This window comes from Enhydra lutris, unplaced genomic scaffold (assembly GCF_002288905.1).
Source record: "Enhydra lutris kenyoni isolate GAN:26980312 unplaced genomic scaffold, ASM228890v2 scaffoldscaffold28, whole genome shotgun sequence".
Taxonomy (NCBI): Eukaryota; Metazoa; Chordata; class Mammalia; order Carnivora; family Mustelidae; genus Enhydra; species Enhydra lutris.
Window position 1 is genome coordinate 23,469,316 of NW_019154112.1, and position 72,089 is coordinate 23,541,404.

Sequence of the window (72,089 nt, forward strand, 5' to 3'; positions counted from 1 at the left end):
GACCTGACCCAAAGGCAGATGCTTAACTGACTGAGCCATCCAGGTGCCCCTGTAATTTTCTTCTGCTGACAGAATGACTCGTTTGTGTGGCAACACAAAGGTAGGAGGAAAAAAATCTAATCTAGGCATATTTTAACCATGAATCCAAAGTGGCCAGAAAAATAATCCAAGGAAGGAAAGCATGTCTATATGCTTTTTAAGATTTGTACAGACTTGGGATGCCTGGATGGCTCAGTTGGTTGAGCGGCTGCCTTTGGCTCGGGTCATGATCCCAGCGTCCTGGGATCGAGTCCCACATCGGGCACCTTGCTCATCGGGGAGCCTGCTTCTCCCTCTGCCTCTGCCTGCCATTCTGTCTGCCTGTGCTTGCTCTCTCTCCCTCTCTCTCTCTGACAAATAAATAAATAAAATCTTTAAAAAAAAAAAAAAGATTTGTACAGACTTTTACAAATCAACAACAACAAAAACCACAAGAGCTCGCAAAGAGTGTGACTTGACTTTTCACCTTTAAGGAGCCTGCGCAGATGGAAGTCTGGTTGCGCAATGCCTCCTCCTCCAGGCTCAGCAGAAAAAGTAACCCTAGCTGATCTGAGATCAACAGCGACTACCACAGCATTTCTTTCTTCCTTCCTGGTTATACAGTTCATCACAGCTAGTGAATAGTCCTGGAGATGTCCCCGCAGCAAAGAAGAGAGATGATGTTTTAGGCTTAATATAATGATAAATAAGAAGCAGGACTGGCAGTGTCATAGAAATGATCTACCAAGCACCTACTCGATGCCATGTAACCTCAGAGAACCCTTCAGGATAGATTGTCCTCATTTTGTCTTCAAAAACAGGAAGGCTCAGGATGCCTGGTGGCTCAGTCAGTTAAGCGTCTGCCCTCAGCTCATGGGACCAGGTACCAGGTTGGGTTCCTTTCTCAGCAGGAATCTGCTTTTCCCTCTGCCTGCTGCTTCCCTTGCTTGTGCTCTCTTTGACAAATAGATAAATAAAATCTTTTTAAAAAATGAAAAATATATCAACATGGATGGGACTGGAGGAGATTCTGTTGAGTGAAATAAGTCAAGCAGAGAGACTCAATTATCATATGGTTTCACTTACTTGTAGAGCATAAGGAATAACACAGAGGACATTGGGAGATGGAGAGGAGAAGTGAGTTGGGGGAAATCGGAAGGGGAGACAATCCATGAGAGACTGTGGACTCTGAGAAACAAACTGAGGGTTTTGGAGAGGAGCGGGAGGGGAGGTTGGGTGAGCCCAGTCGTGGGTATTAAGGAGCACACATATTGCATGGAGCACTGGGTGTGGTGCATAAACAATGAATTATGGATCACTGAAAAAAATTAAATTTAAAAAATTTAAAAATACAAAATCTCAGAGAGTTTATATTCTTCTGCCTAAATTCACCTAAATGGTGGGTATCAAGGGAGACTTAAAATCCTCAAATTCTCAGCTATAAATGATCATTCTGCTTGTACAACAATAAAGATGCCCCTTTCAAAGACAAGGAATAGCATACTACCTTGGGAAATCCTACCCTCCCGTTACTTCGTTTTCTAATTAGAACTAATTTTACTTGATCATCAGCCTTCAAAAAACAATGTCTTTAATTCAATTGTGCCTAATAAATTATGTTTAAATAACTTTCAGCTACATTGTGGGTCATACAGGCTTTCCTGACCTAGTCTGAAAATCTATCCACCCTGTAAATTTATTTTCCCTATGATAAGTCCACCAAATTGCTGAGAAAACTCACTTATTAATACTCACTTAGAGTAATGTTCAGTTACATCTTATGGATTTCCAATGTCAATGAGCAAAATATTGCCAGAGTGTTACAGAAAGTATTAAAATTTCTGCATTACATTTACATCAGTTCATTTTTATTAGACTTTTATTAGTTCCAAATGGCTGTGACTTATGAGTAGGAAAGATGGGAGAGAAAGTTAAGATCAATGTAAACCTCAGCTTTGGGAATACCAAGAAATCACCCAGGGAGCTTTTTATTTATTTATTTATTTGTTTGTTTTTAGACTTATGTATTTATTTTAGAGAGAGGGAGGAAGGGGAAGGAGGAGAGGAGGGAGAGGGAGAAACTCTCAAGCCGACTCCACATTGAACGAAGAGCTGGTTGCAGGGCTTGGTCTTATGACCTGGAGGTCATAATCTGAGCTGAAATCAAGAGTCAGACACTTAACCAACTGAGCCACCCAGGCACCTCAACTCCTGGGGAGTTTTAAAATGTACAATGTCTGGGTCCAATGCTTAGAGATTCTGATAAAATTTGGGTTGAAGCCTTAGTATCAGGTTTCCAGCTTCCTGGGTAATTCTAAAAAGCAGCCAAGATGAAGAAGGAATAAAAAAGAAACAACAATAAAAAATGCTCTGTAGAAAAACGATATCCCATAGAAAATACAACACTAGGAGTGGACCCCAATGTAAACTGTGGACTTTGGGTGCTTACCATGTGTCAGTGTAGCTCTATTAGTTGTAGCAAATGCACAACTCTGCTGGGGGCTGGTGATAAAAAGACGTAGGCATATGGGGGGAGTAATAAGGAAAATCTCTGTACCTTCCACTCAGTATTGTTGTGAACCTAACTAAAACTGCTCTAAAAGAAAAAAAGGGTTTAATTTTAATAAGCATACAAAATAAATATTTCCAAAAGAATTTCTTTTTTGATTTGGTTACAGGAAATGTCAATATATGGAAATATGTCTAGGAAAATATTTAATCAAGATCATAATGTAAGCAGTTCTTTTAATTTTAAAGACTTTTTATTTGATACACAAAAGCACGCTTTTAAAAAGTCATGCCTACATGTGCCAGAACTTTCTAAGTGTCTTACATCTGCTATTTCATGTAACCAAAATCATACTTTAAGGAAAATGTATGGCTTGTAAGTGTATATATTGGAAAATAAGGAAAACAAAATAAATGATTCTAGCACAAAACTCAAGAAACCAAAAAATAACAAAGAAAATGAAAGAAAAAAGATAATGAAGGGAGGAAACAATGAAGATAAAGGCAGAAATCAATCAAATAGAAAATCTGAAGAAAAAATGAATAGCAATTAAAAATGAAAATTTGAGAATTTGACTGGTTGGCTCAGTCAGTAGAATATGCAACTCTTGATCTCAGGGTCATGAGTTCAAGCCCCATGTTGGGCATAGAGCCTACTTAAAATAAATAAATAAATGTCTTTAAAAAAAAAAAAGTTGAAAAGAGAAGTAAAATTACTAAATCTAATCTGGCAAGCAATCACACCAAAAAGAGATCATGTATAAGCAACATTAGGGATAAATGTGGGAGGCCACAGTAAGGCTTAAGAAAAGGACCAAACCAGGCCCTGACTTGTGCCTCCTTTAAAGGTTGAATGGCCGAACAAAAGGCTTAGGTCGATAAAGTCGAGTAGCACTGAGAAAGGGTCTGTGCTATGTGTTGTGCGCTCACCTACGTGACTTCCCACACGATTGCTAGTCAGATAGAAATGATTTGGTCGGGGTCATAAATTCTTGGCTGGTCCTTGCTGTACTTGCACGGGCTATAGACAATACCATTGTAAGATTGTGCTGTGCTTACATAAACTATGTCTTGAGTGGCCTTAAAGTCAGTACATCTGGCACTAGAGGGTCTGCTATTGGTGCTTGGGAAATAGATAACGGGAAAGCTTGAAGGATTTTCTGTGCATGTTGCAAGCTCTTTAGTAATCAGCTAAAAATAGATACTTTCTTATGATTGTTTCTGTTAGCTATATAATGCCTCACAGCCTTGAATAAAATTGGCACTATTGGACATCCTCCTTGGTGCTCCTCCTGCCCCCATCTCTTTGTCTCTTAATTTCTTTTCACCATCCTCTTACCCTCACATTCCTGATCGATTTGTCGCACCATCCACGACAGATAAAATAGAGTCTATAGTTATAAATAAAGTAGGGAATAAAACAACTTGAAGATGATACTATAGTCAATAAACTTAAAAGTCTATATAATTTTCCAGAGAGTTTTCTAGAGATACACAAATTAAGATTAGTTGAAAAAGGCTTAGGATACCTGACTAGAATAATAACCATAGGAGAAGACAAAGAAGAAGATAATTGTGTTCTTTCCCTCTTTCCTTCCTAGGAAGGAGAGTTCTTTTGTGTTGTTGTTGTTTTAAGATTTCATTTGTTTATTTTAGAAAGAGAGAGAGAGATGGTACAAGCAGGGGAAAGGGAGAGAGAATCCCCAAGGAGACTTCGTGCTGAGTGCAGAGCCCAAAGCAGGGCTCAAGCTCATGACTCTGAGATCATGACTGAGATCTGAGATCAGGAGCCACAACCAAGATCAGCTCCTTAACCAACTGAGACACCCAGGTGTCCCTAGGAATGAGACTTCTTAGAACTCCTACATCCAACGTCTGCTGCCACCTCATTAGCCAGAACTTACTCACATGGCCACGAGAATTTGAAAAAGGTAATCTTTACCGGGAAAAGGAAAAAGAAAGGTGGAACAAAAGGACAAGGAGATATTGGGAGGTGGCTAGAAAGATCTACGGCAAGCAACAACAATCAACTAGATAAAATAATGGGAAAAAGATATAGTTAGGCTCTTTTTTTTTTTTAAGCCACAAAAGTAACACATCCAAGAAATACATTAATCATTATATAAGAAGAAAAAATCAAGTGTTTGCACCTGCAGGCCCAAGGTGATGTCAAAGGTGGCTTTTGGGGAAGGAGCATGGGGAGAGCTAGGACAGGTCACATGTGTGTACATGAAGCCCTGCTGGGCCTTTAAACTACTTTGACCTATGATGTGTGGGCCTCCCTTCATGCTCGTGCTCCAGCCCTGTATATGTTAAGGACAAATCTGGCCGGTGGATAAGTGTGGGGATTCCTACTTTATATAATTCACCCTCCCTGTTATGGTGAGTGAGCAGAGAGCTGAGGGAAGAAAGAGCAATCCATATGGGTCACAAAACAAGCAAGTGAGGAAATCACATTTAAAGGAATACAGACGAAGCAGCAAATCAGCCCATCCATACCCAAACCCCATACACGTTCATGTCAATGGAAGCCATGGGAGAAATGGTTTTTGAACAAATTCTTGGGAAATCTTGATTATGTCATGACCTAGTCAGCTTTTCGAATGGAATTATAAACCCCCCTAGCAGGAGTGCAGAGGCCTGAAATGGAGCGGCTGAGTGCATGGTGAGGTCAGCATCTATGTGTGGTGCGACGGCCAGAGGGCTCCATGACACTGGACTATAACTGGCCGGTAGAAATGCCAACAGGCCGGGCTGGCAGCCAATGAAGAGCCTGAACTCAGTAATCGCAGGAGCAGAAGTGACATTCGCATTCCTGCCCATTAGTGAGAAGCACGTGGCTCTTTACAGAACAAACTTCCAGCAAAACGGTCTTGGCAGGTTGAACACACTTATTCTTTTAAGAAGTACGTCAGCTAATTAAATTGTGGGATTAAAATTATGTGACAGAAGCTCTGCAAATATTAAAAGAATGAAAACTGATCCAAGTAAAATGGTAATAGTTTTCCTTGGTTATTGGGGTAATTTTTTCTACATTTCTAATTTTCTCTCTCACGTACTCAGTAAGTTAATACTTGAAAAAATAAACTAACAAATGAATTTGGTAAAAATCAAAGCTAGCTCTAAAAACAACTGATTAAATTTTTAGGCCTTATGAACCTGGTAAGATTGATAATTAGGACATAAATATTTATTTTTTTAATTTGTTTTTAGGAGATGAATATATTTAAATCAGCAGTTGTCCCATATTTTCATAATTAATTACAATGATGATTTGGAAAGAGATGTCACTGTATATATAGTTCGCCCAGGAATAAACTTAACAAGAAATGTGCAAGATCTGTGCTTGTGAAGAAATATTAAAAGATACACACACACACAAACACATAGAGAGAGACATATTTTGTTTCTGCATGGAACAGTAAATACTATAAAAATACTATAAAAATCCACATTAGTGTATTAAAATGCAATTTCAGTAAAAAAAATTCCAATTAAGTCTAATGAATATATTAAAAGACATTCATCTTCATGCATTTATCATGACATGTAGACTAAAGCATTAGTAGGAGCCATTTTTCATACATTAGATAGGTTAATATTGAAAAGAATGATCATACCCAGTAGTTGCAAGGTGGTGGGGAAAAGGCATTTCTAGATGTGATGTTGGGAACGTAATTTGGTGAACCTTTTAGGGGTTAATTTGAGAATAAATATTTAAATAACCCAGCAATTCCACGCCTGGAAGTCCATTCCACAAAACAATCTGTACACATAACCCTGGATATGTGCCCAAAGTGTTATCTATAAAACTGAAAAATTAGGGGCGCCTGGGTGGCTCAGTGAGTTAAGCCTCTGCCTTGGGCTCAGGTCATGATCTAAGTGTCCTGGGATGGAGCCCCGCATTGGGCTCCCTGCTCAGAGGGGAGTCTGCTTCTCCCTCTCCCTCTCCAGTTCCTCCCAGCTCATGCACTCTCTCTCTCAAATAAATAAATAAAATCACTTTTAAAAAACTGAAAAGCAAGAATCGACTGAACGCTTGAGAGAGATTAGTGAGGTGAATTCTGGTTTAACTGTGCTAGAGGATGTAATGCAGAGTCAATAAGTGCGAAATAGGTCTGCACGTAGGAACGATGAAAGAAGCTCATGACATAGCACTCAGTTAAAAAACTGTTGCATGAATGTGTGCAGGGATAGCTTAATTCAATTTTTTTTAAAAGCTTTTCTTTATTTGTCAGAGAGCAAGAGAGAGAGCACAAGCAGGGGGAGCGGCAGAGGGAGAAGCAGGCTCCCCGTGGAGCAAGGAGCCAGATGCGGACTCCATCTCATGACCTGAGCCAAAGGCAGACTTTTAACCAAATGAGCCCCCCAGACGTCCTTTAATTCGTTTTTTTAAATTATTTATATTATGTGGAGAACGGAGGATTTTTCATTTTCATTTATAAACTCTTATATTGTTTCAAATTTTATTACTCTTTTCTTTAAAACACTCAATTTAGCTGAATTATATAAAATTAAGTATCTCTCTGTCAGTCCAAGAGTCCAACTTTCCTGCCCTCACTGGGGTCCAAGCTACTCATCACCTCTACTCTGTATAAAAGTTCCCCGGAAAGCTTTTAGAAAATAGTGATTATCTCAGGACAAGTAAGTCAGAATCTCACCCAAAGCATGGTCTGAGAGCTTGTTAGAAATGCAGACTCTCAGGCCCTACCCCAGACATACTCCATCAAAACATGCCTCTTAAATCACATCCCCCAGGCGATTCATTTGCACATAGATTGAGAAATGCTATTTCATTTACTGACTCAGAGTCCATTACTTAATGTCTGTAAACTCTACTTTCCTCGATTGTAACATAGGAGGAAATAATACCTGTGGGAGCTAGGTGAGCTCGTGTGTATAAAGGGTCCTGTGTCCCACCAGGCACGTAGTAGGGACTCAGTTAATGGTAACTCTTTTTTTGCTGATCACTTCCAACTTTGCACCTCCAAAGTAGATGGCTCACCCAACTGACCTCCCCTTACCGATTCATCAGAAAATCCTGTGCTCTCCGTTCTGCCTCTGAGACATACAGACCAATGTTGAGGATACACGAGCTGGTGGGTACTCTCCAGAGCACCAAAGTGCTTCTGCTCCCACAAGGTCAACTCTATGTTTATCTAGAGGCGGCTGGGTGTGTTCCCAACCCTGTTTATGCCAGTAGTACTTGTTATGGAATCACATACTTTAATTAAATACTATATAACTGCAATCCCATTTACAATTGCTCCCAAAAGCATAGGATATATAGGAATAAACTTAACCAAGGAGGCAAAGAATCTGTACTCAGAAAACTATAAAGTGCTCATGAAAGAAATTGAGGAAGACACAAAGAAATGGAAAAATGTTCCATGCTCCTGGATTGGAAGAACAAATATTGTGAAAATGTCTATGCTACCTAAAGCAATCTACACATTTAATGCAATCCCTATCAAAATACCAACAATTTTTTCAAGGAAATGGAACAAATAATCCTAAAATTTGTACAGAACCAGAAAAGACCTCAAATAGCCAGAGGAATATTGAAAAAGGAAGCCAAAGTTGGTGGCATCACAATTCCAGACTTCAAGCTCTATTACAAAGCTGTCATCATCGAGATAGTATGGTACTGACACAAAAACAGACACATAGATCAATGGAACAGATTAGAGAGCCCAGAAATAGACCCTCAACTCTATGGTCAACTAATCTTCAATGAAGCAGGAAAGAATGTCCAATGGACTAAAGACAGTCTCTTCAACACATGGTGTTGGGAAAATTGGACAGCCACATACAGAAAAATGAAACTGGACCATTTCCTCATACCACACATGAAAATAGACTCAAAATGGATTAAGGACCTCAATATGAGAAAGGAATCCATCAAAATCCTTGAGGAGAACACAGGCAGCAACCTCTTTGACCTCAGCCACAGCAACTTCTTCCTAGTAACATCACCAAAGGCAAGGGAAGCAAGGGCAAAAGTGAACTATCGGGATTTCATCAAGATCAAAAGCTTTTGCACAGCAAAGGAAACAGTTAATAAAATCAAAAGACAACTGACAGAATGGGAGAAGATATGCAAACGACATATCAGATAAAGGGCTAGTATCCAAAATCTATAAAGAACTGATCAAACTCAACACCCAAAGAACAAATAATCCAATCAAGAAATGGGCAGAGGACATGAACAGACATTTCTGCAAAGAAGACATCCAGATGGCCAACAGACACATGAAAAAGTGCTCCACATCACTCGACATCAGGCAAATACAAATCAAAACCACAATGAGATACCACCTCACACCAGTCAGAATGGCTAAAATTAACAAGTCAGGAAATGACAGATGCTGGCGAGGATTCAGAGAAAGGGGAACCCTCCTACACTGTTGTTGGGAATGCAAGCTGGTGCAACCACTCTGGAAAACAGCATGGAGATTCCTCAAAAAGTTGAAAACAGAGCTACCCTATGACCCAGCAATTGCACTACTGGGTATTTACCCTAAGGATACAAATGTAGTGATCCAAAGGGGCACGTGCACCTGAATGTTTATAGCAGCAATGTCCACAAGAGCCAAACTATGGAAAGAACCTAGGTGTCCATCAACAGATGAATGGATAAAGAAGTGGTATATATATATACAATGGAATACTATGCAGCCATCAAAAGAAATGAAATCTAGCCATTTGCAACTACATGGGTGGAACTAGAGGGTATTATGCTTAGCGAAATAAGTCAATCAGAGAAAGACAGCTATCATATGATCACCCTGATATGAGGAAGTCAAGAAGCAACATGGGGGGTTTGTGGGGTAGGAAAAGAATAAATGAAACAAGATGGGATCAGGAGGGAGACAAACCATAAGAGACTCTTACTCTCACAAAACAAACTGAGGGTTGCCAGGGGGAAGAGGGAGGGAGATGGTGGTTGGGTTATGGACATTTGGGAGGGTATGTGCTATGGTGAGTGCTGGGAAGTGTGTAAACCTGGCGATTCACAGACCTGTACCCCTGGGGCTAATAATACATTATATGTTAATAAAAAACATAAAATAAATACTATGTAAACAGATGAAATAGGAGTCCAAAAAAGAAAATTGTTTCTATGAAACACTAAATTGAAGGCTTTTAGAAGATGCAATAAATGCACATTTCTAAAAATGGGTATGGGTAAGATGACTATAGAAGACAAAAGAAATGAAATCCTATACATGTATGTAGCTATATTCAAGTTGCTTGGCAAGGTTTGTAGAATTTTCCGTCCAATATAAGGAGGCAAAAATCAACTTCACAGTTGATGTTTTGTGGGTGAGTTTAAGAAAGATCCATTCACCTGTGCTCACACAGAAGCGTTGCTCTAAGTAGAAAGATTGGGAATGAGTATTTATTTATATGTTTCAAGTTAAAATAAAGTGTTTTCAGTATGGATGGGCATCTCACTGAAAGATTTCCCAGGGGGGTCTGGTCACAGAAGGCTTGGCACTCAGCAGGGCCCAAAGAGAAATTGTCTCTGTGGCCGCCTCTCCTTTGTACCCACTGAGGGTCCTGATTGTACCCACTGTCCCCTGTCCTTATCCAAAGTCCTCAAGCAGCTTTCCCAGTCACTCTGGGTGTGAATTGTCCTGAGGTCACCTTTGGTCTTATGGAAAGCCTTATTTTAGTAATTAAAATAACATATTTTTTCTCTTCCCCTCTCTAAGGCTCTATTAAGGCCAAGAAACCTGGGGTCTCGGGAATCAGGGGCACAGGGGCCATTAGGGTTGGTGGCTACCTCTTTCAATGCTTCCCCTTACTAGCTGCCCTTCCAGCCCCTCCAGGGTTGGGCCCAGGGCACACAGGGTTAGACAAAGCACACAATCTTCCATGGATGGTGCCTCTGTGACCCGGCATTGCTGCTCGTTGGTCTTGGGTGTGCAGGCCCGACTCGCTCATGAGGTACTTTCCCCATTGAGAATCCTCACTGAAAACTGCATGGTGAAAGCCCTAAGTCCTCCTCCTTCCTGCTCTCATTGCTAACACTCAACCTCAGGCTGCTAGTTTGAGGAAATCTCCAGAAGGCTTTTTTTGGGTGGTCCTTGAGAAGACTCCAAGCCAGCTCCCTCATGTGAACCCACACACAATGAGAAAATCTCTCACCTCCTTGTCTCAATGTTGGTAAAAGTAAAACTTGCTTCCTGTGTTACCACTACATAGCTGCTGTTCCAGCCACAAGAGCTTGCCTCCTCCCAGTGTCTCCAAGTACCGTCATACAGGTTATAAACATTGTCATTTGAGTGGTTGGCACCCCCTGCAGTTGTGCAGTGTGCAACCTGAACAATCATCCTCAGAGTTCAGACACTCAGTCCACTGAACTCCAGAGAACACACATCAAGCTCCTCAAGTGACTCCCTCAAAGCCTTTCTCACTTGGATGGCAAAATGAGGAAGCACATGTCTCCCAGCCCCCACCTCCGACTAAGAAAAGGGGGAAATTCCTGGCTCTCCAAGAACTTTCTCCATAAGAATTTGCAAGAAGCAAATTTCCTTGAAGACCTTCCAACTGCGGTGAAACTACAGGGCCATTAGTTGGATAGCGATATCCTGTTAATGACCCTGATGCCCAAAGACATTGCCGGGTGGGAGTCGTTTTTGTTTTGTTACTATGGGTAATGTTGAAAAAAATTCATTTCCAACCTTTAGATATTAGGATATCTCATGTGAAGTGGTGATTTTTTTTTTCTTACCTTAAAATTTGAATCTCTCTCGACGTACCGGGCCTGAATTCCTGCATGGCAATGGATAACTCAAACACTTTTCTTGATACCCTGTGATAACAAACACATTTGAAAATGTAGGCCCTGAAATTGTACAGTGGTGTCCAATGGTAAGATGGGTCACACAGATAATGCAGGTTTGCTTAACTAACTTCAAAAAGATTCTCCTAAAAGTAAAAGCTAAACTTGAAGTTCTCTTTAAGGAATTTCATGGACTGCATGGCAATCTCTTCTGCCCATTGGAGAAACACACTCTAATGGAGTCCTTACCTGATTCACCTGGAAGACACTGCCAAATCCTTCAGGACCAGATTTTATCTCCTGTGCTGAAGCATCACTAGCTTCCTTGGGTTGATTCCCTGGGTTTCCATTATACCTAATTCTAGTTAGCCTGTTACTGATTACATAATCATCATGTGTGTCCACAATTGGACTGTGAGCAATTTGAGAAAAAAAAAAGTAATTTACAGGGTATTCTGAGCATCTAAGCTGTAATAGCCGATTAATGCTTATTTAATAGCACCTATCATCTTTCAGGTCTCTGATTAAATATCATTTCTGTGAAGAAGGTATTCAATCTTTCCTGACTCAATTGACTTTACCAGGACCCCTGTTATGCCTCTTGAAATCTGGTGAACTTCTCTCATTCACAGTAGCTGTTACAATGGTAGTTCATTGTGTGGTGGGAATTATTATTTTTTTGAAGATTTTATTTATGTATTTATTTATGTACTTGTTTGTTTGCTTATTTATTTAATTGATAGAAGAAGAGGGAGCACAAGCAGGTGGAGGGACAGGCAGAGGGAGAAGCAGGGAGCTTCTCCTTTGAGCAGGGAGCCTGACTAGGGGCTCTATCCCAGAACCCTGGGATCATGACCTGAGACACTTACCCGACTGAGCCACCCAGGTGCCCCTGGGAGGAATTATTTGTTTGTGGTGGCCTTCCTCCACCATATTCATGAGGTGGGACCTATATCCTCTTGCTTCTCACTGTATTCACCCATCTGCCTTGTCCAGTGTCCAGCCCCATTCTCAAGTGGTTGGATGGCTGGTTCGTAATCATCCCGAGTCATGCGTACCCAGCGTTCTTCAGCTGCCCCAGTGCCCCTGTTTGCTAGCGTCCATCCACGTCTGTATGTTCCAGGAGCAAGGGCCTATGCCTTCTTTTGCTTACTGTTGTGGTTCCAGTCCAATGCCTAGTTCAGTGCCTGTGTGTATGGAGTACCACCCATACTCACCTCCTGTTCCAGCCACTGCCCCAGCCCCCAGTTCTTTGCAAGCATTCCCCTCCATGGCACAGGTATAATTGGTCCGCACCTCAATGGGCCCACTCCACATAGCTCTCTCTTCCTGCACCGGTGCTTCTCTGGCCTGTGGTGTGGAATCCCAGGAAAACCCACTTGACTCACAAGAATACACAAGCCAGAGGCCAGAGTGTTAATGCCTGTGGGGCAACTTTTGTTCCGTGTGGACAGTTCTGAGATCCACTTCAGAAAGTTTCTCAAGAGGTCCAGGGGGCTGGGCCACAGCAGCCCACAGTGCTAGCCAACTTTTTAATGCATCCTTGTGCTACTGTCTTCCCCTCTGTCCTTTTTCAGTCTCCTGGCCTCTCACTCCTCCCTGGGATCACTTCCCAAATACACCTCTTGTCTCAGGCTCTGCTTTCAGGGAGATCCAGGCTAAGACATGATGCAACAATTCGTTGTTGGAAGAATGAATGAACAACCCAGTGAATGAATAAAGCCTTAATAACTCTTGGAAGCAAGAGAGTAACTGGTTCACCAAAAATATCATAAATGAATATTTACCTTCATTATAACTCCTAAGAACAGAATTACCTCTGATAGGTAAAAAGATGTTATCCCAAAGAATATCTTTAAAAGAACACATTCATTAAAAAGCAGGAAGAGAATGGTGGGTGTTTGCTAGGGATTGGAGGGAGAGGGGTGGGGAGTTATTTTCAACAGGTACAGGATTCCAGTTTATGAAGATAAAAATTTCTGGAGATGGCAGGTGGTGATGTTTGGACAACAAGCTGAGGATTCTTAGAACCACTGAAATGTACACCTAAAGATGGTTAGAATGATAAATTTTGTTAAGTATATTTTACTATAATAAAGAATTATAGCAAAACTATACATATATGGTTATAATGATAAAAAATACAAAGAACATAAATATTAGTAAGAAATAAATACAAATGTTGATAGATATAAGAGTGGGATTTTGGAATATGTTATTTTTAGCTCCCAATTTTCTCTACCATTCTTCTATTGCACTCTTGACCTAATAGTGCGATGATAAAGCTCTATTATTCCTTTGAGATGGCACCAAAACATAAATCTCTATATTTTAGCTAACATTAAATCCCAAGTACAAAAAGAGACTTACTAATGAGACTGCCTGTCTTTAACAATGATAATTTAATGATGATAGTGGGAAATTTTGTTTTGTTCTCTTCAATTTTTCCTTCATGAGGACTTAATTTTGACAGGAGGTACAAATGAGACCGTAATCATTGTATGACTTGCTTTTGTAATGGATATGCTTATAACCTATATTACATATATTAAAGTCTTATGTAAAATATGAACATCAAAGGAAAGAGTCCTTTAACTTTTTATAAAAATAAAGCTAAGCCCCCATTAATTACCTTCTTAACCTCCTTACCACCTCCCATTCTTATTGTTATTATGTATTTTGCTATCACTGATTCTACATTAACATCGGTGTTTATCAAGATGGTCACTTTCCTCTCCCATTATTATGGATTTAACTAAGCCAATTTATCCCCAGACTTAGTGATCAGTGTACACACTCCATATGCATCCTGCTACTACTACTGATGTCAGGATTCTGGGATTCCGACTCGGTTTCATCACAGCCACAGTTTCTGTGTTCTGGAGCAAGTTGCTGTATCTTGTTTCCAGCTGACTTTTCAGAAACAGTAGAGACAACATAATAAAATTTAGAAATCCTTAAGAATCCCTATTTGAATTATCCAAGGGTAGTCCCATGAAAACAGGTTTTATGGTCAAATATATATGAAGAAAGGCTACATGTTTATCCTCCTATTAGAGACCAACAATGAGCAATAATATTTTAAAGGCTCTAAAAAGTCCTTCAGTAAAACAAAAACAAAAACAAAAACAAAAAACAAAAAAAAGAAAGAAAAGAAAAAAGTAGTAATTTATATTTGCTGATAAATGAATAAATACCTGACTATTGAAATTTTTCTTTTATGTAACACCAATTTTAAAAGATCTTATTTATTCTTTTTTTTAAGATTTTTATTTGTTTCTTTATTTGACACAGAGAGAGAGAGATAGTGAGAGAAAAAGAGCATAAGCAAGGGAAGCGGCAAGCAGGCAGAGGGAGAGGGAGAAGCAGGCTCCCCAACAAGCAAGGAGCCTGATACGGGGCTCCATCCCAGGACCCTGGGATCATGACCTGAGCCAAAGGCAGAGGCTTAACCGACTGAGCCACCCCGGAGCCCCAGATTTTATTTTTTCTTTGGGAGAGAGAGAGCACATATGAGAGTGCGAGTGGGATGAGGAGCAGAGGGAGAGGGAGAAGCAGACTCCCCATTGAATATGGAGACCTTGAGGCCAGGATCAACCCCAGAACCCTGAGATCATGACCTGAGCTGAACAGCAGACACTTAACCAACTGAACACCTAGGCGCCCTGTAACACCAATTTTAACATCCCTTGGAATAAAGGTTCTATAGAACATACTTGGGGTTTTACACAAATAAAAGTAACCAATTCTAGGCGAGCGGGAGGCAAGAACATCTTGCTGCAGTGGAGAATTCCCTGTCACCGTAAAAACGTCAATGGTATGACAATTAGAAAATGGACCATGATGTGAAGCTCTTTGTGGCAAACTGAATTGCCTCCAGTGGCAAACAGTTGGGATGGGGGCTGGGCAACCCACATGTCAGCAGTGGAACTGACCCACAGGGGTTATGTGCCTCTCTCTCAGGTGCAGTCACCACTGAGTGTCAACTACTCTTCACATGTACCTGCCCAGGCCCGGTACTGCCAGTTGGTATGATTGCTCATGAAACCGCCTTTTCTATGGACGTTGTTCTATGGAACAATATACTGTTCTGTGCGGAGCGCCTGGGTGGCTCAGTTGGTTAAGTGGCTGCCTTTGGCTCAGGTCATGATCTCGGGGTCCTGGGATTGAGCCCCGCATCAGGCTCCCTGCTCCGCAGGGAGTCTGCTTCTCCCTCTTCCGCTCCCTCTGCTTATGTGCTCACTCTCTCTCCCTCTCTCTTTCTCTCTGACAAATAAAATCTTTAAAAATAAACAAGTCTAAAAAGTGCCTTTAAAAATATATATTGTTCTGTGGACACCCCTTTATTCAAAAATATTAGCTCAATAAAACAAAAAAGGGAAAAACACTGTAAAGTTTAAACAAAACACTTGGGCAACCCAAATTTGGTCCATAGGACAACTGTCTTAAGTCCTCACAATGATGCTCAGAAAGAGTACCCCTACCCTCAAAGATCTAAAACTGAGGGTTTGGAAATTCCTGTGCCATGTTTTCAACAGTTGGCCTCCATCCCAATCCACTGGCCACCTCTTGCCATGCATGCCTTCTTGATTGCCTGGGAACCAACCTGATTGAAATATGTGACAAAAGAATGAAAATGCATTGAGTGAGGATGTGAAGGGACCTCCTATGGGGAAAGAATAAGGGACCTATAATATCTGGGTTTTGATCATTTATTCTTTCCAGCTGTTTTCCACTAGCATGGAGTCACTTTGTGATTTGAAAGGACTCAGGGACAGCCATCCAGCTTTCAGAAGATAATTTTAATAAATTCTTCTGTTCAGAAATAGATTTTACAATTTAAATCTGTTTTAAGACAACCTAGAATTGATTCCAGCTTGCACAAACACAAGCTACTAGGGTTTCAAGATTTTATGATTGCTGTTCTTTTTTAAAAGAGGGGTGGAGGCCGGAATGAAATTGATTGATGAAACTTTACCAAAAAGACACCACATCTCTTCTTTCAATTCTTTAAATCGTGCATAATGATAGAGCTTTTGATCATGGTGAGGCAGAGGAGAAGGATTTTAATGAAAGAGCTGGATGGGTGAAAAAGGAGAGCCAGGTAGGAAGGAGAGAGTGGGGCCATCACTTATCTAGGGCATTGAGTAAAAGGCACTTTCAGTCTTTTAATTACCTTTTGAAGGTAATTTGATAATGCAATTAATGAGAAATCAATCTTCAGCATCTTGTCTAATCTTGTTTAATTCCAGAGTTAGTGGGTCATTAATGTAAGCAAATGGGTCATTTCTAGAGTGAGAGACTTTCTTGAGTGCTGACCAGGTACCAGACATCATACTGGGTATAGAGATTTAAAAAAAAAAAAAAGACACTACAAGGACCTTGTCCTCCAAGATGTCCCAGGTCAGGGAGGAGAAAACCACATTATTATAATGTGGTAAGTGCCACAAGAGACAGCTATACCCATGGCATCACGGGGACATGGAAGGAGTCACCTAACACGGCCTGGAAGTGGGTAGGAGAAGGGGAGGTGGACAGGTCAGGGAAGGAGTGTGCAAGAAGAATGTAATTGATGGAGAGACACCATTCACCCTTTGCTAATAGAGTAGGTTACCTCATTTTAACTCAATATGGCCACAGGAAGACTGTGGCCATTAAAGCAAGTTCCTGAATAAGAGGTTTCTACGTTTTAGATGGGTTGACTCTGCAGTAGTGCCATAGCAAATGAGTGTCAGTCTTCAGCTTTCATATATAGATCATTTTTATTATTTGGTATCAAAAAGCAACCCTCAGTGAATGTGCGCTTACAATCATCGGAGAAGCGTGCTCTGTGTTTTGAAAACGGTCAGACTCTTAACAGGGCTTGCAATGAATACATTTTCTCCTTTACAAGTGTGTCTTTGTACCAAACAGCACTGCTGCCCTTAAAATGTCATAACAGAGCATGTGGCTTGTGCGTGTCCTCCTACGTCAAGAACCTCTTAACTAAAACAAGTACAGTCCATGCACAATTGGCATCCGTGGACACTATTGGATTAAGGCTGTATAAACTCACGCATTAGGTGCAGTTTCCATGTAAGTTTTTATGTCATTGACTGCTCTCATGTTTATTTTCCAAAAGTAAGAACTTAATGGGACCTATGAACACCTCTGTGTTGGATGTTGCTAGTCAATGTTGTCTGCTTAACACCTATGTGTTTAAAATAATGAACTAGAACCCTTTGTGTCACCTCGAAAAGACAATGCTTCACGTCTGCTATCTGAAAATTCTTGGCATATGGACTCTCCTAGCTTGCCTCTTCCTTTTGTCTTAGAGATTCACTAACAGCTCCTCTTTCAAAGATTACTAATCCCATGATAAAGATGAGAAACTCTTGGTTGTCCCCTGTGACCCATCCCTGAGCTAGTCCTTTCTAGTACAGACAAATAGATTAATATGGGTGTTACCCTGATGTCAGCTGACTTCTCCAAGCCTTTCCAATATTTAAATAAAATTGCCTTAACATTTCTAAGTCACAGCCATTCCATGCCCTCACCAGGATTTGGGGGAATGAGCCAGGGCCCTAGGCTCACATGCTGTCACCTCTGAATCCAAGTTACTGCTCTGTTGAGCTGTCCCTCACAGCCCATCTCCGGGGCCATTTTTTGTTCTGTGCCAACCTGGGTGACTTCTCACTGATTTCCACTGAAAACACCCACCCGGAATATCTATGTAGAGACGTAGAACAGTCTTTCCTGAAACTTTTGTGCCATGGAGATCATTTACAGGGCAGAAATGCAAACTGAATGCTCAACATGGATAATTAGGCACCTTTGTTGGCACAGGTCCCTCAGCCACCCAGCCATCAGAAATGACTCCATCCTCCCTAGCTTCCCCACCCTCCCCTCCACCAGCAGACCACAGCTCCCGTCTTATAACTCCACCCGCCTCCCTCAAGACTCCCACCATCTCTGGGCTTCCCTGTTTTCCAGGCTGCCTTCTCCCCGTTTCTGTCCCTTGGGTCCCCTCATTTCATTACACAGAGGAGTTGAGCTCCTGAGCCCGCCAGCACAGTAACCGAGGAAGGAAATCTACTGAAAGGATACCATGCAGCTCCCGCACTGACTCCTGGACCGCCAAAGAGGCCAGGAAAAGGACAGGAACAAGTAAAGACTCCACAGCCATAGAGAAGAGCCCCAGGCACTACGGCTACCCCTACGGAACAGTAGAAGCCACTGCTGGAAGTCCCTTCACTTCCGGCCAGACGCGGAGGCTGCCACCGGCCCTGCCACCTGCGCGCGGTCCTGCAAACCGATTGGTTTGCTGGTGCTGGTGCTGCTCACCAGGGCCTGCCAACCCCAGAACAGCTTCCTCTCTGACCTGCTTCTCTGCATCACTGGCTCCCAGTTTCTAATGCAGGGTACAGGCAGCCGATCAGTCAAACCCATGACCCATCCCTGCCATAGCAGACAAGAAGCCAGACAAAAGCATCTGACTTTTTTGGCTTGTATGGTGGAGACAGACTCTGCTTCCCACCCAGCTTCATACAGTGGGAAAGTAAATACACAACCATCGGAAAGGGGTTCAGAGGTCCAGAGTTTACTTCAGAGCCTTAAGTAAAAATATCCTCATCACTTTCCATTGCCTATTTGTCTCCTGGCCTTTTGGCCCCAACCAGCCAAAGACTTACAATAACCTTTGCAAAACAAAGGGAAACGTTCTTCACCCCTGCCTTCAAGGAACGCAGACACTGTCAGTTTGGTTCTCTCAGACTTTCCTGTCTTCTGCCTGAAATGAAACTGCATATTTCAGGCAACCTAAATTTTAGAAGCATCAAGGCAGGTGCTCAAACCCTACTGTTTGAGATGACACATCATGATTTTTTTTCCAGTTTCCATTTAAAGAAAAACTTTAAGACAACTTCTGTCCCTGAAGTTCAGTTCTTATTTTGAACTGTTTCTAGTACATCCTGGTATTCTAACAGAAGGACTAACTATAAGGACAAAAGATAACTGTTGACTTCCAGACTCTTTGTCTTCCTTCCAAGTTTTCTTTACACCTGCACTGACCATGCACCTACATTGTCCTTATCCTCAGTGTCTAATACTAACTACTAGACCCTTGAAATAGGGCGCATCCAGATTTCAGCACTTGAAATGTCTCAAAAGGATAAAAGACAGACCAGATTTTAAAGATTTAGTACTTACTTAGCATACAAAATACCTCATAATTTTATATTGATTGTCTGTTAAAACAATATTATAGATAAACTGAGTTCAGTAAAATGTTACTAAAATTCATTTCACCTGTTCCCTTTTTCCATTTTCTGATGCAACTCCTAGAAAATTTGAAGTTACATATGTGGCTTACATAATGCTTATATTACACTGCTTTGCACTCTGAAATACACCTATATATTTTTTTATTTTATTTTAATTCTGGTATGGTTAACATACAGTGTATTAGTTTCAGGTTACAGTATAGTGACCCAGCAATTCCATATATTACTTAGTCTCATCATGGTAAGTGTACTTACTCCCCTTCATATTTTTCACCCATTCTCCCACCCAACTGGTAACCATCTGTTTGTTCTCTAAACTGTTAGCCCAGTTAAGAGATTGGGTTTTTGTTTTTATGTTGGGTTTTGGTTTTGTGAGGGTATTTTTTGGTTTGTCCCTTTTTTTTCTCCCTTTTTTTCATTTTTTAATTTCTTAAATTCCACAAGTGAATGAAATGATTTGGTATTTTGTCTTTCTCTTGACTTATTTCATTCTATTCCTACATACCACAAAATGGAAAAAGCCTTTGAGACCAAAAAGGAACAATTATACTGAAAATACTCTTATAAAATTCCTTTGCATGAACAAAAACAAAATTTATTCATCACTCATTTAGCAATTTTCTAAATTAAGTAATGAATTAACCAATTATTGATCACTAGTACACATCAAATCTTGCGTTGTAGATTGGGACTACAGTTGTAAACAAATCAGTTACAGTCACTGCTTCATGCAGAATGAAGTGGTTAAAAGCACAGACTATGGAGCCTGACAATGTGGGTCCAAATTTTGGCTCCATCCCTTACCAGCATGTGCTCTGGGATAAGTTAAAAGTTCTTCAGTTTTCTTATCTACAAAACATGGATCCTGTCTGATAAAAATATTATGAGGGCTATGTTAGTTTATAAGGAAAAGCTCATAGAAGGGTACTGTTATCAGTTACCTATTGCTGCATAAGTAGCAGCTTAAAACAATATACATTTATTATCTAACAGTTTCAGTAGGTTAGGGATCCAAGCAGAGCTTAACTAGAGTCTTTCTTTCATGAAATCAAAGTACTACACAAAGCACTGTGCAGTTTGATTACTAAGTCATTAGTTGAGAAGCAAACCTCAGAGAACAGCTTCATGTCGGCCAAGGCCACAAATACCATGTATGACAATTTAACTGACAGATTTTTACATGTTCAAAATACAACATTAGTGCACATTGGGGATCACTGGTGCTGGAAACAAGGGCGACAGGGGGGCAAAGCTAGTCCTTAGTAGTTTCACCCTCCTTGATTTTAACTGAAGCACTCTCTTCAGCTTTGGCCAACATAGAGCAAATGATCTCCAAGCCAATGGCTTTGATCAGGGATGGCAGCACTGTGTTACCCACCTGCCTGTGCTTATCCAGGATGTTCACAAGAGTTGAAGTCTCATCTGAAGGCTCAACTGAGGATTGCAAGTTCATGCAGGGGTGGTTGGTGGGATCCCACATCTTTGGGGGATGTTGGACTGAGGGCTTCATTCCTAGATGGCTGTTCCTTGCCTGGGTATTTCAGGTGTGACACTGAGCTTCATTAAAGCCAGCAAGGAAAAAAGTCTGCTCTCGAGATGGAAGTTGGAATCTTTTATAATCTACTCATAGAAATCATATCCCTTCAACATTAAGGTATTCTATTATTTAGAAGTAAGTTGCTAAAAGTTAAGACATTATCTAATGCTCTGAATCATAGGAAACAGAGATCATTTAGGGATCATCCTAGAAGCTACCTACCACAGGTACCTGGTAAAGAATAAGTACGTGCTGGCTTTTGTTGTTTATGGCCTTTGTAGTCCAATGAGGGATTGTTGAACTGTGAAGTGGAAGGGGAAATAGCATCTTGGGAGCAAGTATGATGACCTTAAGGCAGGAGAGAGATATGGTATATTTGAGACACTTGGAAAGGATGGGTTTTGCTGGTGCATGAAGATATCATAAAGAAAATCAGGGATCAGGTGCTGAAAGGCACTATAAACCAGAGAAGGATTTGGGCCTCTATCCTGAGGAAACAGAAAGCTATTGAATTTTCTGCAAGGAAGTTACATGATGAAATTTGAGAATATCACTTTGGCTACATTGTGGGAAGGATGGATTGGAGAGAAGCAAGAGTGAACACTGGAAGGCCATTTTGAGGGATTTCACAATGGTCTAGGTGAGAAGTAATAATAGCTGGGACCAGAATGGTAGCAGTGGGAAAGATACTACAGATATATAATAGCAGGACATGGTGAATAATGAGATGAGGAGACAGAGGTGCAGGGTGGAGAAGATGAGGCAAATGATGATGCCAAGTCCACCCTTTAAGGAACTAGATGAGTAATGGGAATACTGTAGAAAGAGCATATTTTAAAGGAAAAGATGACTTGAGTCTCGGAAATAATGATTTTTAAGGACCCTATGAGATATCTAAGGATGTGTGAGCTCATCTGCCAAATACAGCTTTGAGAAGTGAAGAGAGTCTAAGATGGCTCTGAAGTCCTTTAACCTGCAAGAGTTGCATCAAAGATCTTCTAGAAAGAGAGAATGAGAAGAAATGACCAGAGCAACTGGAAAAAAAAAAAAAAAAAAAAAACACGAAAAGAGAATTTTTAGTCAAAGTGATTGGTCAACTGTGTGAAGTAATTCCGAAAGGTCAAGCACTGGCAAATGTCCAAAAAAATGAGGCGACCCAGGGTTATTTATGACTTTTGCACGAAGCCCTTCAGTAAAAGGGCAAACAGGGAAGCTTAGTTGGACTGATTTGAGGAGAAAATGGGAAGCAACACAATAGAGGCTACAGATACAAATACATACAATACATCTGAGAAGTTTGCCTTTGAAGAAGTGGAGAGAAATATGGCCTCATCTAGACGGGGAAATGGACTAAATTGAAAGCTTTCTTTTGTTGCACTGGTTTTAAATAGAAGAGTTTGTGTACCATTAAACAAAGGTAGAAATTGGCTAGCAGAGACGGGGCAGGGGGTTGCTGGGTAAGAGTAGGATGAACTGATACAGCAAAGTTCCTGAACAGGTGGTTCTATCTGTAACCCAAAGTACCAGTGTGGGGGCTGGTTTTCGAAAGAGGGCTCCTCCGTTGTAACAAGGCAGAGGAAGAGCTTGTAGACTTCTTCCTGGTGGATTTGTAGATTGGTATTAGAACATTGAATGTGTTCTGATAGAATGGCTTTTACTGCCTTTTCAACAAACCCTCTTCCTTCAGGTGTTAGGGAGCCAAAGCACTCTAAATTCTTGCTTCTCCAATTGTGGTCTTTAGATCAGCAATATCAGCATCACCTGTGAGCTTATTAGAAAAACAGAATCTCGGGCTCCAGCCCAGACCTACGTTATCAAAACTGGTTTTTTTTTAAGATTTTATTTATGTATTTGACAGACAGAGATCACAAGTAGGCAGAGAGGCAGGCAGTGAGAGAGAGGAGGAAGCAGGCTCCCCGATGAGCAGAGAGACCGATGCGGGGCTCGATCCCAGGACCCTGGGATCATGACCTGGGCCAAAGGCAGAGGCTTTAACCCACTGAGCCACCCAGGCGCCCCTCAAAACTGATTTTTAACAAAGTTCCCAAGTAATTTTCTGCTTACTTCTTGAAGGACCTTTCCATAATCATGTAATCATTATCATAAATACTGATCTAAAGCTCATTTTTATCATACTACTAAGAAGAGAGTTGAATGCCTTGGCCCTTGACTGGAATCAAGGAGGGGGAAACATGAAGAATCACCTGGGAATGATCCTCTGTTAGTTTTGTGTAAACTGTACAATAAAGTTCTCTGATTTACTTCTGACACATTTGAAGCTGGATAGCTATGTGTGAAAACAAAGAATTTTTTTTTTTAAATCAAAATAGTTTTCCCGGCTAAAAAGCTGAATGGAATTTAAGTCTAAGTGGTAACTAAGATGCCAACCAGTGAGCTGAGAGGTGTGGGAAGTCTGGAAGCCAATACATATGGCATCATAGAGTCTTAGAGTTGGAATTATATCAAGGATGAGCTAATCCAAGTGCCCAGCTGGAGTGAGAGTCCCTACATCACCTTTTACCTACCCACTTCCACTCATAAGGAACTGGCTCCTTTTCATCATTAGGACCCATTTTAATCATTAGAAGCCAGTTGCTACCAGAGTTTTCTTTCCTTACTTTTAATATTTCCCTGGAATATCCACCCGTTGGGCCCAATTTGGGCCACAATAGAGTATAAGAATGTTCGCTAAATCCACTTGTTGCCCAACAACCCCCAATACACTTGCCACAGGTGTTTCATCCATCCTAAGTCCTCTCTCGGTATTTTCTTCAGATTGTCCCAATAGTCACAGCTTCTGAAGTTCTCTTCATTCCCGCCACCTCCTTCAGGGTGCAGAATAATTTCCTAGTGTGCCAACAGGCAAAGCGATGCCTAACACATCATCCAACAAATGAAAAATAATTACAACATGAATTTTCCAGGACCTATTTTTCCATTATTGCAGTCTAATATCACATTAACTCTTACTAGCCATTTCACACCCTTGGCGTCTACTAAAAACACCCTGGTCAGTTGTAATCCTCTGATTTTGTTTGTTTGTTTTCATATGGAGTGTTGCTGAAGTGGGTATTTCTACACCTGCCCGTGTGCTAGAGTGTGTGTTAGTCTCAGACATCCCTGGGGATCACTGGAAAGTCAAGCACTGGTCCCAGACCTCACTCTGTGCAACTATACCATGACCCTAATCATGTTGATGCCATATCTGAGGTACCAAAGAAAGCACTTTGTCCTCCTGAACATGCGCTCCACTTCTGAAGAACAGCCTATTTATAAACTCGATCTTTTCAGAGGACCTGAGGTGACCAGGGGATTGACGTTTCTAGAAGCTAATTTTTTCTTCACCAACTTCCCTTCTTCTTACCAAGTATGTACCCTGAAATCCCTGCTTCCAACCATTCAATTCCCACCTAATTAATCTTCTTTCCTCGCACCCAGGGTGACAGACTCTTGACTTACTTATTTTTTTGTTTAAGCAGCTGAGCAGGCCAAGAAACCCAACCCCTCTCCACCAACCAGAGCCCCGCCTCTGCCCCAGGAGGCCTGGAGTTGAAGGCCAGAGAGGGAGAGGGGACTGTACTCTGGGTGGGGGAGCGTGGGCTCTGCTGCCTCATCCAGTAGGACCGCAAGGGTCACTCTAAAAATTGCTGCTGCTGGGACTCATCCGGTGGCTGCTGGGGGCTCCCCACTGCATTTTCCTTCTCCCTCCCTCCCTCTCTCTCCCCACAGATTGCTTCCCAAGAGGAGCCTCCTGCTGAAAACTCATCATTACACATCCAGACACCACACAGGAGGGTAAGGAGCTGGGACTACGATCTCCAATTCCTGACTTCTAGATTCTAGGGTGCGTATGGGTGGGTGGGTGGGAGAGGGTGGAGGTATCTGTGTGCTCGTGGCGGTGTGGCTGTGCCACTGACAGGCAGTCTATAGCCGGACCACAGGGCTCATGTTCTGGATCTGAAATCGGGAGCCAGAACACATTCTCTCCCAGTGTAAGGAATGCCAGAGATCGGGAGAATGTCATAGTAACAGAAATGCGTGAGAGGACTGCTTTTAAAAAAGTAAAATGACTCGTCATTTCCATTAATAATTTTCAGTCTCTGAAGCCTAAAACATGTTCATCTTCCTCCGTTTTCTAGAGAAAGGAGGGACAAAGTAACATTTGTAGGTTTTGTTCACAAAGTTTTGAATTCCGTCTTCATTTTTATCAGGAACCATGTAAACATTCAGTACCTGATAGCTTTAGATGAAATACAATCAGTTTAATTCAATCGGTAACACAAAAGTCAGAGAACTCCTTGAATTCCCAGAAATATCCATATTGGCAACATAGAAACTCCCTCTATAAAAAGAACACAGGTTTTACTTAACCATAAAATGAGTTTTTGTTCTTAATGTGCACCTTTGGCTATCGTGACCTCAGTTTTACGTTAGAAGTGAAACGGTGAAATGGAAAACCCCCCCTTAAGTCAGACTTCACTTAAAATGGCAAGCAGCAGAAGCTGGAATGTTTCTATTCCGGGAGTCCGTGCTGATGAGCTGGGACAGATGCAGCGACCGGAATGTGACAGGACAGGGCAAAGGCGCAGCTGATTCGCCCCTTTGGCAAAGACACATTCTGGGATCCCAGTTCATTCTGGCACGAGAGTGACAGTGACACTTTTACACACATGGCTTTGCAGCTCGCCCTGTGTAGAGTCTCTCCCAGGAGGCAAGGAGAGAAGGCGACAGAAAAGAGAATGTTCTTAAATATAAAGTGGCAATTCTTTTCTATAATCAGTAGAGATTTGCATCTGAGGGCTGTGTCAGGCCAGGAGGAGCTTCTCTCTAGGGTAATTCCTCCACTGGGACTTGCCGGCTCCTCCAAGAGGGTAGAATTACATTACCATTTCTTGTCTTCACTGTCCTCAGCCCAAAGGTTCTAGGTCTATTTTGGGTCATGGGTCTTTTTCAGAACCTCATGGAAGCTCTAGGCCTACTCCTCAGAAAAAGACACATAAACACACATGCATCACATGTTTCTTAATATTCTAGAAATTTTCATGGAATTCATGGACTCACTTGAAATGCAAACCAGAGCAGGGTTGCTAGATAAAATACAGAACACCCAGACTCCATTTGAATTTCAGATAAACCACAAACCACTTTTTTGTATAAGCGTGTCCCAAAATAGCACGGGAGATATACTTATTCTAAAATACGATTCATGGTTGATATGAAATTCAAATTTAACTGGACATCATGTATTTTTATTGGCTAAATCTGGCAACCTAGACCCCACTGCGTGCCTCCTAGGTGAAGAATCCCCTGTCCCAGTTGGTGTGTCTCTATCTGATAGAGTTGATCGTAGGATTCTGAAAAACCATATTGAGGGGAGAAGAGATACCAGACCAGACTTTGACAGCTCTGGCAGCAAAAGCCAGCTGCTTATTCTTAACTCTGTGTAAAGTTTTAGAAGAGAAAGTAACACATATCCCCATCTAATAGATGTTTAAACTGAATCCCTAGTTCACTAATGTTTTGCTATAGGTCTGTTAGATGGTTAGAGCAAAAAGAACACTAAAACTCAATTTCCAGTTCTGTGACAACCAGAGAGACATGAATCTGAAAAATTATATTTCCAACCACCCCTTCCCACACATAAACACACAAAAGACTAAAAAGAGAAAGAGCTGTTTTCCTGAAATTCCAATAAAACCCAAACCAAAAGTTTTAGCACTGGATCTTTGTGTCCTGTATGCAGCCTTGGTGAATGGAATTATAGTTAACTTTGTGCATAGTTTCTATATACTGATCAGAGCAACCAATTCATGCAGAATCTCCTTGAACCTCTTTTGTTTTTGGCTTACCCAACCTGTGGGAGTTTTCTGTCTTTACTACCTGTAACAGAATTAAGAAATCCACAGGTTTACTTCATCCTCCGATTTATTTTAAACTCAAAAAAGCAATCCTTTTATTTCAGTGTTTGGAGTTACAAAGAACCATTTCATGTTCTCTATATCCAAATTTTATTTGACAACCTCAGGTCTGCGTCAGTCTCTCTCTTCTCATGCTGGAAAGAGCTAAATTTAACCTGCTACAGCTTTTAACCTACCCTGCCTTTGAGGGAAGTGATTACGGTGGTCAGGACTCACTCTGGGTTTGAGTCTTTTCTCCACTATGGGTTGCATGCTCGTGTGGCCTTGGATATGTTTTCAAAGTCTCTCTGACTCTTAATCTCTTCATTTGTAAATGAACATAATATAACCATCTTTTCGGATTTCAGTGGTGCTTAAATCTAAAAAAATAATAATAATAAAGTCATGTAAAGTATTAAACCCAGGGCTCCGCACATAGTTCTCAATTAATAAATTAATATAATTATTATTTCAATTAGAAGTGGAGGTAATAGTTTACAATTAATACATAATATAGATTCATGCTCGGTGACTTATATTTAGGAATAATTATTAATGTACTTAAATTTGGCAAATACAAAAGATGATGAAAAATACAATAGCTCACATCACTGCCCAGCTGTTTATTGGATGTCGAATGTATGACGCTATCGTAATAGAAATGGCACGGGAGCCAAGGTCTGTGGTGGACAATGGGAGAAGAGTGTGGAGGTGCCTTTGTATTATCCTTCTATCTAGTTGTGAATGGGCAGCTCTTCCAGGAACCCGAGAGACTGTTCGGGGTTATCCTGGATCCAGCAGAGAGAGGAAGGAGGCTGTGGTGTCCGTGACCAGAGAAAAAGAATTCTCTTGTGTGTTCTGCACAGAATGAAGGCATAGTTCGGAAGCATAGGGAGCCTTCTATAACCCTCTGCACCCTGTCCAAAGTCTTTTCTTTCACCCAAAAAGGGAAGGACAGGAAAGGATTTGCAGTGCTTTTAAAGAGCTGTTCACCCCATTACACAACCTCCCCTGCTGTAGCTGGTCCTCTTTCCAGCAGCAGTGGGAAAATTGCAAGCTCTAACGGTCTCAGGGAGTATGTATGGTTCTTCCTTTCTTTCATCCCCCCCATTGGGAGGGCTCCCCCACCCTGCAGCTCACTGAAGCTGGGTCGGGAGGGAGAATCAAGCCTGTTGTGCTGTAAGGAAAACAGAGAAACAATCTTGAAACTCTGCTAGCCATGGACACCTCAGCAAGGCTGTGTGCTCCTCACCATGCAGCCCAAACTACGACCCCAGTAAAAGCCCTACACCCCCCCACCCCCCCACCCCCCTGCCAATGGTAGCCATGGCGACTGCCCAGGTACCAAGCCCAGAGAATCCCTGAGCAGCTGGCCACAAGGCACTCACTCAGTTTTAAAAAAAGAAAAAGAAAAAAGCTTTAAAAAAATAACAATAACTAAAACCCTCATCCAACTCTGAATTAATATATAAGGGAATCAATAAGAATGGGGTGCTTTCAAAATTTATTACTTAATGTCTAGGTTATACTCTAGATTTTCCCAGCTTCACAGGGGTGAGTGGTCCTCAGGTTTCTCTGAGGCATCTGTGGAGTCCTGATTGGAGGAAGAGGACACAGACTAAGAACACCTGGGCAGGTGGATAGACAGCCTCACCTCCAAGATGCACACCTAGGAAAAGGATGTAGTGGCAGCACTCGTAAAGAAAGATTGAATTTGCGAGCATATCTGGGAAAATATGGCCACTAGGAAGTGGAATGGAGGCTCTGATTTCAGTGGTCTGTTAAATGGTCTCCTGACTGTTTCTCTCCCTCTGCCTCCCCTAGAGCTAAAGAAGCCACTTACCTCTACAGAGTGATTTTAAGGGCTCTAAAAGCCCTCTCATATTTTAAAAATGTATATATTAAAATATTGTTTTAAATATTAATTAATAGGAGCACCTGGCTGGCTCAGTCAGTAGAGCATGTGACTCGATCTCAGGGTTGTGGGTTCAAGCCCCACATCGAGTGTAAAAATTACTTAAAAATAAAATCTTTGAAAATATTAGTAATATTAAAATCGAATTAATTGAATCAATTGATGTTATTTAAAATAGCATTTACAGAATAAAATGACATGTCCATAATAAACAGCTAACCCTTGAATAGCACAGAGGATTGGGGTGCCAGCCTCCTCCATAATAAAAAATCGGAATATAACTTTTGACTCCCCCAAAACTGAACTACTGCCATACACAAGTTACTGGGGAAACAAACTCTTTATGCAGAGAAGATTAAGGTCACACAGCATGTTAAGAGAATACTTGCAACACTTGAGCTCACCGCAATAGTACCAGTAAGTTCTACCACATTCTTAGGTAGTGTAGTATGGACCACCGTTGCTTTTATGCAGCTATGACTTCATACTGTAGCTTCACATCTGTTTACATTTCTCCCAGCTATAAATGGTGCCATGCATGGTCTGTAAGCATTTGTATGCCTAAATTTTGACAAATTCTAACTTTTTATAATAGATTTGTATATATCTCATGGTGGTAAACAATAAAATAGGCTAGTATCTATGTATATTTTATGCATTCATGACAGACCAAACTTTTCCTTAATTTTTTTCAATATTTCTAGACTACATGGCTCATCTGGTTTTATTCTTTCTTTTTTTTTTTTTTTTCAAATTATTGCAAGTCTCCAAAAATATACTTATTGAAAAAAACCTATGTAAGTGGACCCATGCAGTTCAGACTTGGGCTGTTCAAGAGTCAACTGTGTGTGTATATATATAGATATATATGCCCACACATACATAAAGGAAATAAAAAGTGGCAACAGGAAATAAGAGAAGGAAGGACTGGAAGAACTACCAATTCCCCTAGGGCCTCATATTGTCTTCTCCATTCCTGGAGATTTTGTAATCCTTCTTGATCACAAAGGAATTTATTGAGTCCAAACTCTTCTCAGCATCCAACATCCTTTAAGTATTGACCTAATATGCCCACCCACTGTCTCCATCCTTTATGTATTGGCCTAATATGCCCACCCACTGTCTCCTTCATGACTCATCTATCTGAGTCTATGCATACCATGCTGAGTCACGGCTCCCTGCTTCAGCATGAGGCATTTCCTCTACTTCTAATGACCTTCTCCTTCCTATACCCACTCCTCTTAAAAATTCTTGGTTTGGTACCAGGACCAGCAAGACTCCTATTAACTGCAAATCTTCCTATCCCAACACCACTTCGTCAAAATGATCAGAGAACGTACTCCGTATGACTTCAGTGCTTTTAAATTTATGGAAACATGTTTTGTGGTCCAGCATAGGGTCTGCCTTGGTGAGTGTATCATATACACTTGAGAACAATTTGTATTCTGCATTTGTTGAGTGTAATGTTCAAGAAATATCAATTAAGTCAGGGTGATTAATAATGTTCTTCAGATAATCTATACCTTTACTGATTTTTTTTAATCTAGTAGTTCTGTCAGTGTCTGAGAGACAGTTATGAACATTTTCAAATATAATTGAGGAATTGGCTATTTCTCCCTTTAATTCAGTCACATTGTTTTACTTCACATAATTTTGAAAGTCTGTTATTTGCACATATACATTTATATTTGTTATATCTGTGATGATTTGACCTTCTAATCATTACGAAATTCCCTCTTCATCACTGATAATTTTTTTTTTCTTGAGGTGTATCTCACCTGGATATTAACATATCCACTCCAGTCTTCTTAGGTCTACCATTTCTATGGTAAATCTTTTTGTGCCCATTTATTTTTTTACCTATCTGTGTCTTTGTATTTATAGTGAGTCTTTTGTAGATGGCATATATTTGGGTCTTGCCTTTCTTATCCATTCTGAAATCCTGTGCCTTTTAATTACAATGTTTCACCCTTTAGCATTTAATATAATGAATAATATAATTGGATTTAGGTTGACCATTAAATTATTTGGAGGTTTTTTTTTTTTTTGTCTCCTCTAATTTTTGTCCCTCTGTTCCAAATTTCCTGCCCTCTTTTGAATTCCATTTAAATTTACCTATTGGGTTTTTTCAGCTATATTTTGCATTCTTTAAGTGATTGTTTTAGGGCTCTGCTATCCATTACCAGTCATCAGTTCACATGTAGCTATTAAGCACTTGAAGTGCAGCTCGTCCAAAATGAACTGTGCTGTAAATATAAAACACACCTTGTGTTTTGAAGACTTAGGATTAAAAAAATGTAAAATATCACATTAATAATTTCATTCCAATTACATGTTGAAATGATAATATTTTATAAATACTAGGTTGAATAAACTCTACCATCAAAATTAATTTCACCTGGTTCTTTTTAACATTTTAATGTCCCTACTGGAAATTTTTTAATTGCATATGTGACTCATGTTATATCTCTATTAGCAAGCACTACTCTAGAGATTACGATATACAGTTAAACTCTCACAACTATAGAAGTTAATACTTATTACTTCACATAAAATATAGAAACCTTGCAACTGTAAGATTCACTTACCATCACCCCATCCTTTATGCTGTAATAATCATACGTGCTACACCTAGAAATGTTAGAATCCCCATGAGACAACGTTATCAGTTTTGCTTTGAAGAGTTATATGAATTTTAAAGAAGTTCAGAGTCTTTTATATGCATCCAGATATTTATTATTTCTGATGTTCTTCATTCCTTCATTCCCCTTTTGGGATCTCTCTTGCCCAGAATTCCCAGCTCACTTTCCAGGGGCTGTGGTTGCCACAAACCCTCTTCTTCTTCAATGCAGCGATACTTTCTGTTGGAGTTGTTGCTGCCCTGTAAAGTACCAATTGCAGTCTGCTCTTAGGTGAAAAGCCACCCCCCCAAAAAAAAACCCTAAAAACAAAATCCACAAAAAACACCCCAAAATCTTTCAAGGGTTGGGGGACTCATGCTGTACTATTTCTTTTTTCCAACTCTTGATTCCTCTTTGAAATTATCCTGTTTTTTATACTCCCTACAGACCGTGGATAGTCTCCCTTGCTTCTCTCCCTACCCCCTCCAATCCATTGCCCCCCACCCTCACTCCCTAGAGCTCCTTCTTAAACTCAAGTGGTTCTTCTTCAGAGGGTGGGGTTTTCCCAACAATATTATGATATTCCTAAAGGCAGAGAGTGAGCTAGTCAGCAATTTATCAAACTTAATTTAGGATACTTGAGGATGCCTCAATTACGTGTGATATAGGAGAATAACAATGTAGCAAAGGAAGATTTGAAACTGGAAATCATATATTAGTGCCCCTACAGTTCACCTTTGGATTCCTTTGGAATTCCCTGCTGGCCCTTTGTCTCCTTGGCCTCATCATATCGCTATGTTGTCAAGGCCAGATTCTCTCTTTTCTCCAGACACCTCAGAATTACACCCTGTCCCTGGGACAAGAATGATTGAGTACAGTATACAGTTGTTAAAATAGACAGATCCTTCTGTACAGAGTTGGTAAATGGACTAATGAACAACCAAATAGTTGCTGCCCTGAACTCCCCCTGAAGCCCTTCCACCCCTCCATCCTTCCCCGAGAAGCCCCTGGGCCCCACTATTATCCAGCAACTAAAGACTTACACAGAGTCCTCCAGGGAAGCCTCTGGAACCCCGCTCCAGAGCTGTGGCCTGTGAATCCATACTATTTAGTAGGTGCCCTGTTTTATCAGTTGTTGAATATTTAAATACCACCCTGCACGCTACCAAGGAAAACAGGAGTTCCCCCTTATCCACAGAGAGACCTTCCAAGCCCCTTGGTGCTGCCTAAAATTGCAAATAGTTCTGAAGCTTCAATACACTATGTTTTTTCCTATACATATACTTGTGTTAAAGTTTATTTTATAAATTAGACACAGTAAGATATTAGCAACAGTAACTAATAATGAAATAGAACAATTATAACAACATACTATATCAAAGTATGTGAACCTGGTCTCTCTTTCTCAAAATATCTTATTGTTCTGGGTTCAGAACAGAACTTCTTCTTGCAGGGATGGGAGATGATAAAAACGCCTGCATGATAAGAAGATAAGAGGAATGGTGTAGGCATTGTGACATAGCATTAGGCTAACACTGACCTTCTGATGATATGTCAGGAGGATCATTGCTTCCTGACCACAGCTGACCACGGGTAACTGAAACCAAGGAAAGCAAAACCACAGATAAAAAGGGGACTACTGTAATCATTTACCGATAGATAAACAGAATATTTACCATTTCAGTCTAAAATATACATGTTACTCCTCAAGGTCAGGATTGCTTTCAAAATAAGGAGTGGTCATGAGCTCTACATCTGCAGGAATAGAAACATCTCCAAAGGGGTTCTTCCAGGAAAATAGACAAGGCTTTTCCCAAAGACACATTGGTGCTTCTATTCATATGGTAGAAACTGATGCTTTAAAAAAAAAAAAAATTCTGCTGTGCTTCCCTAATTACTTGTTATCATTTTGTACTTGTCCTATCTTGTCTGTCTCTCATAACTTACATATTGTATGGCTCCATCCTTCCCAGCATGGTGCTGCCCACACAGCAGTAGGTGTTTGATAACTGAACAAAATTTTTAAAATTTTTAAAATTTAAAATTTGCTCCAGAAAAGTCCATCACAGGGACACTTACCACCTAAGTCAAATGCATTTGAAGACTAAACTGATGGTGGGTTGGAAATCTGTTTCACAAGGTAAGGCTGCTTCTGTCATTGCTTGCAAGAAAGAATGAGGAAGGACAAATGGGCTGTAGTTTGTAGACAAATATGAATATGAATATGACAATTTGAGCTTAATGAGGAAGACAAAGTCCCTGGCAAAGGGATAGATTTCTGTTTCCCACCCACTTGCTTTGCTTCTTCCACATGGAAAGGAATAAGGACAAACACAATAGAAAGGTTATAGAATGTTTAAACATACTTTCCCATAATTAAACTGAAGGGCTTTTCAAGGGGGATCAAAGCCGACTTTTACCCTTCAGGGTGAACTCAGCAGTGTGACTTAAGAGAAATATGTACACATACATACACACACCCCTCAAGAAAACTATGAAACACCTAAATACCTAAATGTCCATCAGTCGAAGCATGGCATAAGTTTTGTATATCTTTAGTATGGGAGACTATGAGAGAGAGTCAAGTATCATATGGTTTCACTTGTGGAGCATAAGGAATAACAGGGAGGACATTGGGAGATGGAGAGGAGAAGTGAGTTGGGGGAAATCGGAGGGGAAGACAAACCATGAGAGACTGTGGACTCTGAGAAACAAACTGAGGGTTTTAGTGTGGGGTAGGGGTGGAGTGAGCCTGGTGGTACTAAGGAGGACACGTACTGCATGGAGCACTGGGTGTGGTGCATAAACAATGCATTTTGGATCACTGAAAAAAAATAAAATTAAATAAAATTTTTAAAAAAGAATGATGTAAATTTATGTGTGTAGCAATCTGGAAGGAGACCCATTAGTTACTGCTAGGCGAACAAAGCAAACTGCCCAATAATAAAGCATAAAAATGCTTTGATGCAAGTTCTCCTAGAGTGGTATGCTGGAAGTGACTTATACTGGCTCATGGGAGGCAGTTACTACATTTTCATGAATTTGACAGGCTGGTTGTTAAGCAGTAGACACTTTAAAATCAGCTACAATGAGTGTATTCGCACCAAAGAAATCTACACCTTACAAATAAGGGCTCTCCCCCACCCCCACTACCACCCCCAACCCCTTGCCTACTTAGAGAGCTGGTTTATCAGCACACCACTGCTCAAAAATGTGCAGATACAAGTTTGTGTAAGCGTAGCCAGTTATCTGGAATAATATATACCAAACCGTGAATTGTTGAATTTACGCATACTGATTTTATAATCTTTTCTTTAAAGATTTTATTTATTTATTTGACACAGAGAGAGACAGGGAGTAAGGGAACACAAGCAGGGGGAGTGGGAGAAGGAGAAGCAGGCTTCCCATGGAGCAGGGAGCCTGATGCAGCGCTCAACCCCAGGACCCTAGGATCATGACCTGAGCCGAAGGCAAACGCTTAAGAACTGAGCCACCCAGGCACCCCTGATTTTATAATCTTAAAAATGAAAAAAAGAAAAAAAAAAGAATAGTCTCACAAAAAAGTGAATGCTACCATGCTGTAAGTAAAATCAATTGAAAAGTCCAAGTATAACATCTTCTGATAACTATGCTCAGTATTTTGAAAAATTCTAAAACAGTTAAATCAATGATATTTTAAAGGTTCTGCATGTATTTGCTAAACTTAATATATTTCAAGTCTGTTTAATACTAAAGCTGCTTAGAGCTGCCTTAAAGGGTCAGACCACCTCAAACAGGTTTAAAAACTGGTTCAAATATTGGGGCTCCTGGGTGGCTCAGATGGTTAAGCATCCAGCTCTTGGTTTTGGCTCAGGTCATGATCTCAGGGTCCTGAGATTGAGCTTGCGTTGGGTTCCGCACTGGGTATGGAGTCTGCCTAAGATTCTCTCTCTCTTCCTCCCTCTGCCCCTCCCCTGATCACTTGCGCTCACTCTCTCTCTCTCTAAAAACAAACACACGAACAAACTGGCTCAAATATTTATAACACTGATAATAGAAAATGGTTCTATTATATATAGAACCGTATGTATATAGAATCCATAGAAATATGTCCTTACGAGGCTATATCTCTATGAGCACATTCCTACACTTAGATTTAATGTCAAAGCAAAGACTGTATCAGTCATACTCCCATCAACAGTGCCACAGCAAAATCTGATATTGTGAACACTAAAAAATATTTTAACCATCTGATAAGCAAAATGTGTCCACCAAAAAGTAAAAAGATTTCTGTGTTTCAGTTGACAGTTCCCTGATTATAGCTTAGCTTTAAAAAAATATGTTGATCAACTACTTGTATTTTATTTTCTGTGAATAACCTAGTTTCCTAGTCACAGTCTTTGAGAATTTTGAGTTGAATTACCTGTTCCTTATTAAATTGTTGGAGTTCTTTAAACATGTCAGTTAACCTTCTGTCAAGAATGTTACAAACATCTTTCACTATCAATGCTTGTCTTTTAAACATCTGATGTTTTATGGAAGTTGTGGGGTTTTGTTGTTGCTGCTGCTGTTGTTTGTATTCAGATGTTTCAGTCTTTTTCCCTATGGCTTCTGGATTTTGGGCTATGCTTAAGAGGACCTTTCCTACCCTAAAATTAAAACAAACAAAAACCTACTTTGTTCTAGTTTTTTTGTGTGTGTGTGATCTAGCAATTTCATCCATCTGGAAGTTATTTTAGTGACTGCAGAGAGTAGAAATCAGTTGAACTGGGGCACCTGGGTGGCTCAGTAGGTTAAAGCCTCTGCCTTCAGCTCAGGTCATGATCTCAGGGTCCTGGGATCGAGCCCCCGCATCGGGCTCTCTGCTCGGCGGAGAGCCTGCTTCCTCCTCTCTCTGCCTGCCTCTCTGCCTTCTGCCTACTTGTGATCTCTGTCTGTCAAATAAATAAATAAAATCTTAAAAAAAAAAAAAGAAAAAAGAAATTGAAACTGAATTGAAATTCAGTTGAACTAATGTATCGCTTCAAGTCCTTACCCATTGATTTTTAAGTTCCATATTTATTCTGATATGTATATATATACACACACATTTTATATGGATTCCTGAACTTCAGTATTTTTCTGAGGAAAACTTTAGAGTTTTAATCTTTAAGCCCTTCATGTGATGTTTAACTACTATTCTGTAATTGCTGTACAGCTAGATCAGAGACTATCTGGTCATTTCTGCTGTATAAAATGACTTGGCGTAGTGAGAGGGTGGTGGGGTTATGGACATTGGGGAAAGTATGTGCTATGGTGAGTGCTGTGAAGTGTGTAAACCTGGCGATTCACAGACCTGTACCCCTGGAGCTAATAATACATTATATGTTTATTAAAAAAAATTTAAAAATTAGTAAAATGACTTGACAGTATAGCTACTGGGAGGTCACATTTGAAAATATAAATCTTTCTAGAATTGTCTTCAGTGCTTGATGCTGAAGTAAACTCAATAAAATGTGCATTTAGTTTAATGTAAGTCTTTAAATCCCCTTTGAAGTTTAATCTACATTACGTCATTTAAAAACTATTATGGAAAAGAACAGTTTCTCAGTGTAGCATTTCAAAGTCCAAAGAGCCGTTAAAATAAAACCATGCTTTTTTTTTTTTTTTTTTTAGCAATATCTTGCCTGTGACAGTGTGTTTGCCAACATGGCCCCCAAAAAGAAGACTGTGAAAAAGAGCAAAGGAGATATTAATGAGATGACCATAATCGTAGAAGATAGCCCTCTGAACAAACTGAACACTTTGAATGGGCTCCTAGAAGGAGGCAATGGCTTTAGCTGCCTTTCTTCTGAATTAACAGATGCTTCTTATGGCCCCAACCTCTTGGAAGGCTTAAGTAAAATGAGGCAGGAGAACTTCCTTTGCGACCTAGTCATTGGCACCAAAACAAAGTCCTTTGATGTTCACAAGTCAGTGATGGCTTCGTGCAGTGAATACTTCTACAACATCCTAAAAAAAGACCCATCTACCCAAAGGATAGATCTCAATGATATCTCACCGCTGGGCCTGGCTACTGTCATTGCATATGCTTATACTGGAAAGCTGACGCTCTCTTTGTATACTATAGGAAGCATTATTTCTGCTGCTGTCTATCTTCAGATCCATACCCTTGTAAAGATGTGCAGTGATTTTCTGATACGAGAGATGAGTGTTGAGAATTGCATGTACATTGCTAACATTGCTGAAACATACTCCCTGAAAAATGCCAAAGCAGCAGCCCAAAAATTTATCCGGGATAACTTCCTTGAATTTGCAGAATCAGATCAGTTTTTGAAACTCACGTTTGAGCAAATTAATGAACTTCTCATAGATGATGACTTACAGTTGCCTTCTGAAATAGTAGCATTCCAGATTGCAATGAAATGGTTAGAATTTGACCAAAAGAGAGTGAAATATGCTGCAGATCTTCTGAGCAATATCCGCTTTGGTACCATCTCTGCACAAGACCTGGTCAATTACGTTCAGTCTGTACCAAGAATGATGCAAGACGCTGATTGTCACAAACTTCTTGTAGATGCTATGAACTACCACTTACTTCCATATCGTCAAAACACATTGCAGTCTAAGCGCACAAGAATCCGCGGGGGCTGTCGAGTCCTCGTCACTGTTGGGGGACGTCCAGGCCTTACGGAGAAGTCCCTTAGTAGAGACATCCTGTACAGAGACCCTGAAAACGGATGGAGCAAGCTTACAGAAATGCCAGCCAAGAGTTTTAATCAGTGTGTGGCTGTGATGGATGGATTTCTTTATGTGGCTGGTGGTGAAGACCAGAATGATGCTAGAAATCAAGCCAAGCATGCAGTCAGCAATTTCTGCAGGTATTTGATCCTTTATTAGGAACTGAAATGGTTCAATATTGTGAGGAAATTGCTCTGACATAGAAGTAAATGAGTCCTGCCTGTTAGCTTAGTTCATTGGCTCAGTAAATCAATAATGCTACATTACATATATACAAAAGTCCACATTATATAAAGTATATGCATATATAAATTGCACTCCAGATTTCTGAATAAGCCTATGAAATGAGGTGGGAAAATGTGGTTATTCAGATCTTACATGTGAGAAATCTGATACCCAGACAAGTTATACCACAAGTGAGTGGTAATTCATAGTCTCTCATTTATCGTAAGGTTCCCTTCACAGTACACTGTTTTTCTGAAAACAAACTGGGTACAAATTTAGTTTTTAACACTAAGTGATAAGAAAGGTCAAAATAATACAGAAATTCTTTTAAATGACTGTTACTGATGACGGTCAGATTCATAATTGGCAAATACAATGAGATCATTTAAAAATGTGGCAGGTCATTAACTCTAAATATTTTCTGAAGACTGAATACTATAGAAACTGTCAATTTCTTTCATGCACGTAGAAACAATAAGGGTATAATATATCCTTCAGAAAATGGAATTCGAATGCCATGTTGTCTGTGTATATTTATAATAAAAACACTTTCATATATATATGAAATGTCAGGAAGTCATGCTTATATCGTGGTAGAAGTACAAAGTCAAACATAACTGATCAGCAAGATCTGAAAATTTATAAAGTATATCACGAAAATATCCTTTATTATTTCATCAGCAAGATCTGAAAATTTATGAAGTATATCACGAAAATATCCTTTATTATTTCATTATATGTCTGTGTGTCATTTAAACGAATCCAAACAATTAACTGATTTTTGCCCTTTAATTTATAACTATAGTTAAGTTTTGATTTGGAGGTTAAATGGGACAAAAATGAAGGAACATCAAACTAATGCAGGGAGGTCTGCGTTTACAATGCTTTGGAACTACGCAAACAGTTTAAAACAGGTTTTCTACGACTGCTTATTTTCCTCCTGCTGATAACTCTGTTGAGTACTCAACCGTTTTTGCAATATTGGTTTCAGTACTTATGATATAATAACTGTAATATCAAACACTGAAAAAACAGATCTCTAAACTGAAAAATCTTACCTATGGACAAGTGCTAGAAAATAGAGAAATATCGAAAGTTAAGCCTTTGGTGATGCTTTTGGACATGAGTTCCATTGATCTCATTCTAAGCAGACAGAAGACTTGGTTGAGTGATGTAGCTTTACTGTTCCAGTGGCCAGGTGTCTGCCAGACCTGGAGAAGTCCAGTTAGCCAACTCCTATCTAATTAAGCAGTAAGAATGAGCCAGGGATGGCTGGTGTCTGAAGATGTGTGGAACTGACTTAAATGTGGCAGTGTTTCCTTTCTGATTGCCACAGATACCCAGCTTCCACCTGCCTCCCCCACAAGCCCGTCTCATAAACACCCCTCTCCCCTCATGATGTGAGAGTATGGAAGAAGAGGGACTGACGAGTGGCGTCTGTGGGGACTTCTCCAAGAGGCCCGATAAAGGCAGTGGTTTTATAAACGGGAGGAGGGGGAGTCGCAAACTTGTCACACCTCACTGGCTGAGAAACAAACCCCAGCCTCCAGGTGAGGAAATGCGTTCTGTGCCTAGCGTAGCCTCCCTGCCTGAAGAATGTCACAGTGGCCACGCTGTGGTTTGTGGAGTCACATGGGTCCCTGGCTGCCGCCAACCTGGCTGTCACACTTGCTCTGCCATTTTCAGATACGATCCCCGCTTCAACACCTGGATCCACCTGGCCAACATGACCCAGAAGCGCACGCACTTCAGCCTGAGCGTGTTCAACGGGCTCCTGTACGCCGTGGGCGGCCGCAATCCCGAAGGCAGCCTGACCTCGCTCGAGTGCTACGTGCCCTCCACCAATCAGTGGCAGCCCAAGACGCCCCTGGAGGTGGCGCGCTGCTGCCACGCCAGCGCGGTCGCCGACGGCCGCGTGCTGGTGACCGGCGGCTACATCGGCAGCGCGTACTCGCGCTCCGTGTGCGCGTACGACCCCACCGGCGACTCGTGGCAGGAGCTGCCGGGCCTCAGCACCCCACGAGGTTGGCACTGCGCGGTCACGCTGGCCGACCGGGTGTACGTGATGGGGGGCAGCCAGCTGGGGCCGCGCGGGGAGCGCGTGGACGTGCTGACCGTGGAGTGCTACAGCCCGGCCAGCGGCCAGTGGAGCTACTCCGCGCCGCTGTTGGTGGGCGTGAGCACGGCGGGCGCCTCGACGCTGCACGGCCGCGCCTACCTGCTGGGGGGGCTGGAACGAGGGCGAGAAGAAGTACAAGAAGTGCATCCAGTGCTTCAGCCCGGAGCTCAACGAGTGGACGGAGGACGACGAGTTGCCCGAGGCCACCGTGGGCGTGTCCTGCTGCACCCTCTCGATGCCCAACAGCGTGACCCGGGAGTCCCGAGCCAGCTCGGTGTCCTCGGTGCCAGTCAGTATCTGAACCCAGGTAGATGCGGGGACGCAGGAAGGGCAAACAGGCGTTCGTGGGTTCGCGGAAAGGAAAATATATAACATTTACTACAATGATTGTATCTTACGCCGTATCGAGGCGTCTGTCTTGGTAGTTTTGAATTCCTGGTAGGGCGGGCGTAATCTACCTCTTTAAAAAAAAAAAAAAAAAAAAAAAAGCAAAATACGGGGCCCTGGCCAACAAAGAAAAGAAACCATTTATTTCAGCGGCCACTGGGTGGCAGACAGAATTCGTCGTAGGCACTCTTCCCACCGGGGCATGGCCCCTTAATGGATAGCGGTTACACCCACATTTGAGATTTTTCTTCTACCCTTTAGTACACATGAAGCTTACGTGAGTAAGCAATTTCATGTACGAAAGTTCATCTTCTTCTCTCGTCTTTATCTTTAGGAAATTAAAAGTATTCAATTATAGCTTTTATTTTAAAATGGAAGACCATCTATATCCATAAAGATTAAATTCTACGTTTAAATACAGTTTCTTTTTCCATACGCGACTGAGTAAAGAATATTGAAAGGCGTCCCATGATGAAGTCCTAAAACTTAAAACTAGGTTTGACTGGAGAGTAACAGGGATTCCTCCCTGGACTGTCACACTGATCCCTTTGGTTTATCCCTTAATTCTTCTCTTCTGTGCCTCAGTGCCCAGGGTATTTGCTATCGAAAAATACTTGATCTCAAAGAAGAAGCTACTAGTCATTTAGTTTATGGTGTAAATTTTGTAAATTTCAGTCATTTTGTTGTTTCTCCTGGAAGTATTTGCACTTTAACCTTTGTCCCCTATTAAAGGAATTGCCAGTATCATGGGAGTCTTACTTTGACCCTAAAAAGATGCAACCTTGACCCTAATATAAACCCCAAGAAGAACACCAGATAAAACTATGGCCATAAGGACTATTAACTTAAAGCTTATATAGCTCGTAGATTATTCGACTGATAGCAATAATTTGATTTCCCCCATTTTTTATTTGGATGAGAATGAAGGGAACATTTGGAATTCTTGGGTTTGGCAGTAACAGGATGAATGGCCTCTCCTGTTGGTAAATGTCACTATTTCCCATTTCATAGCAATTCTCCTGATTTCTTAATTAAAACTCTAACACATTCATTTCACATGGAAATAATAATGCCCTTCTGTTCTATATGTTTTAACTTCATCTGCTCCAAATTAGCTTTGCAAATTAAAATGTATCCACTGGATATCATTTATTACATATTTGCCAAGTTATAGAGCAAGGGAATGATTGTAGTAAATGATATATATTTTCCTTTCTTACAATTAATCACTCTATTCTTTGGTGGTTTATTTGTTTTGGAGATGTGGCCTATCAATTATGGGTTATGTGCAATTGGTTTTTGAAAAATAAAACTATTTAAATGGTTAACCATGAGATGTACGGAAATCTAACTGGGTTTTCATTAATCCCATTTCTCCTACCCTGTGTAGCTAGGTATTGCTAGTGTTACAATATTTATATTTAAAATATTTTATTTGAACTGTGAAAAGTGGTTCATATAGTACACTTTGTGGAACAATTTTATATCATCGCCCCTTATGAAAAGTTCAGTCTATGTGTATTTAACAGTAACACTTGGTAAAGCCTACAACACTGTAAACTAAGAACAAGGCACTATTAATGTAAAAACACTGGGCTGTTTCCTCCCCCCACACAGAACATTCGGAGCTTCTCCAAGTAGGGAGTAGGTCTAAAGGCACCTGCTCCCTTGACTCATTCTCCGTCCACACTGGAGAATAAAGCTGTACGAGAAACAAGTTTATGGAACAAGTTAAATCATTGAGCCCCTTAAGCTATCAGCGTACTAACTATAGATAATTTTTGTCCTTGCAGGATCTTTCATAAAATAAACTTCATTTTTTTTTTTTTTTAAAGATTTATTTATTTATTTATTTATTTGAAAGGCAGAGATCACAAGGAGGCAGAGAGGCAGGCAGAGAGAGAGAGGGAAGCAGGCTCCCCGCTGAGCAGAGAACCCGATGCGGGACTCGATCCCAGGACCCCGAGATCATGACCTGAGCCGAAGGCAGCGGCCCAACCCACTGAGCCACCCAGGCGCCCAATAAACTTCATTTTTAATAAATTAGTTTGGCCACAATTAACAAAACCTATGTGAGGGTGGCTATGACATCTTTTAGTTTGGTATAAATATAATATATTCTTGTACAATTGAGCAGCCTATAGTATCTTATAAATTTTGAAAGGAAGAAAGGTGATTTATTGTGGATCACAGGTCATAAGTGGGGCAAACAGGCATAATTCCTGATGTACAATAGTAGATGTGTCTCCCATTGAGATTCTAGAGGTTTTGTGAAGTGGAGGACCTAAGGCTTGGAATGAAATAGGAATCAATCAGTTGTAATGTTTTATCTTGGAAGAATGAGGAGAGATGGAAATGAGAGGGTTCTTCAGCCTTCAGAGCTTGGTAAGAGGTTGTCCACAGACTTGGCAGTGGCTTTCTAGACATGAGAGTGAAGACATGTTAGCACTGGATAAATCATTTAAAATGACCATGTAACATATTTTCCATATTGTTTATCTGAAGATTCCGAAAACACACCCGTCGGGGCTTACCAGGTTCCCACGTGCATCGCTGTTCTATCTTCTGCTTCAACAGTTAGGTCAATAAATAAAGACGGTATGAATTTAGAATCCTGGGATTTCTGACATAGCAAATTGGTAGAGAGCGTGGAGCATAAGGGTGGGTGAAGTTGTTCCATCTTGGAACATCTCTCACGGACAACTGAAAGACATAGAGGTCTAGAGAATCAAAATAACGTGTGTCCCCTTTCACATGCTGGAGCCATTGCTCCTAGAAAATGTGATGGTTTGTCCATGTTTCCCAGCTGGAAAACAACGTCATTTCTAATGTGTTTTGAGCTTACATTTAGTTACACTTCCAGCCTCAGGATCCAACTCCAGACCTCCTTTTATTTTTCTGAAAGAAAAGGACATATAATTTTTGTAATGTGTATTTTGTAATCGCCAAGTCCTGCAATTAAATAAAAGCATCAATTCAATCCATCAGAGCAGGAGCAAGTTCCCCAGCTGCTGAAGGGATAAGCTGTCTTTTTCTGAATGGGCCAGATTCCTGATGTGCTAGTCTCGAGGAAGCAAGACTTTAATGTAGTCTGTCCGCTTTGAGTTAGACTCTTGGTCCTTCACTGTCGTCCCTGATGCACTAGTTGCTTTAAGTGGCTTTGGATGAGTTTCATGTTTACTTCTTCTGGTGTAAGACTGGTTAAGTATAGAGAGTCAGTGATGGTGCAGATTAATATAATTCTAATCAGTGATTCGATGGTAATGGTGTTTTAGGAGCGAAGAGGTATAACTGGGGAAAGAAGGAAGTGAAAATGTACTAAATGGTTCCGATTTAAGCCAGAGCAGCAATTATAGTAAATATATTTTACAAACATGCATGTAACTAGAGGCTTCCCTGGAAATACGTGAGTGTTAAAAGGCCAATTTTTTGCTGGTTATCTTGGCCAAATATCTTCAGAAATTGATCCAAGATACTAGACAAACTGGAATCACTTCATTTTTTCCCCCAAGTTACAAAGAAACATGTTTATGTAATCTTCTTTGAAGGACTCTTCTGCATTCTCTCCCGAACGAATGTTCTCTGAATGAGCTCCGTCCTCATCTGAGGCACTGATGAATACGATTTCTAGCACAAGACAGCATTACAAGGAATTATTTTTCAGTATGTCTCTTCATACCAGTAAAAACTACAGCATAATTACCTCAACACTCCTCCGTGGTGATTATAAGAACTAAAGATTCTAAAATATTAAAGATTTACCCTCCAGCACATTCAGAGGGTAAAGACCACCTAAATTTCCCTCCCAGAGAATTTGGGATAAAAATACTTGTCTTGGACACTCCTTTAAAAAACAAACAAAAAAGCTTTGTATTTATTCAGCAAATTCTGGCGAAACAAAACAAATTCTTTCTTTAAAACATTCTGGTATTATATAAGGAACAACAAACTAAAATGTATGTGTATCTGTATCCTCATCACTATCAATAAAGCCGTATTCAGTGAGAGCTCAGTCAATGATAAGATGTGGGTAGTTTTGAAGTGTCCTTTGTGTGATGGTTGGGGTGCTTGGTTTTCTCCTCGAGTTAGTTTTCATGATGATTCACCTCAGCAAAACACAACAACAACAAAAGAGATGACAAATAATTGAAGGGCTGTTTCAATAGCTTGCAGACTAGTAAAAGAAAAATGTATAAAACGTCTGTAGTGACTTGCTTGTGGCTCAGACAAAAGCCTATGTTTGGTCTCTCTCAGCCCTGACCATTTAGAAATCACAGATAAAGTGTGGTGGTTTCTAGCCTTATTCCCGCCCTGACCACAGCCAACTGGTCACGGACTCGGGTTCATCATCATTTGCGATGAAGCTACATTTTTGGAAATGAAATCGTGTTGCTGTCCCGGCAAACTTTCACCACCTTACTCTTCCACCTCGCCTTCCAGATGAGCAAAGGAAGCATAACCCACATAAGATGCTCAATCTTTGATCTGATCTAGCAGTTAAAGAATAACACTCAGTTGAGATGGTCCTTTCCAGAAAATTCAAAATGGCAGCAATTACTTTTTCTTAAATTTCTCCAAACTCTGTAATCATGAAAAGAGACTAGAAGGCCCCCACACAGAAACAAGCTGGTGCCACATTCCCAGTTTTGAGTATACCTGCAGGAGCCCCAGAGTTTTCTTGAGTTCTCTTTGAACTCCCACATCTAGAACTCCAAGCTTCCCCACAGGTCTGCACCCCCTCCCACGTTCACATACCAGTCTGTCTGTCCAGTTCACAGCACATGTGAAATTATTTAATGACACGAAGGACACCTAAGGTACTCCAGGATGTAGCAAAGGAATAACCATTTTGCACCTACTGTGTTTGGCAAATTTGATAGAAAGACTAGAGACAAAAAAGATATCCAAACCCACCTCTATGCTTTTTCCTCATCTGGGTGATAAAGAAGTGCATTAGGAAGTCCACTTCAGGAAAGGGGACAGGCCTTGATGGAGAGAGGAAATCCAACCCGTGCCGTCTAGAAATACTCTGCTCAGCCCCTCTTGTTTTCCTTTCCAGCCACATTCACAAGTTGGGCTATGAACATAGGTGTGTGACGAATTATTCCTTAGCCAATGCCAATCTTCCACCCAGATTCAGACCAGACTTGCTCCTTAGAGAGTGGTGAGGAAGGGAGGCACTTTTCCCTAACCTTTGGACAAATGCAGTAGCTTCTGGTTAGCCAGCCCAAGATCCTATATTGCTTCTTTTCTTATCCCTTTCAGAGAAGCACCTTTAAAAGTCAGCCTGACTCATCTTGGAAAAATGACCATTCAGATTTTGCCTCAATATTCAGTCATAACTATAGAAGCAATGTTCAAGAAAGACCTTTTTTTTAAGACTGTATTCATTTATTTGTTAGAGAGAGAGAGAGCACAAGCAGGGGGAGCTGTAGGCAGAGGGAGAAGCATGTTCCCTGCTGAGCAGGGAGCCTGATAAGGGGCTCACTCCGAGGACCTTGGGATCATGACCTAAACTAAAGACAGACACATAACCAACTGAACCACTCAGGCGTCACCAAAAAAGGCTTTGAAAATGACTATTTCTCTCACTCAGATGGGGTGATATGTCAAAATGGAAGAAACAAGACCGTGATTTCGTAACAAACATGTCTCTGTACCCCGCCCCCACCATTACAATCGTACCCACAAGCGGGAAGTGCCCCATGATATGAATGGAGGACTATGTCTTTGTATCTGGCTGGTTTTGCTTTGTGCTCACATTTAGGTTATAACCGTAGGCTCTCCATTCAGAAATTCTTTTTCCGTCTTGGAGACATCACTACCATCAATTAGAGGGGGAAACTGAGCAGGATCTATTTTTGGTGAGCCAGGTATGAAGCGACTTAGGTCAATTCTGCCTACATCACTACATCACAGAACTAGGCATCTGGCCATACCTAAAGCAAGGGAGCTGGAGAAGAAGACTTCAAGGGAGCCCAAGAGGAAGAAGAAAGGATTTCATATAGCATCATCTCTGCACATTGAATGATTACATTTTGGAAACCACTGCTCCCACCTTCCTTCCTGGTTGCCCACGGAACAAAGAGCTTCCCAGGCCAACTGCCTCCCCTTAGTCTCTGGATCCACATTCTCCTCTTTCCTTTTCCTGGCTCATAAGGCTTGCACTGAAGTCCTCTAGTGTGTCTTGCCTTTTCCCTTCTGAAGGCCAAGCCCGAACAACTCTTGCGGCCTTTTCTCAATTCAGGGCTCTCACAGGTCTACACATGAATTAAATGTATTCAGTAAGCCTTGACTGTCGGTATAAATCTGGTTCCCACAAACCATCAGGGAAATCCGTCCAATATCAGAATCACCCCCTCCTCTCTCCTTGGGTCTCCCTGTCCCTCTACTTCTGGAATACTCTAAACTCTTCTTGATTTTTACCTCTTCTGAAACATTGACTGTAAAGTATACATCTGCGACTAAATTCCTCTCACTCTAGCCATACGAGGTGGTTCCCAATGCAGGATGGTTTGGAAAACAGACATGTAATGTAGGTCAAAAGGAGGAAATGCAAGGATCTACTCTTAATCACCATAAGAAGAGAGTATTCCTCCGAGAGAAAGTGAAGGAAAAGGAGATGGCTGTCATCTGACTCCCAGTTCTTCTTCCCTAACCTTTTTTTTTTCTTCCCTAACCTTTATGTAGTCTTTCCATTTGTTGCAGAGTTCCAAGTTGAAAAGTGTTTTATTCTATCACAATTTTGCAAATAGGTAACGGGAAATTCTGTATGCAAAAAGAATGCTTTCCTTGTGTAGGGAATGTTCCCTGAACATCACCATGTAGCAAGCACACTGTTGGAATACCGTCGCGAAAAGGCGCTATGTTTCCCCAGGGCAGGTGAAGAGTCGGAACTCCCAGGGGAGACCGCTGCCTAAAGCACACTCACGTTCAGGCAGAGCCAACCCCAGGAAGTGCAGTTCCGTTCACAGGCATTTACTTCTCGCCAAGCTCTGTGCTCTCTAGGTCCAGGGAGGAAGAGAAAAACAAGCCCAACCTAGAGCCTGCCCTCCAGAAGCCTAGTGGTAAAAGTTTTTCTCATAGACTCCATTTGGAGTTTATTCTCCTTTTGTTTTCCAACCCCATACTTCAGATCCTGCTGTCTTCCTCTGCCCTGCTCTGTGTTCTAGGAGGCTGACCCCCCAGGGACTCCACCCTCCGGACTTGGACCCTTTGTTCCATAGGTTGTACAGACCCAACAGGAGGCATCAGGAGAAGGTAGAGGGCCAAAGAGAGTGCTTGGGACATTTCTTTCCATTCTAGGCTTCAGCACTACCCTGCCACCAAGCCAGGGAGGCAGGCCCAGCCAGCAGGAGCTGTAGTTGGAAAGTTACTGGCTTGGTACATACAACGTCATCACGTCACACCTGCCACTCCAGTGTATTTTCTTGCTGCTGTCTGTGTGTTCTGCCACCCCTTTCGGAATCCTCTCTTTGAAAGTGAGAACCTTGTCTGTCTTGGTTCCTGATGTACCTCGGTTATCTAGAACAGCTGCTGGGGTACAGGAGGGGATCAGTATTTTTCGTTGAGTGAATGAATGAATGAATGAAACCGTCATGACTCCCTGCTTGCTAGATTCTTGTTCCAATATTATTCATTTATTTAGTCAATAAATATTTATTGCACATCTACTCTATTCAAAGCCCTTTCCCTTACCACAGGAAGAGGTAAGCACAAATCACACAACCATGGTAACCAGGTCTTCTCTAGACCAGTGGAAGCCACAAGTTACATCGCCAAGAGTACAGGTGGAGGAATTATCCAACCAAAACTTGACCGTACATTTCTGTTTCTAAAAAATCTATCAGAAGGTTGAAAACATTTCTAGAGTTATTATTAATATTATTATTAATTTTTTTTAAATCCCTTGTTTTCTCTAATTGCCAAATCTTCAAAAGCAGTGTGGGACTTGTTGCAGCATTTAGTGTTTCTTTCATAATATTTGATGCCAGTATTAAACCTGTATATTCAGTATGTTTAGTTATATACATTCATATATACACACATTTGATAGAATATATAGATATAGATATTGGTATTTATGTGTATATTTGTATTTATATGCATTCTATCAAATGATGTGTGTGTACCTATATGTGTATGTCATATATGTATATTAGTAAGCACTAAATAAGCACAAGCTAGGGGCGCTTGGGTGGCTCAGTGGGTTAAAGCCTCTGCCTTCAGCTCAGGTCATGATCCCAGGGTCCTGGGATCGAGCCCCGCATTGGGCTCTCTGCCCAGCAGGGAGCCTGCTTCCCATTCTCTCTCTCTCTGCCTGCCTCTCTGCCTACTTGTGATCTCTTTCTGTCAAATAAATAAATAAAATCTTAAAAAAAAAAAACCAGCTAAATGCCAAAACTAGTCCTATTAAAAATATATATATTTGTGTGTGAATATATATAGTTATACTGTTATAGACTGAATATGTCCCCTAAAATTTATATGTTGAAACCATATGTGATGACCTGTAGTTATGTTATAAACCAAATGTGTCCCCTAAAGTTTATATGTTGACACCACATGTGGTGACATTTGGAGGTGGGGCCTTGGGGAGGTGGTGGGGTCATGAGGGTGGAGCCCCACGATGGGATCCGTGTCCCTACAAGAAGAGGAGGAGAGTTCGCTCTCCCCCACGCCACGTGAGGATCCAGGAGAGAAGATGGCCATCTGTAAATCAGGAAGAGGGCCTTCCCCCAGAATCCAGCCACACTGGGGTCCTTATTTCAGACTTGGCAGCCTCCAGAACTGTGAGAAATGTAAGCCCCCTGGTCTGTGGTATTTTGTCACAGCAGCATCAGCCCACTTTGACTAAGAGGTCGAGAGAGGGAGATAGATAGAGACAGAGCCATGGACAAATCTATATTTATATCTTACCTTGTTGCTACATACTGGCTGTGAGATTTATAGCTCTTCTCACTTCCATCTCCTGCTTACATGAGAGCTAAATGAGTTGACAGGTAATGTTCATCTCTTTAAATACCCTTTTTTTTCTTTTTTAAGATTTTGTTTATTTAGGGGCGTCTAAGTGCCTCGGTGGGTTAAGTCTCTGCCTTCAGCTCAGGTCATGATCTCAGGATCCTGGATCAAGTCCTGCATCGGGTTCTCTGCTCAGCAGGGAGCTTGCTTCTCCCTCTCTCTGCCTGCCTCTCTGTCTATTTGTGATCTCTCTCTCTGTCAAATAAATAAAATCTTAAAAAAAAGAAAAAAAAGATTTTGTTTGTTTATTTGAGAGAGAGTGAATAAGAGAGAGAGCATGGGGACGCCTGGGTGGCTCAGTTGGTTAAGCAGCTGCCTTCGGCTCAGGTCATGATCCCAGCGTCCTGGGATCGAGTCCCGCATCGGGCTCCTTGCTCATCAGGGAGCCTGCTTCTCCCTCTGCCTCTGCCTGCCATTCTGTCTGCCTGTGCTTGCTCTCTCTCTCTCTCTCTCTCTCTGACAAATAAATAGATAAAATCTTTAAAAAAAAAAAAAAGAGAGAGAGAGAGCACGAGCAGAGGGGAGGGGCAGAGGCAGAGGGAGAAGCAGAATCTCCGCTGAGCAGGGAGCCTGACTCTGGGCTCAATCCCAGGACCCTGGGATCATGAACTAAGCCGAAGACAGACGCTTAATCGACTGAGCCCCCCAGGGTTCCCCATTTCTTTAAATACTTCTTGAGGGTGGCCATGTTCCTGGCCACATGAAGGAACCTGAAAAGTTTGGAGCCTACCCATTAACACCCAGAGGACTTCTTCCAATTCAGGAATAAGAGCTAGAAGGAGGGACTCAGCAGGGCACTTGCAGCCCAAACCCTGGCCCCCCTCAGAAACCCCAGACCTGCCTCCATCCGTGGTTCTCTCAATTTCTTTAAAAGTAACAATACTGAGGACAAGGCAGAGTCCTGGGTGATAGGCAGTAAGGCTCTGGGCCTGAGGCGACCAGAGATACTAGGAGAATGAGATGTTGTATTACAAAGATAAAAAGTGGCAAATTCAGGGATGCCTGGGTGGCTCAGTCGCTTAAGCCACTGCCTTCTGCTCAGGTCATGATCCCAGGGTCCTGGGACTGACTCCCGCATCGGGGTCCTTCCTCAATAGGGAGCCTGCTTCTCTCTCCGCCTCTGCCTGCCACTCTGCCTGCTTGTGTGCTCTGTCTCTCTCTCTCTGACAAATAAATAAATAAATAATCTTTAAAAAAAATTGTAAAAAAAATAAATAAATAAAATAAAAAAGAAAAAAATTAAAAAAAAAATAGTGCCAAATGCAGCTGCAAGGGGGATCTGCCTGTTGTTCTTCAGAGGCACAACATGGAGGCACACTTCTGAAGGCGATGTGGTGGACCACAGACCAGCCCCGCACACACTTGGGAGCCGCACTCTGAGGGTGACAGGGCCACTGGAAGAGAGTCTTCCTGGAATGCTTGCATTGAATGGAGACAAACTGGCTCCATAAAAAATCCATGAAATATGAAGACACATCAGCTCCCCCTTGATTTCTCTGAATTTTCCCAGTTGAAATCCAGCTCAGCAAGTGAGTACCTTTGGTGAAGACCTCTGCCCTTGTCTCCACTGACCAAACCGAAAAGAGAGAGGGAGACTGCAGGGCTGGGAGGATCCCTGTGATCACTGTGGGTGGACCAGAGTCCTGGGCTGCAGAAGGAAACTTGAAACCAGAGAGTGAGGCTCCCCTGGGTGGGGGCGGTGGGGGGGAGCCCTTTAGTGCCGGGTGTGCCACCATTAAGCCCTGACATGGAGGGACTGGGATCTGGAGCAGCACTGCTTTGATGCTTCCCAGGTTTGCTGCTGGGGTTTTGCTTCAGGTTTGCAGGGAGATCTGAGAGAGGCCAGCGCTCACAGGCTGGTCTTCTCTGGCTGCATCAGCCTTTTCCATTCTGCACCCCGTCCCTTTGCTGCCCCACCCCCACCCCTTGCGCCATACAAACCGTTTCTTTTGCACTTTCTCTTTCCCTGGGCAGGGCAAAGTTAGCCCTGTTGTACAAAACCTGGCTTCCCCCTCTCCCTGTCCCACTAGTGGTCTGTCCTGGATGGATGCGGGGGTTTGGGTCAGAGGCGGAACCATCTGCCGGTCCTGTGCCAGAAGTGGCTAAAGGCACCGGCAACCAGAGGTGGCGCTGCGGCACCCTTTGGAGGGATGGAGGGCCTGCCGGCTGGCACAACAATGACCTTCCAGGAGTCCAGAGCAGCTGTGCTGGGATCAGCCAGGGCTGTCGGGAAGCTGGAGACAATGCCCAGTTCTCTCTGGGTCTCCTGGTGATTCTGGTATTTGCTTTTTATAATAAAGAGCCCGTGTACTTTAAAGAAGAGGAAAAGAGCTAGGCAAAAGCTTTTCTGTGCCGGGTGGAAGAATATGGTGAAATCGGTGACGCCTGGACTTCTTACAAGACCCGGAAGGACCCAAGTCACCTCTAGCCAGGGTGATTCCTCAATGTTGCAATCACCGTGCCTGCCTTCAAGGACAGACGCATGGCCACTTGCAAATGAATCAAAATCCCCCCAGTCCTTCAAAACTCACATCAGAAATGTCTTAAAGGCTCTTGGTTTCATCTCCGTCATGATCTCAGGATCCTGAGCTGGAGCTCTGCATCAGAGGCTGGTGAAATCTGGAGCAGAGAAACCGGCCAAGTTAACCCTTCTCCAACCTGCAAAACTCAAAAGACAATAAATGTGTGTTGCTTTAAGGCACTCAGTTGGAAGGGTGATGTGTTCAGCAACGGAAGAAAACTAAAGTCCCTGCTGTTCAATGAGCAGCCCTGGCACAGGCCCAAGAGAATCGGGACATCCCCTGATCAGCAGGTCCCTAGGGGAAGAGCGAGTGAAGCTGGGAGGGCTCTGAAAACCTGGGTCACATGCAGGTTTGATTCAACTTTCAAAGCACCTGACCCCTGAGTGTCCACAGCCAATGGTGATATGCCTGTGTTCCCCTCTTTAAAAGTCATTTTGATAGATCTTTTTAGTTTAATGACTATTATTTGATTGATGCTACATTTACTGTTAATGAGGGCGGACAGAATGATGATTCGTAAGGTAGTGTTTTTCAGATACAGATGTTGTACTATCATTCTTCTGCGGGCCCTGTAGACTATATACGATGAATTGTATTTTGCTCAAAGAAAAATGTCCATTATTACTTAAATGATCATTGAACTTTGACACGACCAAATGGAGACATTCAGAAGAATAACGACCATTTCTTTACCCTCTGAGCTGCTATTGGAAATCAGTAGACGTTAGGCAACCTGGGTGGCTCAGTCAGTGAAGCATCTGCCTTCGGCTCAGGTCATGATCCCAGGGTCCTGGGATCGAGTCCTGCATCCAGCTGCTTGCTGAGCTGGGAGCCTGATTCTCCCTCTGCCTGCCTCTCCCCTCTGTTTGTGCTCTCTCTGTCTCTCTGACAAATAAATAAATAGCGTATTTAAAAAAAAATAAAAGTAACTTAATATTACCTCAAAATGGTTTAACTGTTTTTAAAATAACACATACACACAGCCCCAAATGGCAACATCATCCCCAGCTAAACTTAGTAATGTTTTTATTATTAATTCATAGGTTAGGAGATTTGCCATTTTGCAACCATTTGTTTCTTATTTTTCTATTTCTTTTAAATTTTATTTCATTTTTAATATTCCTTACTGTTTATTTTATTTTTTTAAGGTTTTATTTACTTATTTGACAGAGAGAGATCACAAGTAGGCAGAGAGGCAGGCAGAGAGAGAGGAAGGGAAGCAGGCTCCCTGCTGAGCAGAGAGCCTGACTCGGGGCTCGATCCCAGGACCCTGGGATCATGACCTCCTTACTGTTTAAATGTTTCTGAATTTTAGGCAGTCAAAATAAGTTTTCCTTTTAGGAAAAAAATAAAGATCCTTCTCGAACATTTCCTATGTCTAGAAACCTGCTAGGTGCTGGAGACCCAAGATGGCTTGCCCTTGTCTTACTGTCCCCTGGGGTGGGGGTGGGGGGACCAGGAGGAGGAGTCTGGAGAGGCAGACATGCACATGAATTATTGCTGTGTGACAGGATATGTGTAATTACAGGGGTAAGAATGCAGCCTTATGGGATTGCTACAAGGGTGACAGATTCTTATCCAGAAGGGTCAAAGTAAAAGAGGCAAGCTTGGAGCTGAATTTTAAGAAGATTTTGGAATTCAGTGTCACTGTGGATTACATACTCTGTTCAAAGACCTTATCAAGTCTATGTGTGCTCTAGTCTGTCTTGAATTTTGCCAAGAAATTTAGCAAGGTTTGACCCCAAAATGCCTCTTCTATTGTCTCTAGAAAGTAGTCTAAACTGAGAGTTGGAAGACAGGAGTTTTATCCCTAGACCCAGCATGTACTAAACAAATGGTTTGGGTTTCAGTTTTTGTAAAAATGGCAATTGAACATAACCATCCTGCTTACGTCATAGGACAATTATAAAGATTGAATTAGACCATATATATGAAAACACCAAGTCACTCTAAAATTTATCAAGGTCACACCATTTCTATTCTGAGTTGCTGGTGACCAATGTTAATTACTACTACGTATTAAAATAGACAGTAACCAAAGTAACAAAAATGTCTGATGACTTAGAGTTTCATAGCACCTTTCCTCTGAAGCTTGGCAGATCTGTTCCCTCCTTAGGCCTTCTAATATCTTGCCAGGATGAGCTGCGGCCTGCGTCATTACTCCACACTTGCAGAAGAATGGGGAAGATGAAGTAGGAGGCCCAAGATCCACAGGCAGAATCAAGACTTGAGCCCCAGGTCTCGCCTTCGGACCATTTCCTGGTACACGCAGCACACAGAGCAAGAGACAGGCATGACCGTGGTGCCTTCTCACAAATTATTTCAATAGAGGGTGCCTGGGTGGCTCAGTCATTAAGCATCTGCCTTGGGCTGGGGTCATATCTCAGGGTCCTGGGATCACAGCCCACACAGGGCTCCCTGCTCAGTGGAAAGCCTGCTTCTCCCTCTCCCCCTCCCCCTGCTTGTATTCCGTCTCTTGCTCGCTCTCTCTGTCAAATAAATAAAGTCTTTAAAAAAATAAATTTCAACAAATAAGATTTTTAAAAAATTATTTCAAGTCGCCTAGAACAGATGAAGATATATCTATTCCAATTACAGATGCTCAGCTGTAAAGTTCGTTCTCTTCAAAATTCAACTGGAATTAAAAATAATAATAATAATAATAATAATGCCTTTAAATTTTAAAAGGAGGAAGCCCTACCTGACTCCCTCTCCTCTTTGTCCACCAGGCTCCACCCATTCAAGGCATGGAAGACATTTCTCCATCTCCAGGGGGAAACTCCCCAGCCCTAAGCTCAGCTGCAATGCCGTTCATTCCCCGATTCCAGCTGCCAGAAACACCCCCCTTTCTCGAAATCCCTGGGTTTAGAGTAGTGGGTGAGAACCCAGGCTCCCAAGGCCGTCTATCTGTGTCCGAATCCCAGCAGCTGTCTTCCTCTGGTCCCTTATCTGTCAGTGGGACATTGGTGGCAACACTAAAAAAGAACAACAAAAATCATGGTCATTACAGGGTTATTGAAAACATTAACAAGGAGCCTCTGCATGGCGCAATTGGTTAAGCATCTTGACTCTTGATTTCAGTTTGGGCCATGATCTCGGGTTCGTGAGAATGAGCCCCATGTTGGGCTGTTGGGCTCTGCACTAGGGGGTGGAACTCACTTAAGATTTTCTCTCCCTCTCCCACTGCCCCTCCCTGCCCCCACTCCCGCTCCACTGCACTGCACACACACTCTCTCTCAAAAAAACATAATAATAATGGTAAGGCATGTAGAGCATTAATGACACATGCCAATATCCAATAAATATTCGCTATCCAATTCTCATCTGTTCCTTTACAGGTTTTTCATCTGCTCCCAGGTAGCCAGTTCTCTGGGGATAGGAACCGATTCCAAAGCACCCCTTGCCTAGGTCAGAAGAGAACATCCCAGCTCTGCCATTTATGAGCTCTGTGGGCTTAACCTGTCATTTAATTTCTGTGTCTCAGCCCCTCCTCTGCAAAATGGGGAGAAGATGAAAATAAAGGCAATAATACATATCTATATCTTAGCCATTATTTGGTGTTTAAGAGTCTATATTTAAATTATATTAAAGAGTTAAGGCTCTGATGTCACCATGTTTCTTAGACCGTATTTTCTGACCTATACAGCTGAAATCACAGATCAAAATTAGGAGGGAGAGAGAGGAAAGAGAGAAAATGCAATGTGAGAATGCTCAGGGCTGGAAAGACAGCTGTAGGAAGTCGTATGAGATGTACTCTTCTCAAGAGACAAGAAGCCCCCAACTCTGCGATTAGAAGAGGGCTACCACCTCCTCCCTGATGAAAGGGAGAAGGAGGAGGAGATGGGGGGGGAGCAGAGCAAGGAGGGGAGAAAGTAAGGGAACAAGTAAGATGAACAGGAGTGGTGGCAGAGGGAAAGAGGAGAAGGGAGAAGAGACAGAGACAGGAGAGGACAAGGAGACGAGAGATTTATAAATAAAAAAGCCCGAACCTCATGGCCATGAGTTGGAGTTAAACAACCCCTAGAGGTGTGGACATTTCTGGGGATAGTTGTTTGTTCTAACAACAGAAGTTCGGGTGTGGTAGATACCGTGGAATGCGTGAGATGGCCCCACAACTAAGTAGTCCCACATCCTAATTAACTGTCATATTAATTCAAGTAGGTGACAAATTCAGGACTCGGGTCTATTTCCCACAATAATGCAGTGTTTTTTCTTGGTTTTGATATAGGCTGAATATCTCAGCAATGCCACTAAATTTGAGGGGAGGGACGCCTGGGCGGCACCGTCAGTTAAGCGTCTGCCTTCAGCTCAGGTCATAATCCCGGGATCCTAGGATGGAGTCCCAATCAGGCTCTTTGGTTAGCGGCAAGCCTGCTTCTCCCTCTGCCTGCCACTCCCCCTGCCTGTGCTCTCTCTCTTTGACAAATAAATAAAATCTCTCAAAAAATGCAAATTCTTGGGGAAAAATTTTGAGGGGAAATTCTATGTTGTTTTATTGACAACTTTTTTGTTGTTGTTTTTTAAATATTTTATTTATTTATTTGACAGAGAGAGATCACAAGTAGGCAGAGAGAGAGGAAGCAGGCTCCCTGCTGAGCAGAGAGCCCGATGTGGGACTTGATCCCAGGACCCTGAGACCGTGACCTGAGCCAAGGCAAAGGCTTAACCCACTGATGCACCCAGGTGCCCCTGTTGTTGTTGCTTTATTTTATGTTTTTTTTTTAAGATTTTATTTATTTATTTGACAGAGAAAGATCACAAGTAGGCAGAGAGGCAGGCAGAGAGAGAAGAGGAAGCAGGTTCCCTGCTGAGCAGAGAGCTCGATGCGGGGCTCGATTCCAGGACCCTGAGATCATGACCTGAGCCGAAGGCAGAGGCTTTAACCCACTGAGCCACCCAGGTGCCCCTGTTGTTGTTGTTTTAATCAGGGGAAGATTACATGCTGTTTTACTAATAACTTTACGTAGATTACTCACCACCAGGAGACTCACTTCAGAGATAAGGCTCTCGGGGTGTAAGTCACACCACACCTTGTATCCTGCATACTTGCATTTGCACATTCGGCTGCAAGCATCTGACTACATCATTATGATTTTCCTACAGTTGGTCCTGAGCAATAAATATCACACTATGTACTTTCTACTTCTTTTCCTTTGGTTTTTTTCTTTATGATTAAGCTGGGGCATTACATTGACTTTTAATTATGTATAGAATTAGGTTATGTTATCTATGAAAGTCATTTTAGGATAAAAGGGTTTTAATAAAAAAATTGTTATGAATAGGGTGTGTTGGGGCCTATGGGATTAAATCCATGTCCTAGAAGCAACTATGACCCCTCCATTCCCTAATCCTTTCTCCTCTTGACCGCTTCAACATTAGGAGCCACAGGCCTGCAGGAGGTCCCTCAGGGGAGGCATTGGACTCTGGCCCTCTCTTTCCTGGGTTTCTGATACCTCGCCCCAGATAATGTGTTATGTACAGAGGTAAGTAGACCTGCAGTCAATCACGCACAATCACTACCATTAATTTTATTGTATAATAACATGATACAAAAATAAAGCATTTAATTTTGCAAACGTTATGATATTTCCAGTTAGTGGGACTAGTTCAAGAAGATATGACTGCTTAAAAATGGTGCCCATGTGGCCTAGGTCATTCAAAGGTCAAGAGACCTCTGAAACATTGTCCAATCACCAAGGCGCTCGAGCTGAAATCCAGAGGCTCCCATTCAGTTCCCTTCCTGCAAAGACGACCCTGCCACCTCGGGCAAGTACACAGATCCAAAGTTTGTGTTAGCTGGAAAGGATATTAAAAACACTGATTTTCAGTGAGGAACACATGACAATGTCCACATCCAGGATGGGAGTATTTCCCAGGTAGAAAAGAAACAGAGTAATGGTTAAAGAAAAGACTTTGCAACCGGAACACCTGGGTTCATCATCTTAGTCCTGACCCACCCCAGACCTGAGACCTCGGGTAAGTTTTACTTATCGTTGCCATAAATTGGTTCCTTAGCTATAAGCGGGGGAGAACAATAGCACCTGCCCCTTAGGGTCCTTAAACGAATAAAACCATTATCTGCTGTCAAGCATCTAGGGGAGTGTTTGGCACATGGGACTCACTCAAGAAATGTCAGCTCTCAGACTTCTTCTGTGTGGGAATGTTCCTTCCTGCATCACAGCCTGACTTCCGCCATGCTTCCGTGCCATTCGGCTCTACCAGGTACCTGGCCTTCTCTATAACCATGTCATCAAGGACAGGTCACATTAGAGGGAAAGTGCTAAAGGGAAACAAAGACACCAGAGAATTCCTGTTAGACAGGCACAGCCAAAGACAAAACTGCCTTTGGCCTGGCTCTGAATTCACATCATGAAAAGAGGGAAAGTATTAAACTGATCACTTCCATTGGACTCTGAAAGTCCCAGGTTATCTACAAGATACCTTAAAATAAAATCGGAATGTAGCCTTTGCCTATGATGATAGAATCACTAAGCTTACTCTACTACCAAGGTATCCAGATCGTGAGGAGGAGGAGGACATTTAATGAACAAGAGCAGCGGGGAGCACGCTACAGAATCAATATGAGCTATCTGACGTCGGCCTATAGTCGGCGAATTCATTTTCTGGGACTGCCATAACAAATTACCACAAACAGCAGCTTCAAACAATAGAAGCGTGTGCTTTCACAGTTCTGAAGGCTGGAAGTCCACAATTGAGGTGCCAAAAAGGTTGGCTCCTTCTGGAGGCCTCTGACAGAGAACCTGTTCCACGCTTCTTCCCTTGCTTCCGGAAGTTACCAGTCCTCCCGGATATTTCCTGGCTCGCGGCTACCTCATTTCAATCTCTGCTTCTGTTGTCAAGTGGCCATCTTCTCCCTGCTCACTCTCCTCTGTGTGTGGGTCTGTGTCCGGATTTCCCCCTCCTCACAAGAACACCGGTCATACTGGATAAGGATCTACCCTAATGAATTGAACTTAACTCGATTACATCTGCAAATACCTTATTTTCAAATAAGGTGACGTTCACAGGTCCCAGGGGTCAGCATTTCACTGGATCTTTTGGGAAGACAGAGTCCAACCAGTAACAGGTGGTAAATCTGCTAATTGCTGAAGAGAATCTAGAGTCAACCTAGCACTATCCTGCCATCTGAGCATTTTCATTCCTTAGATAAGGAGGGCAAACATGTTTAACCTTTGGACTTGATTTTGGCCAGGATATCTCTCTCCTAGTAGTTTCTCTCTCAAGTTCTCTGGTAATTTTCTGCATTTTAGGAGGAATCACATTTGCCTCATCTTTAAATCTGTTAACTCTTTACTTGGATAAGCCACTCCAAAGAGAGTAAAATTACAAAGGTTATTTACGTGGTCACTGTTGCCAGTGAAACTCAGAAAAAGAAAGAGTAGAGGCCGCCTAAGGGACGCTACTCAACTCTTACCAGAGTCTGTTTGTGTGGGAAGACTATTCACTAGATGGGAGGAAAAAATAGCAAATGGGGTCCCCTTCTTTAAAATTAAAAAACCCACCAGAATACATTCCAGCCCCTTCTGTATCTTTTAAAAGCAGGCAAGACGTTTGGTTTTAAGGCCATTAGCTTCCGAAGTTACAAATGTAAGAGAAAAGGTAAATGACAGTGTCTTATAGTTCCAAGCAGACAAAATGGTTCCTCCTTCCCTTTGTCCTTTAGGAAAAGACAATTAGAATAAGACAGTTGCTCGTGGGGAGGTAGAAAGGGTATTTATCTGTCTATATATTTCTATCCTGGTTCAGCCACGGTGGCCCACGTGCCAAACCTGACTGCTGCCTGTTTTGTGGATAAAGTTGTCCTGGGACACAGCATATCTGTCGGTCTTACTGTCTATTGCAGATTCCCACCACAATGGCGGACCGGAATGTTGCCAGCAAAGCCTAAAGCATTTATCATCTGGCCCTTAGCAGAAACACTTTGCTAACCCTTTACTTAGATTTAGGGGATTAGGAACTGAAGAATACCACAAGACAGCAAGCAAGAACGGGTTACAAGTAGTGACTTGTGGCAAATCTCTTGGCATTGCCGTGTCTTTAACAAGCCTTTGGATTCAGTGGTAAAAGCTTGGCATTAGTGCCTACTAGTATGAGCCAAGTAGGATTTAAACTACCAAAACCCTGAGTAATCATAATCATCCCCATGCCAAAAGTCAGTATCATGAACAATTAGAATCCCAGACCTGATGGAAAAGAAGAGTGAATCCCAGTCCAGTAGGGAATAAAAATCCTCTTCTTCTACTTTTTGCAACTATTTTTTGGTGTTGGGATGAAATCTGGCACAGCTTCTCCCTGCTCTCGTGATTCTTGTACTTTGTCCCTTCCTTTGCCTGGATCCAGACTGTGGGAGGGTATACCCAAATAGTGCTAGAGACCCCATGCTCCTCTCAGGGTTCCCAAAGAGTACCCCACACACCAGTGCTCTATCAAAAGCCACTGCCGCTTTATCCCATGGCTGAGACTGCCCTCCAGGGCCCTGCACCCGTCCGTAGGCCTCTTGCTTTGATCTAGGGCACCCACATTCTCAATCCAAACTGTGCCTCTCTGGCCAGCCCCTATGGATGAATGCCTCGGTCGAACTGTCTGCCTGGCTTCCCATCAGCTCATCTTTGAATCCAGGCCTGCTGCAGAAGTGCCAGACCTGATCTCTCCCTGTCTGCTCTGACCTCATCGTTTTTCCCCTAAGGGCACCACGTCCAATCCCTGCCACTAAGCCATGGGGACTTCCACATACATATTGGCTGGTCCCTTTTGCTGAATCTGTTTTTCCATAACAGTTTCTGGGTTAACTTGTCTTAGAACATACCAGAACTTGGAAGGTCTGCTTATCCTTTATGCTCTAAGAGAATAAAGAAATTAGTGTGTGTGTGTGTGTGTGTGTGCATGTGTGTGTATATATACTATAATATATATTTACATTATATACTACATGCTATATATACAGTATATTAGTGTATATAGTATGTATATAAATAGTGTGTGTGGGGGGTATATCACTTAGAAGTGTGCCTGGCAATGAAAAGCATCTAATATATGTTATTTTATCAAGGTCTGAGCCAGCAATTGTAGTTTCTTCAGGGCTACGTGGTATTCAGAGAACTTTTGGAACCGAGCATTTATTTCTAAGAACAGTATTGGATGCTGGAACTCTAGTCTTCTCCAGTATCTCTTTTTACTGTTTCTCAATTCCTGTTTTCAGGTGGAAAAGAAAGGCTTGGAAAATTTGCCTTTGAAGAAGGAAAGACTGCCTGAGTTTATTTTTCTTATTTTATTTTTAAGCCACTGAAACTCAGTATGGCCAATAGATAGGTGATCCTTAAACCCTCACCAGCTTTTTCTAAAACAAGCATTTTTTTTTTCATCTTCCTAACAGAATGTCTTTTATGCTTTCGTGTGCAGCAAGAAAATACTAGCCCGGAAGGAACCACTAAGAGCAAGAGGCCTTCTGTTAGCCCAGTGTGACTCCACTGGGCCCATCTATTTTCATGCATTGCTAAATTATCCATGAAAATGATGTGCTGAGGGTTTGCTGCTCACTTCTTGAGCTTCAGATCCCTCCATGTCTGGTTTCTTGCCCTTTGAGCTCTTCTACCAGCTGGCCTTGGGACAGGGCTCTAGGAAGGCATGTGATAGAAATCAGGAAGTGAAGATGCTGGTTCCCCAGCAAGAGCCAGAGTGGAAACAGACCTATTTCAAAGATCGTGGGGGCCAAACCCATGCAGTACTATTCCTGATACTACCCATCTGGTGTCTGTTCCAGAAGTAACACTGTGGGATGGATAATAATTAATGGGCCTGTAGGGACCAGACCAATAACTGGGTAGCCACTGGGAAATTTCAGACTGTGGGCATGGCTCCAGGTGTGAGATAATACGTTATCTTTAGACTCATTTAGAATAGCTGGAGCTGGAGTGGGGCCCATACTGGCTTGCAGGCAAAGGACCTCCCAGGGACATTATGTCCCATGCAAAGACCAGAAGATTCCTTATATCTTTATCTGCTTTATTGTTGTCCTTATCACAAATATCATAAATGTTTATATCGCCCATTTAAACTCTGAGCTCCGTAAGGGTGTTGATCATATGATTTTCATGTTTAAGTCCCCAATGCATACTGATCAATCAATTCAATCAATCAATCAATCAATCAAGTTTAGGTTAAAAAAGAACACTATATTTACACCCTTCAATTAGACCAAACAGTTGAGATAGTCATGAGGCTTTAGGGACTCCTCCAGAGTGGATTAAAAGTGGTATCTTCCTCTCCCCTACCTCATTCTTTGAGGTCATTCACAAATGGACTGGGAATATGTTGTCCCACCCTTGCCTTAAAACTAAAAAGCTTGGGATGTATGATACTGGAAGAATACAGAGGATAATGAAATTTCTCCCACCCATCTGCCAGGGGGCCTGAACTCCCCCCAAGCCTAGATAGAGGGATTCACCCAAATGCTTGCCGTGATCTAGTGCATATCCTCTCCTAGGACGGCAGAAAATTGGTGCCATATCTCTGTCTCTGAAAGTCATTTCTTTATCAAATCTGACCAAAGAGCATCTCTTGATCTTTTACTGCTGACAGCATTGACCATTCCAGTAGTTCAGTGTTGTCCTGACCAAACCCTCTGCAAGTGTGCATGACTTATCAAATCCCATCTTCTGGAGGTTACAGTGGGATGAAAAGGACAGTAGGCTCACAGCCATAGCAAGGAGGTGACCAACCTACCCCTTTCCTGAGAACAAAGGCCACAGAAGTTCTTTCCATTCTTTATCCTCCTGATTACTCCATTTTATGTTATTTCTTTAAGTGAATCTAAGTTTCTTGTACATTCCTTAATCTTAGTCCCTTACTCTAGATCAGCATAGATTCAATGACCTCTACGTAGCTCTTAACAACCCACTGGTTCACCATCTGAGTCTGACCTTCCGGACTCGGACCTCTGGTCAAATATCTGATACAAAAAATAAAGACTTTCAAACTTCCAAAGGATAAGAACCAGAACAGCACACCCAACCCCGACAAGTCTCCATGTCTCTCAGAAGTAACAACTATTTGGATGTTAAAAGACTAACAGAGGCACCTCAGGCTCCTCATTCTCCTGATTAAACTGACTACAAGAAGGGGGTGGAAAACAGAAGGGAATGGGGGGAAACCAACTAGGAGGTACACTGGCTCGAAGCCACATGCTTGTGGGGGAAACAAATTCTTTGCCCACCCCCAACATGATTCCCAACCTTTTAGGAATCTTGGCACTCTATCATTATCTACTTGACCATCCAGTCTTGATATGACAGCCTCCCATCCTGAACATGCATGAAAATGAAATGCAATTCATTTAATGTTTTTAAATGTGAATGAACAAGACTTTAATTGCAAGCATTTTGCGGCTTCCTTTACAACAACTTGGAACATGTTGGCTAAGTGGAACGAACACCGCTTTTTAAAATTAAGCCAATTGTGTAGCTGTTACAACCCTGTAGTCACGTCATGAGGTGAGCCTTGCTGCAACAGTCCTAGGAAACAGCCGGAGCTGTTGGAACCTCAATCAAGGAGATAGTGCAAGCCAGAAAGAGTTCCCAGGAAGTCCCGACACCCTTCCTGCAAATGACTCCAGGGCATAAACTCAGATCCTTCCAGTGAACCCTCCTTTGCTTGAGCTGCTTTCAGGTGTTTTCAATCCTTACAAACAAGTGATGCTGAAATGGCATGTAAATAAAGGGCATGTGGAGACCAATAAAAAATCTTTGATAGGCCCATGCCCTGCCTCCCTCTGGCCATCAGAGCTCAGTGCCTTGTGGGGAGCAGAAGGGGGACAGAAAGATTGCCTCAGCATCTGGAGCTACAGTTGTGCTGCCCAGTTTTGCTATAACCAGATCTGTGTTCTCCTACCTAACACAGCCATCTATCTACCTATATATGAGTGTTTAACTCTGGATAGAAGGAGGCACTTTACTTGGCTCCCTTGACCAGTATCTTTTGTTTTTTTAAAGATTTATTTATTTATTGGACACAGAGAGAGAGATCATAAGTAGGCAGAGCAGCAGGCAGAGAGAGGGGGGGAAGCAGGCTCCCCACCAAGGAGAGAACCCAATGTGAGACTCGATCCCAGGACCCTGAAGTCATGACCTGAGCCAAAGGCAGAAGTTTAACTCACTGAGCCACCCAGGTGCCCCCCTTGACCAGTATCTTTTGACAGACCAAGAGGAAAAGGGACTCTAAACTACACAGACAGGAAAAATAAAAGATGGAGACTTATGGCCAATATATTCCCACCCAAATATGCAACACTCCATTCTACAGAGCACATAAAAGAAAAGACCCTAGATTTAGAAAAAGACTGTTTCATGAGAAGGATACTTACTGGGCTTTTCTACAAAGATGTTTTGCCCTACAGACAGTCGGGCTGCTTCATTCCTGCTATAAAACAAGATCCAACTTGGTCTGGCCTTAATGGGGAAATGCAAAGTTTGAAAAATTTTATTTCCCCAGCTTCTTGCAGAGCCCCACCTCCCACGTTTTTGTGCTAACTTCCTGTCTTCTACCCCCATGTACCCACAACCACCTGATTTCCCTCTTGCCCATGGCCTGGTCAACACATATCAGTCAGTGGTCATTTCCTCAAGGCTCTGCCTTCTGCCTTGTGACCGTGGGTGGTACCAGTTCACACAGGAAGTAGTAGTGCGGACAAAAGTCTTTGGATGAGACAGGCTGACAGACACAACCGTGTAGTCCGTGCCTTCCCTGGGCTCAGTTTCCTAGTGTGTAAGATGGAGATTTCTTTGACCGTAATGTTGGCGAGGATGTGGAGCAAAGGGAACCCACGTGCACTGTTGGTGGAAATGCAAACTGGTGCAGCCACTGTGGAAAACAGTGTGGAGATTCCTCAATAAGGTAAAAATAGGACAACCCGATGATGCAATAATCACACTACTAGGGTTTTTACCCCCAAAACACAAAAACAGTGACTCAAAAGGATACATGCACCTCAATGTTCATGGCAGCATTATTTACAATAGCCAAATCATGGAAGCAGCCCAAGTGTCCACTGATTGATGAATGGATGAAGAAGATGTGGTATGTGTATATATATATATATATCTTGCAAATATATATATAATATATATATTATATATAATGGAATATTACTCAGTCATCAGAAAGGATGAAATCTTGCCATTTGCAATGATATGGATGGAGCTAGAGACTCTAATGCTCAGTGGAATCTGAGAAAGACAAATATCATATGAATCCACTCATATGTGGCATTTAGGAAACAAACAAAAAAACAAGCAAAAGCAGGGGAAAAGAGAGAGATGCAAACCAAAACACAGACTCCTAACTGCAGGGAACAACTGATGGTTACCAGAGGGGAGGTGGCGGGGGATGGGTGAAACAGGCGATGGGGATGAAGGAGGGTACTTGTCATGGGGAACACCGGGTGATGCACGGAAGTGTTGGATCACTATATTGTACACCTGAAATTAATGCAACACTGTGGTACATCTACTGGAATTTAACATTTTTAAAAATAGAGATTTCTTCTCTCTCGATGGTGATTTCTCTCTCTCTTGCTGACTAGATGGAATGCACATCTCCAGGCTGAGGGCAGGCATCCAGAAGCCTCTCCACACTTTCCTAGGGGAGAGGGGGGAGTCCTGGCCTTCCCTTCTCAGATAACAAAGTACTTGCCTCCTTAGAGCTACTGTAAGTGTAGGTCCGAAAGTGCGTGGAGTTGAAGGACAAGTTTACGAGGCAAGGGGCAGAGGATGGAGGCCTTTCTGTTCCAGGGGGCTTCTGGGCCCTCATGGGGGGAATATGCTTCCAAATACCTACTATGGTCTCAGATGAAAACCGAGTAACTGAGTTTATATACTGAGATGGAAAAAAACGATTAAAGTCATTCTTATTGTTAAATGCTTAGCCAACTCAGAGTCCTTTGGGGGAAACAAAATGTCCCTTAACATGTTAAAAAAATTAAATTATTCATTTTAGAGACTTAATAAATCTCTTTGACTCTTTGTTGGCAAAGACTTTAAATCTATCGCTTCCTGAAATAAATTTTGTTCATTTAGTAACTTTTGATTCCAAGAAATTTTGACCTTTCAGATTCAAAGCTTTGACCATGCAGGTGAAACACCAAATCCAGATAATGAGTTTGAGAGAACTTAGCTGAGAGTGTGGCTAGGCATTTCATTCTCTGAAGTATCTTAGAAAATAAAGTCTATGGTTGTTCATGTGAAGACAGTAATGCAAGTCACATCATTGTGTCAATCTTCAGTTGGTTACAGTTTTTTTGTTTTTTTGTTGTTTGTTTTAAGATGTTATTTATTTGAGAGCAAGAGAGAGCACAGGTGGGCATGAGCCAGGGTCGGGGGGTGTGGAGCACGACAGAGGCAGAGAGAGAGGGAGAAGCAGACTCCCAGGGGAGCAAGGAGCTCACTGCAGAAGCTCATCCCAAGACTTGGGGATCATGACCTGAGTCCAAAGCAGAGGCTTAACCAACTGAGCCACCCAGGTGCTCCTAGTTGGTAGTAGTTTTTAAATTTAACTAGTGAGTTAGTTATTCCCTCACTATATTCCATAAAGATTTTATAAAAGATAGCTTGATAACATAGGTTACATAGAGGTGGAAACCGAAGGGGAAAACAAAGGTAATTTCCTGAAATGGAACTAGGAGTGAATCCAACAAAAGATTAATTGTTTACTATATGAAGCTATTTAGTGACTTCGGTACCAACTTTTTAACCAGGTGAGGAAAAAATTGTTTGACTTTTTATAAACAGAAAATGTTTAACTTTTTACTCTTTCCAGTTTAAATTTTACCTATTTGAAGGACATTTCAAAAATATTCCAGTGCAGGGGCGCCTGGGTGGCTCAGTGGGTTAAGCCGCTGCCTTTGGCTCAGGTCATGATCTCAGGGTCCTGGGATCAAGCCCCGAATCGGGCTCTCTGCTCAGTGGGGAGCCTGCTTCCCTTCCTCTCTCTCTGCCTGCCTCTCTGCCTACTTGTGATCTCTCTCTGTCAAATAAATAAATAAAATCTTTAAAAAAAAATATTCCAGTGCACATCTCAGAATCTTCTACTAAGTCATCTTAGAATCAAAATTTTATCTTATTGTCAAATTAAATGATTTTTTTTCTACTTGACGGTTCAAAAATAAGGACTATTATATCATTGGAAAATCTTGCAAGAAAGCAAATCTCAGCAATATTGTGAACTCCTGGGAAGTGAAAAGATTGTTTTCAGGAACTAAACAGAGAGATACATTTACATTTATACATATATTTAAGACAAAAAAATTTATGTAGGAATTCCTTGTAACTTTCTATTTCCAAGCTTTGAAGACTTTGCATACACCCTATACCTCTACTTAATAAATTAATCTTTTACTTAAAAGATTTTTCCAATAAAGTTTTAGTTTTATCAGGTTTGGGTGCAAATTTCAGTAACACATAACCCTTAGATGGGTTCACAATTTCTGATCTTAGATTTTCTAAGTCCTACTTTCCAGGATTCTGTCCCATATTCTGTCCTACTGAATCATCAGAATATCCCAGAAATTCCAGCATTCTGACAAAAAAAAAAAATATATATATATATATATGTATATATATATATATATATATATATATATATATGTAGGTAGGGGTGTGTGTGTGTTATTGTATATAAACTATATACTATACTTAATATACTATACTTAATATATATCATATAAAGGTGTACTTGCAATTCTTTTTATTCCTAGATATATCCCAATACTTTTGTTTATATGTTAAATTACTGTTTATTAAGCCACTGGAAATAATTTTTCTCTGTATAGTTAAGCTACTAACTCAACACAGTAATTTTTAGTTTACTTTGTTTTTAGGAATTATTTTTGAAATTTAATTTGATTTTTATCATTACATAAAATCTTTACATGTTTCTAAAATCAAATTCCCAAAACAAGGGTATAATCCAAAGTGTAATTTTTAATGTGTTTCCTTCATCCTATTCCCAATATAGGTAACCAATTTTTTTATACCCTTTTGTTATAACTTCAAGTATAAGCAAATACACATTCATATCCCTGACATTTCAGGGCAAAAGAGTGAAATATTATCTATTTTCCTTCATCTTGTCTTTTTTAGGTAGTAAAGCATCCCATGGAGTATGTATCGATAGCAGCAAGAGGATGAATATAGCATTGACTCTGAAATGGATATATTACAACTCTTTATTAACCAATAAATGTAATCTTACTAAGTTATTTTTTCTTATATATTTTTATTCTTTTCAACAGAACTATCTTCAATGTGTGTCTTAATATACAATCTTTGGAGAATTTTTATATTTGAAACATTTTAACAGACTCTTCAGACAAAATAGTCCAATCTGCAGCTCAGAAAATATTATCATCACTCTTAAAGACCATAAATTAAAACTCCTCCATCTTTCAAGTTGGAAAACTGGGTCTCCAAATCACAGGATTAATTTTCTTTTCACTTTTTAGAAAAAGAAATGAAATAATTTCAGATTTATAGAAAAGTTGCAAAAACAGGAAAAAGAATCCTGTATAACCCAAATTCATCAAATGTTAGTGCTTTAGCACACTCTTTCTCTTCATCTCACTCTCTTTTCTCTCTCTCATACACACACACGCACACCCAGAACAAGAACATCCTCTCACATAACCACGTTGCAATTAAAAATTTAACATTAATACCATAATCACTATCTACCATTCAGTCTATATTCAAATTCTTCCATTTTCCCAATCATGTCCTCTCTGGCAACCTAGGATCCAACCCAGGATTCTGAGTTGCATTTAGCTGCCGTGCCTCTTTCATCTCTTTCCATCTCGAAGAGTTCCTCAGCCTTTCTTTGTCTGGACAGTGATGGGTGTGAAGAGTGCAGACAGTCCCTAGAACAGGAGCACTATAATTTATACTCTTCTCAACCCCTTCTGGTGTTGGCTTTGCCTTAACAGAGGAAACTTGGTGTCTGCTCTTTTTTTAAAAAAAATATTTTATTTATCCATGAGTGTGTGTGTGTGTGTGTGTGTGCAGGAGAGAGAGAGAGAAAGCACAACCTGGGGGATCAGGAGATAGAGGGAGAAGCAGGCTCCCCACAGAGCAAGGAGCCTGATGCAGGACTCCATCCCAGGACCCTGAGATCATGACCTGAGCCAAAGGCAGATGCTTAACTGACTGAGCCACCCAAGTGTCCCAGTGTCTGCTCTTCTAACCTCCCAGAATCTATTCCTTGAGGGTGAAAAAACCCAAGAATTCATTTTCGTGAGTTTTTATTTGTAGCGTCTGAATACACATACACATACAAGGACTCAAAGCAAACCTAAAAATCGTAGTTGGGGCGGTGGTAGCTTGTACTACATGGAGCTCACTCTGTTTCATATATTTACTCATTGGCTCCTGATGATAACTCCAGGAGAGTAATACAATTATTTTTTATACCTTCTTATAACAGGAAACTGAGGCACAAAGCAGTTAAGCAACTGGACAAAATGCACAGCTAGAGTGCGGCAAAACCTGAACTTCAACCCCAGCAATCTGGCACGAGAAGCTTCTATGGGTCCTTTCTCTCGCAAATAAATCTCCTCACCACTATTATAAGCATTCAGGCTGGCGAATGAATATCTGGCCTTTATGATAGGTTGGCATGTGGTTCAGGTAGTAAAATGCATAAGAACAACGTTCTGGTCTAATTCATAAGCCCCATACTCTCCATCTGATCTAGTGGAAAAGTGGAAAAAGAAGACCCAGAGAGGCAATGAAGTTAGCAACAGACAGCAGTTCCCTGAAAGCAGGAAATAGCAGTATCTGAACAAATTATCACTGAGTCATTTTAAGTAAGTTAAATATTGACTTAGCTGGCAGGGGTAAATAGCACATTTTTAATTATTACCCACTTTCACCAAAAGGTAGCTCGTACCCACTGCGTCTGGAAGATCATATGCATTTTGGCAAGAACCCAAATAGAAAACAGGGTCTCAGGGAGCAATACCCATTTAGGAAAAGATAAGAGCTTAAGAATCTTGACTAAGCAGCACACGTGTTAAAAAAAAACACTGTTCCCACAAAACCCAAGAGAGCTTTAGAGTAGGGAAAGTTTAAGAAGATAAGATTTTCCTTGAATGTATGAGTTTTAAAACAGGTTTAGAAAACCAAGGGGCTGGGGCTCCTGGGCGCCTCAGCGGGTTAAGCCTCTGCCTTCTGTTCAGGTCATAATCTCAGGGTCCTGGGTTCTCTGCTCATCAGGGAGCCTGCTTCCCCCCTATCTGCCTGCCTCTCTGCCTATTTGTGATCTCTGTCTGTCAAATAAATAAATAAAATCTTAAAAAAAAAGAAAAAAAAAAAAAGAAAACCAAGGGGCTAAGTGGAGTTAAGAGTGTCCAGAGCAGAGTAAAGATGTACAGCTCTGAGGGAACCACACACAGGGGACCGAAATCAATAGAGGGAGGACAGCCTAGGGCTCACTTCAGGAAGCTAAAGGATGCGAACACCAAGTGTGATCAGCATTAACCCCGCGTGTTCACCAGATGGGTTGGAAAAAAAAATGAGCTCAGGGTCGTAATTGTCAGGAAGAAGAGACTATCTCAAAGGAGAAAGGACTTTTGGTTGAAGACGGATTTTTGTTTCATTTTGTTTTTTTAATAATGGCAAACCAACTAAGCTTGAAAGAGGAGTACAAAAACAGCCTCCTGGCTAAGGGTCAGAAGAAAAGCACTGAGGCTTTATAGAAAGTGATGTGCTTGGATGGGCAGTGAAGCTGAAGTCAGGCAAACCCTAGCTGAGGTGAAGGTGAGTATGGTAGAAATGTTGATTTCCCCACACTATGCATCTCGTCACAGATATTTGTGAAAAATGAAATGGTAATTGGACACTGTAATGAGGTCAAGGGAGGGATGCTTTTTAAGTAAAGAGAGAACACTATACACTGGTTACAAATTCCATGTCTAACCAGGGCCATAGATATAAAATCAACTCCTGGGTGCCTGGGTGGCTCAGTCAATTAGGCATCTGCCTTTGGCTCAGGACATGCTCCCGGGGTCTTGGGATCGAGTTCCGCATCAGGCTCTCTACTCAAGCAGGAAATCTGCGTCTCCCTCGGGGTGTGTGTGTGTGTGTGTGTGTGTGTGTGTGTGTGATCTATTTCTCTTTCTCAATCTCAAATAAATAAATAAATAAATCTTTTTTTATGTATGATTTTTTTTATTATTTTTTATAAACATATATTTTTATCCTCAGGGGTACAGGTCTGTGAATCGCCAGGTTTACACACTTCACAGCACTCACCATAGCACGTACCCTCCCCAATGTCCATAACCCCACCCCCCCAATTCCCCTCCCCCCATCAACCCTCAGTTTCTTTCGTGAGATTAAGAGTCACTTATGGTTTGTCTCCCTACCAATCCCATGTTGTTTCATTTACTCTTGTCCTACCCCCTTAATCCCCCATGTTGCATCTCCTCTCCCTCATATCAGGGAGATCATATGATAGTTGTCATTCTCCGATTGACTTATTTCGCTAAGCATGATACCCTCTAG

At 41.7% G+C, this 72,089-nt stretch overlaps 1 protein-coding gene across 1 annotated transcript; it reads left to right on the plus strand.

Annotated features, from left to right (window-relative positions):
• The first annotated feature begins 24,714 nt into the window (after window positions 1–24,714).
• On the plus strand, window positions 24,715–40,892 carry LOC111152488 (kelch like family member 31). The gene is given in 4 exon segments (XM_022510963.1): window positions 24,715–24,910; window positions 37,183–38,387; window positions 40,159–40,696; window positions 40,698–40,892. Coding segments are annotated over 3 exon segments (1,905 nt in total). The 5' UTR covers window positions 24,715–24,910; window positions 37,183–37,215.
• Window positions 40,893–72,089: the final 31,197 nt, after the last annotated feature.